A 71,289-nucleotide genomic window follows, 5' to 3' on the forward strand; every position below is an offset into this window, starting at 1 on the left:
GGGAGGTCCCTCGAGCCTCGGTCCTCAAGGGTACCACCGAGGTTAGCCCCGCTGCCGGCTTCGGCACCATCCTTGCCTCGGGCGCCCGAGGCACCAGAGGGACGGACTGCCCAGGCGCAGCCACGACGACTCGAGGATCACCCTCCTGTGTAGTCGGCACGGGCAACGACTCTTGGGGAACTGGCGGGTCGGCCTGACTCCCTGGGGTCACCTCAACTACCTCGGCTAAGGGGTCAAGTACCCCCTCGGCCTGCCCCTGTTCTTCGGACCGGGACCCCGACGTCCCGACCCCGGATACCGACGGCGCCAGCCCGCTCGGGGGCTGGCTCGACGACCCCTGGCCCAGCCTCAGATCTGGGCTGAGGCCGAGGCGGGCAGCCATGTCGTCGTCTTCATCATCGTCATCGTCGTCGTCGTCGTCAGGTGTCTCCGGTGACGGCTCCCTCGGGAGCCCATCCCTCTCTTGCCGACGACGAAGCCTCTCCAAGGCGTCCCGAGCCCGCATCCGCTCGCGGGCCTGAGCCTTCTTCGCGTCCTTCTTCTCCTTCCTCTTCTCCGCGGCGACCCTCCGCGCGGCTCGGTCCACCGCGTCCTCCGGGACCGGTGGCAGGGAAGGCTTGTGAAACCCCACCTCCTGGAGATGGACAAAAAGTCTGGGCTGTGAGAACCAAGGGCAATCCGACATAAGGAAGAAGGAGCGGACACTCACCAGGGACACACACCCACGATCGGGACGCATCGAGAGCTGGGTAAGGGCACCGGCGTCTAACCTCCCTACCATGCCGGCTACCCGCCTGTGGAGGTCATCGGCGGGAAGGGGGACCGAGGACATCTGCAAACTCTCCAAGTCGACCCCCGGCGTCATCTCCCAAAGCGGCAGCCGCTGCTCCGTCAAGGGGAGCACCCTCCGGCGATGAATGGCGGCAACCACCCCCGCGGCGGTGAGCCCTCCTTCTCGCAGCTCCTTCAAGGCCTTCAAAAGGGGCTGGAGATTCTTCTGTTTCTCACGCGGGGTCCCGTAACGCCAGTTACCGCCGGCGGCGGTCACCACTCGTTGAGAAAATGACGGGAGCCTCCCGTCGTCATTCCGGAGATAAAACCACCGGCGCTGCCACCCCTTGTTCGAAGACACGAGGATGGCAGGGATGTACTGCTGCGCCCGCGCCTGCCTCAACTAGAGGATGCAGCCACCGGCCCGCACCGCCATGCGAACTCTTCTTTCCCCCATCGTCGAGGCAAAAAGCTCCGTAGAGAAGAGATGGGTCCACAGGTCCCAGTGGGGGGCAATCCCCAAAAACCCTTCGCAAACCGCCGCGAAGATGGCTGCTGCGCGATGGAGTTGGGGCTGAGATTGTGCAGCTCCACCCCGTAGACGTGCAGAATCGCCCGCATGAAACGACTTGCCGGCACTCCGAACCCCCGCTCGTGAAAAGAGACGAAGCTCAGCACATAACCCGGCGGCGGGGACGGGGCGGCTCCGCTCGGAGGGGCCATCCACTCCGGCTGCGGGTCACCGGAGAGAGGACGAAGCAAACCATCGGCAACAATGGCCTCCAGATCGTCCGCCGTGACGGTGGAGAAAGGCCACGGGTCGCGCGGCGGAACAACGGTCACCCGGTCGGCCATCACCAAGCAGAAGCGGTGGCGGCGGAGCGGACAAGGTGCGCGGTTTTCTTTCTCTGGCTATTCACTCAGGTTGCGGAAACCTAAGTGGGAGGCGAGCAGCAGAGTAAAGAATCGTCACCGGTCCCTCTCCCAAATATATAAAGGCCCAGGCGATACCCGTTCAAGCACTTCGCCCGAACCCGCCGCGAGATTCAAAACTCAAAGGCAAGACGCCCGTTCCTCGAACGGCTCGCGCACGCACAACGGCTGCCCCGCGAACCACTCGTCCTGTCGCATTGACTCTGCAGCAGGACAGGCGGCACCTTTGGTAGGCGAAGTAGGCGACGCTTCACCTCCGCCATAATAACCGCGTCAAAAAAGGTGCGCCACATCGTTCAAATTCATATCCCTTTTTCTCTACCCCTTTCTCTCTCTTGCTACAGGGACCGAGAAAGGGGATACTTTGAAAGGGATCCTTCTCCGCGAAGGAAGCGGGCCCCGAGCCCCTCTACTGATCAGAGGTTTGAAGGCTGGCCCCTCGGAAGGGTTCGACAGCCGCCTCAGAGCACTTGGGCTCCACGCCCACCACTGGTCAGAGGTTCGAAGGGTGGCCCCTCGGATGGGTTCGGCAGCCGCCTCAAGCCACCCGGGCTCCGCGCCCACTACTGATCAGAGGTTCGTAGGTTGGCCCCCGAAGGGTTCGACAGCCGCCTCAGAGCATGCAGAGCGAGGGATGACTCTGGGTACGTCCGATACATGGCCGAGGCTCGGGCTACGCTCCCGAGGTACCCTAGGACATTTCCGAGACCAGCAGGAGCGATTCTGTAACGGAATCCCATCAGAGGGAGGCATCAAGCCCTCGGACCCTATCAAACAGGACTGGGTCCAGCAAATCACCTGCTGGTACTTTTGGAGCGCGCCTCTGGGCCACTAGCCGACCCTTATCGAATGGGGCACAGGCGTCCACTCGGATCACCCGCTAGCAACTCACTGGAGACACCATGTTCGGCGCCCTCCGAGGGCAACATGGCGCTTTCCCCCCCTCCTCCTCCTTGCGGAAAGGCGACACAGGGGCGTATGAAAAAAGCTGAGTCTGTCCTTGACCGTCCTCTCGCTCTGTGCGGAGGCTCGGGGGCTGCTCTCGCAAATCCGGCTCCGGCCAAACCGTTGACAGCGTCAACATACCAGCTCGAGAACTTGGAACCTGACTATGCACCCGGGCTACGGCCAGTTCGCATGAGGGAACAACTAGACCGACCGAAGCATCACGCAATGCGCTAAGACCTCGAAGGAGTCAAACCACTCCTCCGAGGCCTCGGGGGCTACACCCGGCGGGTGCGCTCGCGCGCACCCAACGGAACGAAACGCAACCGAGAAAGGCCGATCCCCTTGCAAAAAAGTGCGACAAAAGCCTCCAAGCGAGTATCAACACTCCCTTCGAGGCTCGGGGGCTACTGTCGGGGACCATAATTAGGGGTACCCCAAGACTCCTAATCTCAGCTGGTAACCCCCATCAGCACAAAGCTGCAAAGGCCTGATGGGCGCGATTCAGGTCAAGGCTCCGTCCACTCAAGGGACACGATCCCGCCTCGCCCGAGCCCAGCCTCGGGCAAAGGCAGCCGACCCAGGAGGATTCACGTCTCGCCCGAGGGTCCCCTCAAGCAACGGACGCACCTTCGACTCGCCCGAGGCCCAGCTCGGATGGGCTTCACGGAGAAGCAACCTTGGCCGGATCACCACGCCAACCGACCGTATCGCAGGAGCATTTAATGCAAGGATCGACTGAAACCTTATTCTGACGCGCGCTCCTCAGTCGATAGAGCCGAAGTGACCGCGGTCACTTCGCCGCTCCACTGACCGACCCGACAGGAAAACAGCACCGTCTGCCCTGCTCCGACTGCTGTGCCACTCGACAGAGTGAGGCTGACAGCAGCTAAGACTGGCCTCAGGCGCCATAGGAAGCTCCGCCTCGCCCAACCCCAGGGCTCGGACTCCACCTCGACCTCGGAAGACGGACTCCGCCTCGCCCGACCCTAGGGCTCGGACTCAACCTCAACTCCGAAAGGCGGTCTCCGCCTCGCCCGACCCTAGGGCTCGGACTCTACCTCGACCTTGGACGACGGACTCTGCCTCGCCCAACCCCAGGGCTCGGACTCAGCCTCGACCTCAGAAGACGGTCTCCGCCTCGCCCGACCCCAGGGCTCGGACTCAGCCTCGACCTCGGAGGAGCCTCCGCCTCGCCCGACCCCGGGCTCGGACCGACCACGTCACAGGGGGGGCCATCATTACCCTACCCCTAGCTAGCTCAGGCTACGGGGAACAAGACCGGCGTCCCATCTGGCTCGCCCCGGTAAACAAGTAATGATGGCACCCCGCGTGCTCCATGACGATGGCGGCTCTCAGCCCCTTACGGATGCAAGGAAACGTCAGCAAGGACCCGACAACCCCAACAGCTGTGCTTCCACGTGGCTCAAGCGCTCCTTTGACGGCCACTACATCACATGAACAGGGCGCCAAAACCTCTCCGACTGCCACAACGGCATGTACTTAGGGCTCTAGCTCCTCTCTGCTAGACACGTTAGCACACTGCTACACCCCCCATTGTACACCTAGGCCCTCTCCTTACGCCTATAAAAGGAAGGTCCAGGGCCCTCGTACGAAAAGGTTGGCCGCGCGGGAGAACGGGCTGCCGGACAGTCTCTCTCTCTCTCCCTCGCGGACGCTTGTAACCCCCTACTGCAAGCGCACCCGACCTAGGCGCAGGACAACACGGAGGCCGCGAGATTCCCCTTTTTGCTGTTTCTCCCCCCTTCGTGCTCTGTCTCGCGCCGACCCATCTAGGCTGGGACACGCGGCGACAATTTACTCGTCGGTCCAGGGACCCCCCGGGGTCGAAACGCCGACAGAAATGGAATGGTCAGGTGATATAGCAATTTTACCCAATCCTTTGACCAAACCTTGATTTCCATCCCCGAATGTGATGGATTGTTGGGGATCTTGGTTTTTCTCGTAGGAGGAGAACATCTTCTTCTCCCCTGTCATGTGGTTTGTGCACCCGCTATCGATGATCCAACTTGAGCCCCCGGATGCATAAACCTACAAAATAAATTTAGTTCTTGATTTTAGGTACCCAAATGGCTTTTGGTCCTTTGACATTAGATACAAGAACTTTTGGTACCCAAACACAAGTCTTTGACCCCTTGTGCTTGCCCCCAACATACTTGGCAACTACTTTGCCGGATTTGTTAGTCAAAACATAAGATGCATCAAAAGTTTTAAAAGACATGTTAGAATCATTTGATGCAATAGGAGTTTTCTTCTTAGGCAATCTTGCATGGGTTGATTGCCTAGAGCTAGATGTCTCACCCTTATACATAAAAGCATGATTAGGGCCAGAGTGAGACTTCCTATAGTGAATTCTCCTAATTTTGTGCTCAGGATAACCGGCAGGGTACAAAATGTAACCCTCGTTATCCTGAGGCATGGGAGCCTTGCCCTTAACAAAATTAGACAATCTTTTAGGAGGGGCATTAAGTTTGACATTGTCTCCTTTTTGGAAGCCAATGCCATCCTTGATGCCAGGGCATCTCCCACTATAGAGCATGCTTCTAGCAAATTTAAATTTTTTATTTTCTAAGTCATGCTCATTAATTTTGGCATTAAGTTGAGCTATGTGATAATTTTGTTTCTTAATTAAAGCTAGGTGATCATGAATAGCATCAACATTAATGTCTCTACATCTAGTACAAATGGAAACATGCTCAACGGTAGATGTAGAGGGTTTGCAAGATTTTAATTCAACAATCTTAGCATGTAATATGTCATTTTCACTTCTAAGATTAAAAATGGTAACATTGCAAACATCTAAGTCTTTAGCTTTAGCAATTAATTTTTCATTATCATTTCTAAGGCTAGCAAGAGAGATATTCAATTCTTCAATCTTAGCAAGTAAATTAACATTATCATCTCTAAGATTGGGAATTGAAACATTACAAACATTTGAATCAACCTTAGCAATTATTTTAGCATTTTCATTTCTAAGGTTGACAATAGTATCATGGCAAGTGCTTAGCTCACTAGATAGTTTTTCACATTTTTCTACTTCTAGAGCGTAAGCATTTTTAACCTTAACATGCTTCTTATTTTCCTTAATTAGGAAGTCCTCTTGGGTGTCCAAGAGTTCATCCTTCTCATGAATAGCACTAATTAATTCATTTAATTTTTCTTTTTGTTGCATGTTTAGGTTGGCAAAAAGGGTGCGCAAGTTATCCTCCTCATTTTCACTAGAATTATCTTCATCACTAGAGGAAGCATATTTAGTGGAGGATCTTGATTTTACCTTCTTCCTTTTGCCGTCCTTTGCCATGAGGCACTTGTGGCCGATGTTGGGGAAGAGGAGTCCCTTGGTGACGGCGATGTTGGCGCGTCCTCGTCGGAGGAGGAGTCGGTGGAGCTCTCGTCGGAGTCCTATTCGCGGCACACATGGGCATCACCGCCCCTCTTCTTGTGGTACCTCTTCTTTTCTCTCCTCTTTCCCTTCTTGTCGTCGCCCCTGTCACTATCACTTGATAATGGACATTTTGCAATAAAATGATCGGGCTTACCACACTTGTAGCACACTTTCTTGGAGCGGGATTTGTAGTCCTTCCCCCTCCTTTGCTTGAGGATTTGGCGGACGCTCTTGATGATGAGCGTCATTTCCTCGTTGTCGAGCTTGGATGCGTCGATGGGGAGTCTACTTGATGTAGACTCTTCCTTCTTCTCCTCCGTCGCCTTGAATGCGACCGGTTGTGCTTCGGGCGTGGAGGGGCCATCTTGCTCGATGATCTTCTTTGAGCCTTTGATCATCAACTCAAAGCTCACAAATTTTCCTATCACTTCCTCGGGAGACATTAGTGTGTATCTAGGATCACCACGTATTAATTGTACTTGCATAGGGTTAAGAAAAATGAGTGATCTAAGAATAACCTTGACCATTTCATGGTCATCCCATTTTTTGCTCCCGAGGTTGCGCACTTGGTTTACCAAGGTCTTGAGCCGGTTGTACATATCTTGTGGCTCTTCCCCTTGGCGAAACCGGAAGCGACCGAGCTCCCCCTCGATCGTCTCCCGCTTGGTGATTTTGGTCACCTCGTCTCCTTCGTGCGCGGTCTTGAGTACGTCCCAAATCTCTTTGGCACTTTTCAATCCTTGCACCTTGTTATACTCCTCTCGACTTAGAGAGGTGAGGAGTATAGTGGTGGCTTGGGAGTTGAAGTGCACGATTTGGGCCACCTCGTCCTCATCATAATCTTCATCCCCTACGGATGGTACCTATACACCAAACTCAACAACATCCCATATACTTTTGTGGAGTGAGGTTAGGTGATATCGCATCATATCACTCCACCTAGAATAATCTTCACCGTCAAACGTCGGTGGTTTGCCTAATGGGACGGAAAGTAATGGCGTATGTTTAGGAATGCGAGGATAGCGTAGGGGGATCTTACTATACTTCTTGCGCTCTTGGTTCTTAGAAGTGATGGACGCGGCGTCGGATCCGGATGTAGAGGGCGAGGAAGAATCGGTCTCATAGTAGACCACTTTCTTCATTTTCTTCTTCTTCTCGCCACTCTTGTGCGATCGAATGCGTGAAGGGGATCCATCCTTCTTGTTGTTGGCGGACTCCCTTGATGGAGCCTTCCCGTGGCTTGTAGCGGACTTCTCACCGCCGATCACCATCTTCTTGGCGTGATCTCCCGACATCACTTCGAGCGGTTAAGCTCTAATGAAGCATCGACCTCTGATACCAATTGAAAGTCGCCTAGAGGGGGGTGAATAGGGCGAATCTGAAATTTATAAACTTAAGCACAACTACAAGTCGGGTTAGCGTTAGAAATATAAATGAGTCCGAGAGAGAGGGCGAAAAACAAATCGTGAGCAAATAAAGAGTGAGACACGATGATTTGTTTTACCGAGGTTCGGTTCTTGCAAACCTACTCCCCGTTGAGGTGGTCACAAAGACCGGGTCTCTTTCAACCCTTTCCCTCTCTCAAACGGTCACTTAGACCGAGTGAGCTTCTCTTCTCAATCAAACGGAACACAAAGTTCCCGCAAGGACCACCACACAATTGGTGTCTCTTGCCTCGGTTACAATTGAGTTGATCACAAGAAGAATGAGAAAGAAAAGAAGCAATCCAAGCGCAAGAGCTCAAATGAACACAAATGTCGCTCTCTCTAGTCACTATTTGATTTGGAGTGATTCCGAACTTGGGAAAGGATTTGATCTCTTTGGTTGTGTCTAGAATTGAATGCTATAGCTTGTAATGTGTTGGAAGGTGGAAAACTTGGATACAATTGAATGTGGGGTGGTTGGGGTATTTATAGCCCCAACCACCAAAAGTGGCCGTTGGGAGGCTGTCTGTCGCATGGCGCACCGGACAGTCCGGTGCGCCACCGGACATTGTCCGGTGCGCCAGCCACGTCAGCCGGCCGTTGGGTTCTGACCGTTGGAGCTCTGACTGGTGGGGCCTCTGGGCTGTCCGGTGGTGCACCGGACAGGTCCTGTACAATCCGCTTTTAGAGCAGCTTTTACCGCTTTTTTTATCGCAACTTTTACCGCTTTTAGGGACTAACACAATGGGGGGGTCCGGTGCACCATCCGATAGAGTAGCTTTTACCGCTTTTCTCCAACGGTTCTTTGGCTCATTGCTGGCTATAAATACCCCCAACCAGCACATTGAAGACACAAGACTCACTCCAACCTACTACACATTAAGTACAACATCTCCAAGTTTCCCACGCGCCACATTTGATCGATTTGTGTTTCAGAGACTTAGCGGCTTGCACAATTGAGAGTTGTGAGTTCTTGTGATCTTGATTCAATTTTTCATTCTCACTCCCTCCCCATTCTCTTTGATCATAAAGCGAGTCAAGAGACTTCGTTCTTTGTGTGGAGGTCCTTACGACACTTGGTGTCCCTAAGATAGTGAAGAAAACTCATCCGATCCTTGTGATCGTGTGAGAGATGGAATGGGTTGAAAGAGACCTGTCCTTTGTGGATTCCTCAATGGGGACTTAAACTCTTCGGAGTTGAACCCCGGGAAACAAATCACCTGTGTATTTTGCATTGATCACAATCTTCGCGATTTGGTTCTTCCTCTTCCCTCTCTCTAGTTCTCTTGCTTGCGATCGATTTGAGTTGGCTCCCAAAGTAATACACAAATGATTGAGCAACTCTAAGCAAGAAGAACTCCTCTTCCACACTACGATTTATTCTATACTCGTTCTAACGCTAACCGAGATGAAGTTTGTGTTCAAAGTTTGTAAATTTTAGTTTCGTCTATTCACCCCCTTAGGCAACTTTAATATAGCATAAGGACTAGTTTCGTTGTCTCGAATCTAATGGTTCATCCATTCCCTCTCTCGCTGATCTCTTTCTATTTAGAGTGTCTAAATAGTTTTTTAACAAACTCCTCCTAGGCTGACTCTAGCAAGAGCTTGTAACAGTTTCTCTCCTCTAAGGGTATCTCCACTAGTTGTCAAGAAAAGTCCCTAAAATTAGTTTAGGGTGTTATTAACCAAACATCATCCTCCAACAGTTTTTTAAATGAAGTTCTCATATTATTTTTCTAAATATCCTTATTTAGTTCCTAGACTTAGTGTTTTACACTCGCAATAGCATATTTCGTGTCAATCACATCTGAAATCACTTGTCAGCTATTGAGTTTGTGCATGTATACAAGTGATACACTTTGAACGATTGAGCTGCAGAAAGGATGGATTTATCATCCTCGACCAATCAAAAAGTTTAGAGGAAACCGATCGACCGTGATTCATACATAATGAAAATAGTAATCAAGAGAAGAATGATGATTATTGAACTTTGTTGTATAAATAAAACCAAATTTAAAGCTGCAACTAATAACTAGAAAAACTGGGTTAGCATAGTTTAGAAATATTTAATAACCTAAAATTTAGAAACTGTTGGAGATTAAGATTGTTTTTGCTTCCAATATGTATTTAGCAACTTATTAAATCTGAACTTAGGGTGTTATTTTTAGAGAATTTGTGGAGTAAGTCCCACCTTTTGATAATTCAGGACTAAATGAGACTAACTTATAGGAACTAAACTTTAGTACCTGAAACCAGACAGTCCTTATTTTTGCAAGCTCGAGTTCTCCTAAACATGCCATTGATGTTAGGCTGGCTCCAGCAGGATCCTGTAAAAGCTTTTGTCCTCTAAATATAGAGGTTTGTCAGATCCTTTATCCCTCCAACAAGAGACTCTAAAAGGTCCTCTAAAATTTAGAGGATGGCATGCATGCGCTATGTATAGAGGATATACGGTGGTGCTCTATACACTGTGCTGATTTCTGTGCACGTGCTGACGAGCGGTAAAAAATAATATAGAATGTCAAATCAGGTAACACTGTTGATATAGAGGATGAAATTTAGGAGATATTGCTAGAGATGAAGAAGATATAGAGTATAGAATCTTTTAGAGAGTGCTGTAAATGATAGAGAATATTCTTTTAGGGGATAAAATTTAGGGGACGTTGCTGAAGACAACCTTATTGCAGGAGAAGAATAATTCAGACTTATACCTAGTTTTTTTTGTTAATGCTATAAATTTCAAGATTCATGTATTAACTTGATGTAGTAGTCTAGAAAATCAATAATGTTTTCCAAAAAATAGTGTCACTCTACAAAGTTTGAACGTAAAAATCGCCATGAGGTGATGAAAAAACCCATAGCTGTTGACAAGTTTGAACGAGTAATTTGTGTGGGGTAAAGCAAATAGTTTGGTGTATGCGGAGGGTGTGCGCTATTTCTCCTATAGTCTTTGACATGAATGCATGTAAAACTCTAACTCAATTTTCTTAACAGACACCGATCCAACTTCGTCTTCATCATTTGGTGAAGTTGAGTGGATGTGTTTTCAGAATTTCTTTTGTACATAGAAACTATGCTATGAAACTATACAGTCTCGCAATGGTTCTGTCTCTTCCAAACCCCATTACGACAAGCCTGAATCTCAAACACTTTTCAGGTATTTACAGAGGCTGCCTGACCAGGAACCACCGTGCGTCCGTGCAGCTTCCTACCGAATGTTGATGATATGCTGCAGGCCCCCTGCTCCACGAGGTTCTGAAACCGTCGTCTCGTGCACAACCTGCATTATCAAGAAAGTTCACGTTGTGATTATTCGTAAACGAAGCTGGAATTGGAATTCTTTTTTTTAACCAATGTAGCCGCCAGCTCTGCTGCCCAATTCGTTTAAAGAAGCTGGAACTGGAACGGAAATGTACCTGGATTCTAAAGATCCGTCGTTGATTGCACCAATGAAGCAATGCGGTAACTGATACCAAGATGATGTAGACTGGTATGACAATTCCAGCCGTTCTGAACAGCAGCAGCTGCACAGGCAGAGTAACTTGCACAGTTCAGGTTTGGATATAAATAAGGATTAGGGAGATAATAGTGAGATATCAGATTTACTGCCTCACAGTGATTAGCTCTACTGAGCACATTTCATCGTCGCGGAGCATAAGCAAGATCGCGTCACGGAGCACCAACAAAATCATCAACTGCATACAATTGCGTTAACAAAAAAAACAATTGAATGCAGATTGAACACTCATGATAAAGTAGAAAAATTGCCCTTCGTAAACACTTACAGCAATGGCAACTACTCGGCAATATACGACTCCTTTCAGGTGGAGGTTCTGAGAATCAACGCTTGATGCACCATCAGCCTGATCCGAGGTTTGACCATGACTAGCACCGACGTTTTCCCGTACTTCTCCAGCTCCCCTGTAATGAGACTAACTCTAGTTACTAGGCGACCCACGAATGATCAGATTTCAGATCTTTGCAATGTCCATTTTGTCAGAGAGAGATAGAGGCACGCATAATGCACCGAGTGATACCTTGAATTTATTAGGCTCCTTCCATGCCGAAACAAAGGAGCAGTGTAATTTGGTTCGAATTGCTGTGGCATCAAGAGCAGAAAAAAGTCAGACGACAGTAGTGTTCTGTCATTCAACACCGTGGACTCAGTAGTGGTTTGTTTTTCTCGTCCTTTTTTATGACAGGTAGTAAATCTGAAATGGATGTTTTCAGCTTAAAGGTGAAAAACTAAATTGTTATTATGGAAAGAACCTCTAGCTAAGTCGGTTATGTGGTTTGAGTCTCGGATCGTGAGAACTCCCCGTGGAAACAACTTTCTGGAGTCGTGAGGGGGGACAAGCGTGAGCATCTTCCACAAGAATTTAGTGTTTAGGACTACAAAAGCATTTACAACTCCAACAATTGAGTCTTATGTTATATTATTAGGAAATATATTACGTTATTTAGGAAATAAAAGGTTAGGAATAGTGTACAAAATAAGAGTAGAGCTCCAGGATATGGGTCCTATTTAGGACCTAGGATGTCAGGTCCTTTGATTATTTGATAATTTTTTTGTAAAATAAAACCCCTGTTGTAGCAGTTTTTTGGTGTTAGAGTCCTATATTTGAAAATACAATTCCGTTTATGACTTTCGTGGGAGATGCTCTTAGAGTATAAGTATTTGAGACTCTTCTGAAACTCAATTTGATACAATACATCTGTGGCACACATGAGACTATTTATTAGTGAATAATCATTATCTCAAAGTTCTCAACTTGATAATTTAATATCTCTTCTGATTTTAATTTGAATCTACTATGGCATATTTTGGTAAATCACTCACTAATTGTTTTCTAAAGTTATTGAAGAATCATTTGAGGTCTGTATTGACTTAGAAAGGGTAGATGTTTTTTTGGCTATTTTATGCATCGAGAAGAAATTACTAAATGAGATTAATGTTGATGCCATTATCAATGGTTTTGCTTCTACAAACGTTAGAAGAAAATTTTAAGGTAATGTTTATGATTTGTTTGATGCATTAAAGTTTGTTAAAACATCATTACTACTATAGTTATATTCTCATATTTTTAGGTACATTCTGTTGAGAATGATTGCTTATGATAAGGAATTTTGAGAAAGCTTATGATAAGGAAGTTTGGGAAAGCGTCACCTGCAAGCATATCTCACATATGGTGTCTCCCTTCTCGTTGCACCACCGCTGGACGCATCTGTGGTGAGCGTACTGCAACCAGCAACAAACTGATTCAAGTAAAACCATCTGTTGCCCATCATGATGGAAATAAAACGGAAAGGAAATAATCGGTTGGCATGTTCAATTGTTCATATATAACTGGTAACACAAGAAATCCCTGATTGCATTGTACTGTACAATATAGTAGGGGGGGTTGTTCCTAAATTTTAGAGACTAAACTTTAGTCTATAGAAATTGTATTTGGGGGACTTATTTTTAGTCACACTGTTTGGTGACTAACTAGGTGAAAATCAAACACCCCTAAGTTTGTTACCCAATAGCATCTTGCTAGAAATGAAACATATAATGTAGCCATCAATTTGCTGGAGTTTTAAGACAATACTGTCACTGGGTGCAATATCTATGATTGAGCTTGAGCATGGAGACTGGAGTAATGGATTTCAAACAGAGTTCGAACTTGTTGGGTGGCTAGTCTGTGCAGCATCTTTTTTTTAAAAAAAACGTGAAGGTGTAATTTTCATATACGCTGTAACCGTCGATGCAAGGGTAGCAAGCCCAGATATCAAACTGGAACACCGAAAAGAGAAGCAGAGGAAATTAATCTTGCCTTCAAGCTGCCCTTGCAGCAGCAGGGTGTCTCCATGTAAGCCTCGTCGCCTTCCTCTTGGCAGATTCTGCACTCCACCATGACACCACTCTTGCCCTTGCCCTTGCCCACGCCCATGCCCGGCTGAACATCTTCAGGAACAGCGGAGGGATCTGTACGGTCGTAGCCGGCGGCTGTTGAGGCTACGGCATCGGCAAAGGCCTCCTGGATGGCGGACTGGAGCGTCGACTCCGTCAGCAGCCGGCCCGTCATCAACGCGAAGTGGTCCGCCATCCTCGGCGCTGCTTCCTAGACGCACGCTGTCTCTGGAGAGGTGGAATCATCAGCACAAACCCGTGGTCGGCATGCGGCGGCGATCGCTGGAACGCTGAAACGAAGTTTCTTCTCAGAGTTAAGAACAAACGCCGCCAAACTCATCTGAATTTTAAAACCAGGTGACAGCGACCATCTCCGATACGAAAATGTTGTGCTATCTACGAACACGGGAGCACGGACATGGCACCGAGACCGCTGAAAAGGAGTCTCCTTTCGACCATCTTTTTTTTTCGCTGGACTCGCTCGGGGTAGAAAGGGGGGGAAGGCAGAGGCATGCATGGAGGCTGTGAAAAGGGCTACCTGGGTCGTCCTGGGCCAAAGAGAACGGAAGCCAGCCGACTAGCCGAGGCAGAAAGAAAAGGCGCGAGGTTTTCACGGCACGAGACGCGTTATAGCACGCATCACGCCTGGCTCTGCCGCCGCAAAGATCCTGCTGGCTTTCTCCACGAACATAGGGAGGGGAGGGGAAGAAAGAAACGGAAGGATGCGATGCAAAGGCCGCGGAGAAGGCAAGGGAGCAGGAGCAGGGCAAGCAAGGAAGATCAGAGAAGCAAACTTAAGGCGACGAGCCAAGGCCCAAGGAGGCTTGCGAGGCGGGACTAGGATAACTGAATTCCTTAAACACCCTGGACGATAGGGAGAGAGAAGCAAAGGTTCCGGATATCCTACTGTAAACCCCAAAAGATGATTTGAAGCTGTAATAGATAACTGCTAACGTTAAATCATGTTTGTTTAAGTTGAACCATAATCAGATTTCACATTAAAAACAGATATCGATCAATTCAAACTTATTACCGCTGTCACTGAGTGTCAATCATTGTCATTGTCATTTACGTTAAATTTTATGAACCAAATGGTACTCAAAAGTTTAGGTAGTTCTTTTACTATATAAGGGATAATAGTATGTGATTTTAGCGTAAAACGTGAACCAAACCAGCGTAAATGAGTACAAATTTTAGCGTAAATCGTAGATCTGTTTCATAACGACGAATGAGCCCAAACATTACGGCGTAAAAATCGCGTGCGGGTTCTAAATCAGGCGAATTTTTACGTAAAACGTGAACCAAAACAGCGTAAATGGGTATGAATTTTGGCGTAAATCATAGATCTGTTTCGTAACGACGAATGAGGCCCAAAAATTACGGCGTAAAAATCGCGCGCGTCCGATCGTGCGCGGGTTCTGGCTCGGACGGATTTTTACGTAAAACGTGAACCAAAACAACGTAAATGGACACAAATTTTAGCGTAAATCGTAAATACAAATTTTAGCGTAAATCGTAAATTTGTTTCATAACGACCAATGTGGCCCAAAAATTACGGCGTAAAAATCGCACGCGTCCGATCGTGCGCGGGTTCAGGCTCGGACAGATTTTTGCGTAAAATGTGATCCAAAACAGCGTAAATGAGTGTGAATTTTAGCATAAATCATTGATATGTTTCGTAACAAATTACGGCGTTTAAATCGTGCATGTTTAGCGTTAGTTTCCGTGCATGTCGCGTAGAAGTTTTTGAACGTAAAACACATCGACTGGACCATTTATTATGTAACAACTCAAACGGCAACACATGGTTCAGATCTCAAAAATAAGAAACTTGTCATTTCATATCCGTGAACCCATAAATGATATACAAAATACGATAATGAGTGACACAATGATGGTCAGAATGTTAAAAAGATCCATCATTCATGTCGCACACATCAATCAAGAACGATGTCATAAATATAACAAAGATGACAGATGTCATGCCATAAATCATGTCAATATATGTGCATGCTGAACCAATAACTGAAAACACAATTAAAAAAACAAAATCATCAGAACACTTGGCTTCTGTTATAAAATGCTTCTTATGCTTCTTTGTAGTGCTTCTTTGTGGCCTATACATAGTTCCTGTCACACCCGGGCTTTAAGGGACAAAGCCAGGTGCATCTTATACATGCGCCAAAGAAGACAACACATATAATACAGAGTGTATAGAGATAAATGTCACAATAAAATCAGAGTACTTTATTACATAGCGGAAGTCTTACAAAATAAGAGATAAATATCGCAGGATCTAAAATCTATTCTTGGCGCCAGAAAGCTGACTGGGAGACGCCACCTAGATCAAGTCGAATGCCTTAGAGTTAGGCGGCTCCTCTTCGACCACCTGTTCTTCTCCTGTGGGGGGTGTGAGATAGTAAGAGTGAGCTCACATACGTTCATAGCTCAACAAGTCGTGGGAAATAATGTGCATGAACTCACCAAAGGTGGGAGTTCATGTGAAGTGTAAGGCTGATCAACAAAATAGAGGCTGAGGCTGAGCATTGCTTTTATAAATTGGTCAAAATTTTATTAGCAATTACTAAGTGTAAGTAAATACCAAACCTTAGTAATAAAAAAAGTAATAGTAAAATAATCCCAAATACGATGCAGATGTCAAATTAAATTTAAGTTCCATAAATTAATCATGTGAGGGTCCGAGCTGCTCATGACCGTGAGCACGACTAGTATACCAGTTTTATACTCTGTAGAGGTTGCGCATCTTTACCCACAAGTCATGTTACTCATCTGCCAAGAGATGGCCAATCCCATACACCTCTACCGAGGAGGCGAGGCAGGGTAACACTACGAGGCCTTTACAAAGTTCCACTAGCTTCAGAAATCCCGCTACAGTTTATAGGAAGCTCCAGTGCAGGAATCCCTTGTCTGACCGCCATCGCAGCAAAATCAACCCAAGGACCTCCCTACACTGACTACTCTCCTACTGCTCTTGCCCCTTTCGGGTAAGGAAGTCATCCACTAGCTTTCCTAGTTAATCAGCCAAGGGCGTCCCACTATACCCTTGTGGTAGCACTGTTTTCCCGGGTGGTCGCTCCATGTTCCCATTAACATAATGATCTTAACATGAACAGTAATAATAAAAAGATAATAAAATTGTAATTATGAATAAAGTATCTCCATACCCAAATCCACATAAAGCAATAGCAGGTACTACCCAAAAATATTTCAGTGGTGAACAAGGTATAAAGATAGCCAAAACTGGGGTAACCTATTGGATCCCATCAAAATTAGCCTATGCAGATCATTATAATTAATAAGAACATAGCTGGGAAAAAGAAAGTCATCAAGGGCACAACTTGCCTTCAATGAGCTCCTGCTCAGCTACTTCTACTTGCTGAACTTCAGAATCCACAGTGGCTTGCTCGTCTACTCGCATCAACACAATACATACATAGTATAGAAAACTTAACATTGCACCAAACATGTGAATAAAATACACAATAAAAATCTACACATTAAAATATGATCATTGGGACTGGAATCATTAAATTTGGAGTTATATATTTTAAGATATGAATTTTCCAAGGTTTAATGTGCTTGAGATAGATTAAATGATAAATTAATTTTCTTACTGTTTTCATGCCAAAACAGAGACTCTAGGTGATGGAGAATAAAATTACAAAATTTTAGAAATTGGAATGGTTCAATTTGGAGCTAAAGTGAATTTTCTATGCATTTTACAAGTTTCTGCAATTAAATGTGTACTAAAAACTAACTTCTAAATAATCTCCCTGATTTTATCAATTATTTGGACCGCGCCAAATTCCAGAGACAACAGGGGCCTCAGCGCAAGAAATCCGAGGCACAGAGCACAGTAGCGATGGACTGCGGGTTAATTCAAACATTTGCCAAGATCTCTTTAGCAATTAAGTCAAGCGAAGAGGTATCGGTGAACCCAGGCCGTTGGATCTAAACCACACGGCCCAGATTAGAGGGTTATAAATCTGAACCGGTATTCAACAATAGCCGCTGGATCCTATATCTACGGCTCGGATCCAAAATAACCGAGATCGAATCGTATCCATAGGATTGCAGATCTACGGTCCACGCGTAAGGGTACCCCTGATCTAATCATGGCCGTTCGTGAACAGATCAGCGGCACAAACACCATCTCCCTCCCCCGCGGCGAACAACGGCGAACAGAGCCGCGGCGCCCGACCACCCTCCGGCGAGGACAACCACCGACCCCAGAGCGCCATCCTCAATCATAACCGCATACACGTACAGGGAAATGTACTTTAACCGAATAGGGGAATACTCACCGACTCTCAACGCACCGAGGGATCTGTCCGCGGCGCACGGCGGAGGAGGAAATCACGGCGACGAATTGAGCTTGTGCAGGACACCGGCGGGGAAAATTGACGGCGGCCGAAGCTTCGCCGCGCCAAGCAGGTACCCAGGTTCTAGCGCAGAGGACCAATAGCGGTGTTGGTGAGGGCAGTCACGGTGGCGGACTTCTCACCTCCGCCGCACGCACTAAATCGCACGCGTCGGGTTCTAATCGGTTGAGCACGAGTGACGGCTCGGCGTGGTATGCTTTTATCTTCAAGGGCCGGCGGAATCGGAGGCGTGGGGAGCTGGCGCGGAGTATAGGGGAGAAGAGCCCGCGCGGTGCACTCAGGCCGTTGGCTCCGCCCAGCGAATTTCTCGCGAGGAAGACGACTGGGTGAAGGGGGCCTGCGTGGCATTGTAACTGCGAGAGGAGCGCGGCCAGAGGTTGAGTGCTGCGGTGAGGCTGCGGGTGGGGCCCACGAGTCAGGGCGGCTGCGCGCGCGGTTGAATAGGACGTGGGCCGTGCGGTGTATTTCCTCTGGTGGGCCGAATTCGGATACTGCAGCCCAGGTAAGTCTTCCCCCTTTCTTTTTATTTTATTTTCTGCATTATCTCCAAATTTGAATTTGAACTCAAATTTAAATTCCAGCATCTATGGCTCATCACCCCAAATTGTATTTATGAGATTAAAAATACCAATCTTTGAGAATTTAATTTTATTATCTATATTTTTATATCATTTCTCTTCTTCTCATTTTCAAAACCCTAATTTCAATCTTAGAATTATTATCTTATTATTATTATTCTTCTTATTTTCAATTAATGCACAAACATATAACTCCAGCATGATACATTTTTTATCATTTGTTTGAATTAATCTCTATATGTTTGTGTATGCTCTTTTTATGATGCAAATGAGGCACATCAAATAAGGAAATCACTATATATTTCTTGTACACAATTTTGAGTATTACAGTTCCTCCATATGCTTTTATGATTCCTGAAAGCAATAGGATAAGTGAGATAAAAATGAAAGAATACAGTCCAAAACTTTAGTAACTTCTTTATCCTCTAGCATTTCTTTAGAACAATTATTATACATTTCTAGTACCACAATCGAGCCATACAAAAATTTTACGACGTAATTCTAGTACCACAAGCATTCATTATACATTTATTTAGAATAATTACATTACCTATCAGTTCCTATGATGACCACTATTGGCCTATGAAATCGATGCAACCAGAATTAGCAGTAACACTAAATTTGGGAACAGTCCACTGTGACAGTGACCTTGCTCATTTGCTTTGGTCCATGGAATTCCACGCTCTCACTTCGGACATTGCTTGGACGGTTGGACCAATTGTGACCTGCACCTAAACCGATATGAGCATAAGTGATTGAGATTCATTTAAAGCCTCAGGTGCTAGCAATAGGTGTCCCTAAAGGTTCAAGTTTTGACATACTATATATAGATACTGTCATAAATTTATGACACTTCAACCAAAAAATTATGTTATCAATTACAAAGCTAGACCATTAAAGAAAATTGTGAGGCTAAAATAATGTAAGTCGTTATTACATTGAATACAAGGACCAAAACTTCTTTGACAAAAGGTTCTAATAGCCCTATTAATTCATCTATTTTCTTCTAGGACATTTATCTCCTTTTTGCTATTTTTTCTTGAACTATTTGTGCACGTAATACATAATACAGACTAAGCACATTCTTAGAATCTAGATGTTAAAAAGGCTATCAAATCTAAAGAATTTTGTGGAGATAAAACATATATAACAAACAAAAAATTAATAGATATCCCTTCAAAATTAGTGCATCGACAGTAGGCTGCAAATATGCAGATGCACCTAAAAGCTAAGAATGCAAAATCACAGGACCTTTACCAGCTGTACCTCAAACACCAGTGGGTCTTTAGCATGAGACAATAGACTTCATCTCAGTCTAAACTACAATTTGAACCCAAAACGTGTCGCGCCCGCTACAAATGATAATGTGATATGAAACTGAACTTAATTCCAGGAACCTGCAATTCAAAATAACAGACAAGAACTAAGATATGTGCAAGCAAGTGCATTCACCATTCCTTTCTTAAGCAAAGGTTTGAGAGGTATAGTATATATTAGCAGTACCTGTCATTCAACTTGTCCCTCATTTTTTCATGACAAGCCTTGGATTTTAGACCAGATGAAGATGACCCATCTCTACCCCTACACAAAACAAAGTATTTATATTATTATTGTAGAGAAAAACATAAGGAAATACCACATACAAGTCGAATGTTATGTTCATAGTGTTAGTGATTGCATTGGCAAGCACAAGAGAACGAAACACACCGGAACACATGGGAATTGAAATTTGATGGAAGATAATTGACAATAATATGCTATACAACTACTATTATCTGTTTGCATTTGCACATTTAAATGTCTTACAATCCTGATGGCGTTTTAGAACCTTTCAAGCCCAATTTTCCTGTTTACCCCATGAAAAGGAAGGACATGATGCTCAAATAAACACACACACAATGGATATAAACTTGACAGACTTTAGCTACATGCATCTCCATGGATACCCTCAATCCAATGTCTGCTATAAATTGCAAAGTAAGTACCAAATGCCACACCAGAAAATACATAGAGGAAATGAAAGTGCAGAGTAGCTGCTCGAGTATATAATAAACCATTGTGCTACGAGCATTTTAGACAGAAGATAAAGAAGAAAATATCTACGATCATGATAATGCAAACCATTACAATATGTTATATCTGTGTACTGAAAAACTAGAGTTTATGTCCCATCCAAGTTATGATAACTGACAATCTAATTTACATTTTACAAGTCACAGAAAAAGAGAAGCAGCACAATGCAAAAGTTGTGTAACGCCCCGAATTTTGCAGTTGAATTTTTTTTCTTTTCTTTACTCGCCAAAATTCGGGCGTTACCTTTTCTTTTTCTTTTTGCCCTCGCTACACCTTGACCTTTTCCAAAGTTCTAGCGGGATTCGGTTTGGATTTCCCGTGTAAGAAAAACCCTAAATACTTTATGTTGTTTGATGCACCATGCCGAACCTTGCATTTCTTTTGATTGCTTTGAAAGTGCAAATGCATTCATGTAGAAAGATCGGATTTCGAAAATGAGAAGATCTTTTCTTTCTTTTTTCTCTCTCTCTTTCTCTCTCCTCTTTTTCTCTCTCTCCCGCGCCGTGGGCCGACCCCGGCCGGCCCAGCCGCCCCTGGCGCCCCCCCCTTGGGCCCAAAAGGCCCAACCGCCCCCCCACCTCCCCTTTTTCCCCAAATTCTTTCTCTCTCCCTCTCATTTTCTCCCATTTTCTCTCCCTCACCCTAAGCCGCCGCCGCCCCTACCCCCTGCCCTAGCGCCGCCCCTCCCCGTCGCCGATCGGCCGCCCCGCCCCGCCCCGCCCCGTCCCCGTCGCCGGTGAGCCCCCTCCCCCTCTCCTCCCTTCCCCATTCCCCCCCTCCCCTTTCCCCTTGCCGCTCGGCGCCTTGGCCGCCGCCATGGCCGGCTCGGCCCGCCCCGCCCGGCCGCGCCCTGGCCGGCTCGGCCAGCCCCCGGCCGTGCCCCCCGCCGGCGCTAGAGCTGGGCGTTCGGGTTTACCCGGTATTTCGGGTCGGGTTTTTTGGGTTTTTTATATTTCGGGTTTTAAACATCTAAACCCGAACTTGTACCCGTAATGTCGGGTACCCGTAATGTCGGGTACCCGTAATTTTGGGTACCCGTAATTTCGGGTACGGGTTCGGGTAATACCAAAATACCCATAGTCAATATTTCAGTGAAACAATAATAGAGAGAATATAGACTATAGAGTACACAGACACAGTACACATTATTTAAAAATTAAAACAGTGAAACAATATTCCAGTCACAGATTATTTAAAAATTAAAACAGTGAAATAGTGCACAACAGCTGAACGGCATCAGGCTTCAGACATCAGCCATCAGGCGTCTGCACTAGCTTAGGCTTCACCGCACGTCCGCACTAGCTCAGGCTTCACCACTTCAGTCCATAGCTGAACGCCTGAACGGCATCATGCGGCATGCGCATTGCGCAGTGGCAGACTGGCAGTGTGGCACAGGCACTAGCTCAGGCACAAGGCGCACAACGGCACAAGTGCACAATGGCACAAGCACAACAGTCAATAGAGAACAGACAACAGGCGGTCAGGTCTAAGCACCGCACAACAGAACAGACAACACCAATTCAATCCATAGTACCTATCTCCATGTCTAAGCACCGCACAACACCAATTCAGACAACACTAAGCACTAAGCAGTAAGCACCGCACAGGACCACTCTCCAATCTCCATGTCTCCATACTAGTACCTGTTCAACAGCAAAAGGCAGACAACACCAATTCAGTCCAGAGATTTCAGCATAGGATTTCAATTAGGAACAACACCAATTTCAGTCCAGAGATTTGAGCAAATTAGCGCAGAACAAAAAGGCCAGGTGATTTCATACCAGATTATCAGCATGAAGCCAAGCCATGAACTGGCGCAGTGGCTTGCCGACGACGACTTGGCTGCTGGAGCGTTAGGCGCTGGCCGAGGGGCGAGGGCGCTGGCCGCCTGATGCTGTCAAGCTGGCCAGCTGGGCGGTGCGCGCTGCCGCTGGCCGAGGGCGCTGGCCGGCTGGCCGCCTAATGGCTGTACGCCTGTACCGCTGGACGCTGGTCGCTGGCCACCTGACGCGGTGATGGCTGGTCGCCTGTCGCCGGCGACCGTCGTGCTGGGCTGCTGGCTTGCTGCCTTGCCTTGCCTGGTGCCGACTGCCGAGTGCTGAGTGCTGACCTCGGAGCGAGAGCGACAGCGTCGGAGCCTTCAGTCTTGCAGCCAGCAGCCGTCACCTCCAGTCCTCCAGGGAGCTAGCCAGCTAGGGTTTGCCGTTTGTGGCGTCTCACGGTCTCAGCTCTCAGGGTCTGGCCGTGGAGCGTGGACGACTGGCCGACTGGGAATTGGGATGGGAGTCTGCGTCTAGCTCTGGGCCTCTGGCCGTCTGGGGCTGGGCCGCTGGGACTGGGAGCTTGGGCGCTCTGGCGCGCAGCGCGCTGCTGCTTGGGCCTTGGGCCACTATCCGCGAGACCGTGAGTCCGTGACCGTGAGGACTGAGGGGCGATGGCGCGCTGCCAGCAGACTTCGGGTAGTATGGGTACTTCGGGTACCGTAGCATAATACCCGATTAGGCCCGAATTTAATTCGGGTATTTAGTTTTGTTACCCGCAAATGCTATTCGGGTAACGGGTATTGGGCTATACGGGTACGGGTTCGGGTATTTCGGGTACAGGGCTTCGGGCTCGGGTTTTATGCCCAGTGCTAGCCGGCGCGCCCCCTGGCCGCCCAGCCGTCCGCCCGCCCGGCCCCTTGGCCGCCTGGCCGCCCTGGCCGGCGCGCCCCCTGGCCGCCTTGGCTGCGCGCTCGCCTGGCCGTTTGGCCGGCTCGGCCGCCTGGCCAGCCCGACCCCCCCCGCGCGCTCGCCTGGCCGCCGGTTCAACCGGGCCGGTTCAGCCGCCCCGCCGCCCAGCTCGCCGCCCAGCTCGCCGCCCAGCCGGCCGGTTCAACCGCCCCTAGGGCCGGTTCAACCGCCCCCCTTTTTTTTATTTGTTTTATTTTATTTTATTTACTTTCTGTGATCATAGCTATTTTATTTTAAGTAGGCTAATCGTTGTTCATATGCCATTGAAATAGGAAGTTTAATTTAAAATTCCGTTATGCTAATTGATTCATGTAGTTAATTGTTTATCTCGTGCGATGTTGATCAACTTAAAATGATTAGGTTCCCACTAGTGCATATAACAGAATTCTTTTGTTAAGAACCAATTGTAATTGATCGTTAGTGCATAAGATTTAACCCCCTGCGAGACCCTTTCCCGTTTCTTTCTAACCATAACAAATGCGATATCGAATGTCATACTTGATGCATATTCGCTTTATTTGTTTCCTTGTATGGTGTACTGTTCTTTTGTATTAAATATGTGGATGTATGTATGTTTGCAATCGCATAGAGAACGATTCGGTCGAAGAGCCCGAGGAACCCGCAGGAGAAGCCCCTGAGCAGCAGTCGTTTGGTGGAGGCAAGTGTCCTTTGACCTATCTCTGTCCTATTCACTATTTAATTCACCCCCCGCATTACACCTTTATACCTAAGGATTGACTAGCTTTTGTTATCCCTGTCCTTGTTTACCTATTTGGGTTGGATTATTACTGTTTAGCTTTATGCTATTGCTCAACTCTAATCAATGAACATGATGAGATTATCTATGATACGCTGTTTTCCCTTCTCTTATTATGATGTTGTACTTGTGACCTTCAAGGGGGCTCGAGCGGTTTCTCGAGTGCCTCTCCGTAAGGACCTGTTCTATGGATGACCGCCCGGGAAAACAGTGCAACCATGAGGGTGGAATGGGGTGCCCTTAGCTGAATAATTAGAGGATCCGGGATGTAGTTCACTTAGCCGTCGTGCCGTCAATGGGGCTCGGTGTATGCGGCTCGCTCTGCCAAGTTTGGGTTCGCCCCTTGGGGAGGAGTGCGGTGCATTTAGGAAACCTAACGGGTGACTACAGCCCCGGGGAATCTTTGTAAAGGCTACGTAGTGAAACCCTGCCTATTCACCTTGGTAGTGTTTAAGGGTTTGATCGGCCCGAGGCAAGAGGGAATCACGGCTTGTGGGTAAAGTGCACAACCTCTGCAGAGTGTTATGAAACTGATATATCAGCCGTGCTCGCGGTTATGAGCGGCCAAGGGAGCTCCAGTGATTAGTGGTACTTGATCAGAGACATTGTGGTACAGGTGGTTATGAGATTGATGGTTTTGGTTATGACTATGGTGCTGGTAAGTGGTATTCTTTCCGTTTGGAAAGGGTACATCGGGTTAATAACTTGGGTTAATGCTAAAACTTGGCTTTCTACTAGTAAATAATAATCTGACCAACTAAAAGCAACTGCTTGACTTATCCCCACATAAAGCTAGTCCACTACAGCCAAACAGGATACTTGCTGAGTATGTTGATGTGTACTCACCCTTGCTCTACACACCAAACCCCCCCCCCAGGTTGTCAGCATTGCAACCACTGCTCAGGCGAAGATGAAGCTGTGGAAGGAGACTTCCAGGAGTTCCAAGATTACGACGAGTTCTAGGTGTGGGTTAGCGGCAACCCCCAGTCGGCTGCCTGTGAAGGCCGCGTTATCTACGTTTCTTTTCCGCACTTTGATTTATTGTAAGAACTATATGGACGTCTCAGACGTATGATGTAATCGACTATTTCCCTTATTAATACTATTTTGAGCACTGTGTGATGATGTCCATATTATGTAGCTGCTGTGTACGTGAATAACTGATCCTGGCACGTACATGGTTCGCATTCGGTTTGCCTTCTAAAACCGGGTGTGACAAGTTGATTGATTATTATTGCAAGAAAAAGCATTGCAAATATATGAACACCAAGAAAGACATGTCCTTTCATTAGTACTCCAATGTGACGGAGTAACGTAGCGATGCCCTTGATCATGAAATGGTTTCTAATATCAATAACCTTTATTGGGTGACGTAATACATTTACACAAAAAAGCATCGAAGGACCAAACAGTGCATAGACCAGAAGGTTCTTATACAACTAAATCAAATACAAGGTTACACATTCATAACGCAAAAGAAGAGCATAAGCTTCGTTAATCACACGATTCCATGTAGTTATTGTAATTTTTATTCTAGCTAACGGAAAGTGAGAACCATACATATGGTAGGTATTTATAAATTCAGTTATTTTTATAAAAAGAAAACAAAAGGAGCTTTAATTCCGGTGGAACCATTTAAGATCTGACAATGAATCCGTAAGATATGGAATTCAGAACAACACAAGATTCATGTCCTTGACATTATTAACATCCATATAAACTCTGCAATATTCATGTCTAATTTCTGGCAATATGAAGTCCAAGGAAGAAGAGTAACCTGCTCACTGTGGCCTTGAAGAAAATACATCACTCGACTATCGACCGCAGGCAATGAAACAAGAGAGCCGGCACATGCATGCCACAACTCAGAATTCAGGCACTTGTGCTCTTCAGCTTCTGAAAAAAGGCAAAAGCATTTGAGCATAAGACATAACTGAATGAAGTTTACAAATAATCTCATAAATGAAGTGGTAGTTGTAGATCTACAAAGCATCTTACAAACAAATCCTAGTTCATGAAATGGTACTAAGAAAGTATTATTATGAGCAGAATGGCAAGGTTTTTAGTATAAAATGGATATAATTGTTAATAAAAAACATGTTTCTAGAAAAAGAAATATTATGAACGGAGTCTGCATCAAGAACCTCATATTTCATTACTAATTTGCTTACGCTGAATTAGACAAAGTGCTGAAGAAGAATAACAACAATTGCAAAACATGTCAATGGCTTAATAAATCACCCAACAGAGGAGTGAGGCGAGCTCAGAGCCCACCACATTGGATCACATAATGAATAAGGAATTTAAATCAAGGGGCAGAAGCAAACCAACAACTTATCTAGTTATCCTACAGATTTAAACCACCTCACAAAAAAGACAGTACTAGTGTACTATGTAATATGCGCATAGCACAAAATCTGGTACAAACTGTGAAATGAATGCTAACAAGCGATGTCGTACCTAGCAAAAACACAATTCAAAACTATATTCTTTGATACTGAGTATACTATCATTGTCAGCCATATAAAAAAAGATAAGATCTATAGAAGTACCACACAAATAAAGAGATCAAAAGCACTAACGGGTAGTAGCATACAATAGCATACATAGAGTAGCAATTCGTATCTAAACTGAGATTCAGACCTAAAAAACATAGGACACCGAAACTAGACCTAAAAACAAAAAATGATGAATGAAATTAAAGAAACAAAGAAACATTAAAGGGCCACGGCAAAAAATGATTTCTGAAAAAGGATTCACCTCGAGGGTCGCACCTGCTCTGGCACCACGTTGGCAGCAACCATCATCATCACAGCATAGGCACCAGCAGGCCGGCGATGACCGCACAGGCTCTGGCACCACGAGGCCGTGGACGGAAATCGACGCTGGCCATGGACGGAAATCGACGCTGCGAGGTGGTCTGGCAGAGTGGAGCCTCGTTGGAGGGTTGAAGGCGACACAGTTGTGGTATAGACACCGGAAGTGGTTATGCGGAGATAGAACTTAGGAGCCGAAGTGAAGGAGGCGGATGTGGCGCGGAGGAGCACGGAGGGCGGTGCCATGGATGGGGATGAGGAATGGGAGAACGTGTGCTAGGGTTGCCGCAGGGAATGCGAATTGACCGGGTAGGTGGGGACGTCGGGATAAACATGGATTGACTGAACCAAGTTGTCTGCATCAGTTACATTTCGGATGGGTTGGACCAGAGGATATTATTAGACCAGGGCTTCTTCTATCCATGGGAAGCCCAGGGCTCTTAATAGATATACTATATATAGTTTATATATTAAGAGCCCTGGACTTCCAATAACTAGAGAAAGCCCAGGTCGAACGGTGCAATCCGGTCAAGCCGGACCAGGTCCGGACGTCTATAAAACAAGACCCGGAGTGCTAGGGTTCAGTTTTTCACGCTCCACCCCGATTCATTAGCGACAGCGCGTGCGACGACGGCGGTTGCCCGAGAGCGTGCGCGGTGATGAACTCCCAGCCGGTGGTCACGGCTCCCTGACCTCGACGCGCGGTGGTGGCGGTTCCTAGGTCTGCGGCGACGGCTCCCCGATCCAGAGGGCGAGCGATAGCGGGACCCTTGTGCGGGCAAGCGGCAGCGTCCCTGGGGCCCCGAGGCGGCGGCACTTCCAAGGCCGGCGAGCAAGAGGCACCCCTCAACATGCGAGTAGCGACAGCGACGCATGAGGCGCGATGATCGCGCGTGACATCCTCCGATCCGGCGCAGTTTGGGCGGCCCGAGTGACGACCTACATTTGTGCTTGTGTCATCGACGACGTCCTCCGGCCACTACCTCATCTGATTCGTGTTTTCTTTTCGATTATTGTGTTTTATGTCTACTGCATATATTATTTACGCTAAAAATTGTACGATTTTATGCTTGAACACGGAGTTCGTATATCAGTTTGCTGCATGCATATTAGAAAGGCAATTCCTTGATTTATGCTGTTCGTAATTATCATAAAAAATCAAATCAAATCACTTATGTTCGTAAATGCTAGATTTTTACGTCTGCCATAAAATCGTCTCTAATTTTTGCTGGCGTTCTTAGTTGAACCGATATATTATGCTATACGGTGTAAGTATTTATGCGACGTTGTATAAGAATTTATGCTCTATGTGACTCATGTCATCCAATTTTTTGCGCGCATGAACTGGAAAGAAAAATATAATCCAAAATTTGCGCGCATGCAATGAAAACTCCCACGATTTACCATAATTTTTGAATCTATATAAAAATAGAAACCGCATGCATGCGGCTGCCATGTTTTTCGGATCTGCCATAAAAATAGAATCGTAATAACAACCTACTAGAGCTATCACTCACATTGGCTCGGTATTTACGCTATCAACCTACTAGAGATTTTATGCTCAAAACTTAAGATTTTTACGCTCCAACCTGAAGATGCGTCCACCAGTGAACAACATGCCAGATTTTTTTACGCAGTGTACCAAATTGCATAAATACCTACTCCGTGTAGTATAATTAGTAGCAGTATATATCATAAACTAGTTCTAATGTGTTTAGCTGCATGGCTGTTGGAGGGATCCTATATTTATGAAGGAAATAAAACATTAAATACGATTTTTGTTTCTATGCATGCAACTCATTTCCTTTCATTGCACATTCTTTCCATTATAAATTCGTGCGCATGCAGCTGGTAACATATTTTTACGCAGTATACCGAATTGCATAATTATCTATACAGTGTAACATATTTAGTATCAGTATATATCATAAAATGATCCTTACGCATCTAGCTGCATGGCTGTTGCAGTGATCCTAAATTTATGGAGGAAATAAAACATTTGAAAATAGAAACAGCAACACATATCTTTCCTAAATTTAAGCGCATGTAAGGGAACATATTAGAATCATGCATGCATTCCTTTTTTGCGCGCAGAGACGTGGGACGGGTGGCGCACCCGATAGCCTGGTTGAGTCAACGCGCTGGGTTGAACTAGGTTGCAGGGGTGGTAGGCCTGGGCTTCCTTTAACTATTGGAAGCCCAGGGCTTCCGTTATATATATATATATATATATGTGTGTGTGTGTGTGTGTGTGTTACGAGCCATGTGATTCCAATAACTAAAGGAATCCCTGGCCCAACGGTGCCATCTAGTTTAGTCGTACCACATTCGGACGTCTATAAAAGGAACCCTAGGTCGCTAGGGTTCATTTTTTGATGCCCACCATCCCGACGCACGAGCGACGACGCCCCCTCACACGGTAGCGGTGGTTACCGTGGCACGAGCGGCGACGGCGACCCAGGAGGCACCAGCAGCGACAGCATGGCCCCAGAGGCGCGAGCGAGCGACGATGCCCCCTTCGCACGGCAGCGGTGGTTCCCCAAGGAGCGAGCGGTGATGACGACCCCGGAGGCGCAAGCGCCGGCCGTGGCCCAGGGAGGCGCGAGCGGCCAGAGCCTCGTGCGACAGCGGCAACCAAAGGCGCGCGCGAGGCATGACAGTCTCCGGCGGTGGTGGCCACACGGGGTTGAGAAAGACCCGACCCTTTGTGGGAACCTCAACAAGGAGTAGGGTACCTTTGTGGTGTGATCGAATCTCAATAAAAATCGTGTATCGTGTGCTTTTTTGGGTGTGTTTTTGTCTCTCATCTTCTCAGATCTTAAATTCACTTAGTTGGTTTTAATTCAAAGCTCCAACTGTGTTTATTGTTAGTAGATCTCAATAGTTTTAATTAAGTTTGCAGTTGAACATGAGAAACCCGGTTGAACCGGCCTTGCCTATTGAACTGTGTGTTCTCACAAAATCTCGAAGTTTTTGTTGAGATTCGCAGGTGTAGTCAATTCACCCCCTCTAGGCTATTTTCAATTGGTATCAGAGCTTCGTACCTCATTTATAGCGCTTAAACGCGTGAGAAAATGGTCATGTCATCTCCAAGGAACAATGAGGATCCCATCATCGAGGAGATCTTGACCACAACAAGTGGTGAGGAGTTGGACCCTTAGATCCTTGACATCACCATGAAGCTTGCTGAAAAGATGTTCCTCAAAATGAAAGAGGACGAGGCCAAGAGAAAGGTTGAAAAATAAGAAGCAAGGAGAAAAGTCGAGGAAGAAGACAAAGGAAAGAAGAAGATCGACTACAACGACGATTTGGTTGAACTCCTGATGTCTAAGGTAATGAGAAAAATGAACACTAACACCGAGGAGTCACCAAGTAAGAGTAAGGTTCACGAGTTCAATAAAGTTCCTTTTGATTATTCTAGATATTTTGTACCAAACTTCTCTTTGGAACCACTCACAAAACTTCCAACTCTTAGTGAGTTAAATTATGATGAGTGGGCCGATAAGATGATGTTTGATGTGTATGGAGTGATGGATCACTTATCTATTGGTCGCCTTGTTGCAGATGATCGTTCATGTGTGATGGCTTAGGAGGTGTTTGGTTCCTTTAGTCACCTCTTAAACTTTAGTTCCTACAAAATTCTATTTCGAAGACCTATTTTAGTCACACTTTAGTCACTCCATTTAATATTTTAGGACTAAAAATAACTAAACTAAAGTTTAGAAGGTGTGAACCAAACACCTCGTTAGCTTGTATGGACACTAATGTGGGTAGCTATATCCTTTTTAGAGTAGGTTTGATCTTGATAGGCTAGACTTGGCGCCATACTAGTAATAGTCCCAAACCTTGGGTCGCTTAAGTGATTGTAAGTACACATAGAGGCGAAGCCAGTTCTAAAACTATGGCGATGCAGGAAAATATATAATTTAATAGCAATATATGGTAAAAAATATGATGAGTGGTATTTTTTTCTTAGCCCGATGCCAGTGCACCAGGGAAGATCCTGAGTACGTTGTTTTCTATTTCATAATGAAATAGAGGGTTATGCCCCTGAAAGTCGCCTAGAGGGGGGTGAATAGGGCGAATCTGAAATTTACAAACTTAAGCACACACTACAAGCCGGGGTTAGTGTTAAAAATGAATTCGAGTCCGAGTGAGAGGGGAAAACAAATCAACCAAGAAATAAAGCGGATGAACACGATGATTTGTTTTACCGAGGTTCGGTTCTAAAGAACCTAGTCCCCGTTGAGGTGGTCACAAAGACCGGTTCTCTTTCAACCCTTTCCCTCTCTCAAACGATCACCTAGACCGAGTGAGCTTTCTTCTTTACTTCTCACGGGCCACTTAGACCCCGCAAGGACCACCACACAATTGGTGTCTCTTGCCTTTCTTACAAAGCAGTTGAGAGTAACAAGGAAAATAAAAGAAGCCAACCAAGCAAACAAGAGCAACAAGAAACACAAGTGATCCTCTCACAAGCCCTAATGAGCTAGAGTTGAATTTGGGACTTTGAGTGGATCGATCGCTTGATTTGTGTCTTGGAGTGAAGTCTATTGCTCTTGTATGGAATGCAATGTGTGGAATGCTTGGATGGTTAGAGTGGAGGTGGTTGGGGGTATTTATAGCACTCAACCACCAAACAATCGTTGGGGTTGGCCTGCTGTCGATGGGCGCACCGGACAGTCCGGTGCGCCACTGGACACTGTCCGGTGCGCCAGACACATCACCCAACTGTTAGGGTTCGGGAGCTTCTGACCGTTGGAGGCTTTGTCCTCTAGTGGCACCGGATAGTCCGGTGCCGCACCGGACAAGCACTGTTCACTGTCCGGTGCACCTCTGACGAGTGCTCTGACTTCGGCGCGCACTGTTCGCGCACCGTAGCTCTGCGTCCACGCTTTTGCAGTCGACCGTTGCGCTGGATAGCCTTTACTCCGCTGGTGCACCGGACAGTCTGGTGGCACATCGGACAGTCCGATGAATTATAGCGGAGCGCGCCCTGAGAAAACCCAAGAGTGGAGAGTTGGACACTGTCCGATGGCACACCGGACAGTCCGGTGCGTCAGACCAGGGCACTCTTAGTTTCTTTGCTCCTTTGTTTTTGAACCCTTTCTTCAATCTTTTATTGTTTTGTGTTGAATCTTTATGCACCCGTAGATCATATAATCTAGAGCAAACTAGTTAGTCCAATATTTGTGTTGGGCATTCAACCACCAAAATTATTTTTGGGAAAAGGTTAACCCTATTTCCCTTTCAGCCCCTTCATAATTTTTTTTCCATATTTGTTACCAATATGTTTCATAGGAGAAAATTATTCTAGCATAGCAAGCAAGTTCGTTCCAACTTCATGACGAAAACATTTTAACATCACTAGAAAAAATGCTACAAACATTTTAACATCATTAGGGAAAAAATGCTACACATAGGACAAAAATGTTTATGCTATATTTATGTAAAATAAAAATATTACAAAAAAATCGGAACACAATTTTAAATAGACCAATAACAAATTTTACATTAGGCTAGTGAAAAATAAGCGAAAAACTTTCACTGATCTATTCGAAACAGTTCGAAGCAGAAGAAAGAGAACGAAGTGTCATGAGCATTACCAGTTTTCTCATGACAACAGAAAAAACTTTCACTGATCCGAAATAGAACGAGAACGAGTGCTCGACGCTTTGCCGAGTGCTTTCTATCGGGTACTCGGCAAAGAAGTATTTGCCGAATGCTGAGTGTCGCACTCGATAAAGTCCTGCTCTCGGTAACGATCGCGTTTACCAAGAGTAGGACTCCCGGTACAGGAAGACACTCGGCAAAGACAACTTTGCTGAATGCAAACACTCGACGAACGACAAAGAAGCCGTTGCCGATGTACAGTTCGTCGAGCTTTCTTTACCGAGTGTCACACTCGGCAAAGCCTTCGCCAAGTATTTTCCGAGCTTTGCTGAGTGCTTTAGACACTCAACAAATATGTCGATTCCGGTAGTGCTCATCTCATATTCTAAATTTCACTCTGTATTATAAAGCTATATGCACGATTTGTTGGCTATAAGGTTATTTTCAATAGCTTAGAACATGTTTAGTAATGTTGTTTTAAAATACTATAATTTTGAAATACCACCGTTTATAATTATATATGACACAAATACTATAATATTACTTTATTATAATAAAATCATAGTATTTAAAACTGAGATTTGTTTGGTTCTATTGGAAAACCAAAGTATACGTACAGGGAACATATGAAAATTGATATCCTAACTTCAAAAATACCACATTTTGGTAAATCATGGTATTTAAAATTATGTTTTGCTATACCAATCAAACAACTTTTGTTTCCAACACCACGGTATCATCAAATATCATAGTAGTATTTAGGGATGGGCATTTTAAAACCGAAACCTGAACTCGAACCGAACCCGAATAGACCGAATTATCGGTCTATTCGGGTTTTCGGGTTCGGGTTCGGTTCCTATAGGTGCTATATTTCGGGGTATAGGTTCGAGTTCGGTTCCTAACCTTTAAAATCCGAATAGACCGAATAACCTGAAATATAAAAAAGCTCATAATATATGATGATATTATTATATGATTTATGAACTTATTAGCTAAAAATTGTGATATCATCTTAAAGATAGTATATATATCTTAGTATGCTATTTTTTATAGTCACTTGTTGTAATAATAATACTTCTAATTAATTATTATTTGTATGCATTTTAATAAAAGATAATAGTCTCTCTACTATTGGAGTCTATTCGGTGGACCGAATAGACCGAACCGAAATTGTCGGTCTATTCGGATTTAATTCCTAAAATTATTTTAAAATTTTCGATTCTCATTTTACATAATCCAAAATTTCAAAAACCCGAATAGATAAAACCGAATTACCCTATAAACCGAATGGCCAGCCATAGTAGTATTGCTTCAAAACTGTAAAATTACTACGTTTTAAAACAGAGCCTTATCTATTTTTATATCTTATTTCAAATTTTATATAAACAATAACTAGTGCTGTGTACTTAAAACATATGCGTGATCGGCTGACTATAGCCTGAACGCTACTCATGCGCGTGCACGGTGCACCTGAAGAAACGAGCCATTTACCGCGCGGACAAGCAAGCAAACTGCCCAGAAGAACGGCTCTCCACTTCACACCTGTTTGCTGTTTTTCATCTCCCGTTCACCTCGCGTGCCGCATGCGCGACAACTAGAGCGACCGCCGCCGCTCTACGCCCAGCTGCCCATGTCTTCGTCGGGCCCTTCGCCGGCGACGGGAACCCACCACACCAGGTATGCACGCCCCTTCTCTTCCTTCCTTGCTGTGCAAAATTGGGCACTCGAACCCTAGCTTGCGCTATTTGTATTCGGATCTGATCTAATCAAAAGGGTACACATTCGATTTTTTTTACCGATCCATGTCCTTTATTTGTCTGCTCCTGATTCTAGGTGGATCTGGCAATATGGTACTTGCAAGTTACAAGTTAGCATTTGCTCCAATTGTCTACTAACTTATTCCGTGGCCATCACAAATTGATCTAAATTTCTGACTATTGGTATCAATATATATATATGGTATACAGTAATTTCCATGTCCTACACTGTGAGTATTTGCTATTGATCCTAAATGTGCACTAGTTTTATGCTGATAAATGGTTATATATGTGGCCATAATTTCTAATCATTTTGATGTGAGAGCTATGCGAGAAATGTGACTTGAGCAAGATGTGCAGCTACTTGATTTGTACTCTTTCTACCTTCATATGTATATTTATTTCCCTTACTATCATATTCACGCCAAACCTATTTTAGCTTGTCTTTCCAAATATATATACCAGTCAATTTGTCACTTTGTTGGCTACCTTTTGGTGTTAAAACTGCTGTGTTTTGCCCTTTGCAGGTCAACACCGTTGCAAGTAATTCATGTTTTGGGAAACTTCATGAGAATTTGGTCTGTTTACTCCTTGTATAGCTACCTATCCAACAGTGGAGATTCAATAGTTGGCTTTATCTTCAGTTGTCTTGTACCCACTTCAGTCATATTCTTGGTCTTACAGAAGCCTTGGAAAGGCCGACCTTTGCCCAACTCACAGGTTCCATCATACTTTTTTCTCGAGATTACTTCACCAGTTATTAGATGTGCACTTATGTTCATTCTTTCAGGTTGTTCCTACAGTTGTCAATGGAGGAATCCTGGCATTCTACTTTGTATTATGGGGTAAAGGACTTCTTGCTTGTGGTCCACTAGTGTAAGTATCTTGTTCTATCAGGACCATGGATTTTTCACATAGCTGCATGGTCTGTAGTGTGTGGTGCGGTGCATTTATGCCAGGGAATATCTAGTTCAATCTCCACCTATGTGCAATGTTTAAAGAATGCTGCGAGCCAGTGATATCAGATCATTGTGGAAACAAATTACACTTCATGGACATCAACCGTAGGACATTTGTATGTCGTCCTTACCTGTTGATCTAATGCATGATATGATGATAGTCATTCTGACTTGAGAGCTGCACACATGAATTTGCATGATTGCATTTGGGGATGGGGAGTTGCACTTACTCTCCTCGGGTTGTGCAGTATGATTCTGAACACTTCAACAGAAAAACAGCATTTCATTACCATTAACCACATCATTGGTATATTTTGCACTGCTTTGAGCATACTAAAGAAGCATTTACTGGCACTTCTATCTAAACTCATTTTTGCTGTCTATCGAGTCTAGTGCTCTACTGGCAGAGTATGCAGGTGCTGTTCTTGGAGTTCTCTCTGCTGCTTTATATGGAAGGAAATCTAACATCTGGAAAAAGGCAAGTTGCTGATGAACTTATGATGCTTTGATTTCCTTGCTATATGATTGTTCTATGATATTTAGGCCCTGTTTGGTTCCTTTAGTCACTAGACTAAATTTTAGTGACTAAAGTTTAGTTGCTAAAGTAACCTGTTTGGTTCCAGTAACTAAACCGAACTAAAGAGCATTAATTGCTGTGAATAATGACTGTTTTACCCCTATTAATTAATGGATGTTTGCTATAAGAAGAAAGTTGAGAGGGCAAATAAGGTAAAAATACTACTTTAGTCCCTTTTAGTCACCCCTTGGTGACTAAAGAACTAAAGTTTAGTCACCCCATTTTAGTCACCATGTTTGCTTTTTTAGGGACTAAAAGTGACTAAAATTTAGTCACTAAACTTTAGTCACCCCTAACCAAACGGGGCCTTACTTATTTAGGCAACAAGCATAAGGAATTATTGATCGTACGTGGCACTATAACCTTAACTATTGTCTATTAACTGTTTTTAGTCCGTTTGATACGTACCAATGCATTTTCTTTCAGTAAATATTGTGTTCACAAGCACTGGCAAAGATATTTGGCCAATAACTGTACAAGAAATGTAGATATGGGCACAGGAATACCATATCTTTTGTCAGCAGTCCATTTTGCTTGGAAGTTATGAGCTGCTTCATTCTTAAAAGGCTAACATGGTTTAGAATTGTGATTGAATTGATGATCTTTAAGCACAAAATAAGTGTACACATGTTGCACTTACACCACATGTGCATGTTTTTCAGCAAAGTTATACAGTCAACAACTATGATAGCTGTACAAATAATTAAGGAATTCTTCTTTCTGATGATCCTGTTGCATGTCAACTCTACAATGTGTTCTGCCATGTTCAGCAGACTTTCAACAAACTCTAGTATTTTGAAGTAGAAATTGCTAATTTTCTAGGAGATGATATTAACTGTTTCCCCTGGTTTTTTAGATTGGTGGACTTGCTGCTATGTTGGCAGCATATTATCTCTTGTCAAATGGATGGTCTACAAGAACCCATTCTCCTCTATGTATCCGACTACATTGATATCTTCCTGAAATGGTTTACTGAGTTAATGTGAATAACTCTGCATTTTTGGCAGTTAAAGTATCTCTATCTACAAATTAATTTGTAATGGACTCATCTAAACCCGTTTGGGAAGACCTTAACTTCATACAGATAGCTTTGGAAGTGAACCAGTGGAGAAGGCAGCACAAACTATTGGAGTGAAAGCAATGATGGTGCCAATTACTGCTGGGATCTTGTCTGCTTTAAGGAGAGTATTAGCTCGGCGTGTTTCTCTCAAGGTAGGCCAGCTTCTGTTATCTTCTCTATCAAACCCCCCCTTCAGGGCACTATCAATGCACCATCATTTTATATACAGGAATTGACAGTCACCATTGTTTTATTCTACAGAATCAACTTAAAAGGCGGCTCCATGCTATAACTATTGCTTCTGCTACTTGTTTCCTTTTTCCGTTTGCCATGTGGGATACGATCCTAGTAAGTACTCTCCGTTTATGCTCTAATTATTTCTGGGCTTGGGAGGATTTGTAGGTCTCTCCTTGATATAGTATAGTGATTTTTTTTTGTTTTCTTGATTGCAGGGTTCGGCATCTGACAGCATTGTTAAATTACAACTACCAAGTTGGGCATACTTTAGTACTGTTTTATTTGGAATGGTGCTTATATTCTATGTTGACAATGTTGCTGAAGAAAAGTAAGATCTTTTATTGGAAGGAAAGAGTTTTTTTCTTAAAAGCTAATTTAAAAATATTCTTATATATCATCAGATCGCAAAGTGAACCTTGAGCACTTGTTTTGTTATCATCGGTTAGGCTGTCTCTAGCGGCCTTACCTATCCTACATCCTATCTCAAACTCCGCTTTGTAAACAGTGTGGTCTGTAATGCAAAACAATGTTTTGCACGGTCATATGCACGATCTACTGGGCACAACCTATCAGTGAACGAGCCTGTAGCTGAGCTGGTTAGGTGGCTCTTCCCGAATTTCATATTAGAGTTAAAAAAAGATCCCCTTGTGGCTCGTATGTCCCACGCCACCAAAGTACAGGTCTGGCCTAGGTCATGGTTGTTATCATATGAGCTATGGTGCCGTTGTGTAGGAGCAGTACAGTCTCGAGGTTTTTTTTTGACAGCCTTCTTAGCAAGATGCCTGGGGGCTGTCTTACCTCCCGTATATCAAGTTTTTTTTTGCAGTCCGAGCCAAATCTTCAGTATATTATAGATTTGAAATTATTTCTCAAATATCTTCATGTATAACAATATTAGACAATACTTTTGGGTGCTTCTTGAAGTATTTTTATTGGCTTTTATACTATGAAATATGAATCCTAACTCATAAGTCATAAGACATGAATGGCCTCCCTTTAGTTAACTGTCAATTGTGCTTCGTGGTTAACCTTCGCTCCGTGTTTGTAATGCGTTTACTTGGTTGGCAGGTTGCATCTGGTCTTCTCTTCTCCAAGGCACTTAATGGTCTCAACAGGTTGCATCATCGTGTTGGAAACAGTGTACCAAATGGATTTCTCCCTTTTAGGATTTCTGGTCTGTTCTGTTATTTTGGGATTCGGTGAGTTTCGAGGTCTTACTCTTTGTATCCATGATTGGATTCTAAAATTACTCTCAGCTGTACTGCTATGACAGTTGGAAAAACCTTTTCTCCATCTCCTGAATATTTCATACCCAAAATGAGCATGGTTATCCTTTTGTAGGTATTTCTGAAGCAACCTCCTTGGAACGCTCAAAGAAAAGCCCTTTAGAGACCCATGAACTATCGAATGGGGTGTTCCACAATCAATTGCCTATTTCAGAACTTCCAAGCTGAAGAATATATGACCTAGGTGAGGGAGATGCATTGAAAACAAAATTCTGTATTTACTTAAGTATGAATTTTGAATTACTTATCTGTTAAGGTTGAGATCGGTGAAAGTTAATATTACACAACACGTTTCAAGAGTGGACTGTTACGGTTTGAGTAGTAACGAAGAATATTAAAGGTCTTTATATCTCCCTAACATGTTCATATAGTCCCTCAACCAACATATTTTAACCCATCTTTTCCTATTCTTGTACCCCAGCTACGACGTTGTGAATGGCTGCGGTTGCACACCTCAAGCTCAATGGTTCGATTCTTTGCGTGAAGGTTTTAACGAGACAGAAAACACGGATGTTTTTGACCTGCCAATGCCCAATGTGTCTTTGTAATCCTCCATTATTGTTGGCCACCTGCATCCTGTACATGTGAACAACTCAAGTAGATGTGTATCCGTATTCCCCTTGCAGATATTGCAATTGTCACAGCATCCTGTTTAACTGCTTGGGTAGTTTCGAAAATTTGTTTTTCTCACTTGGAGACGCAGATGGTTCAAGCTGTTAACAGAAGTGCACTGATTGTTCTTTTTCAGAGGCTGAAACCTGTATGTAACCCGTCCATGATATGATTAACAAGCTGACTTTATCTTTGACCTATTCGTGAATGCAATCAGCGAGTCTCCTGCATGCTGCAGCGCCACTCATGTCAGTCCTGTGCTAGCTCAAAGCCTTGCAGAAAAAGAAGCCATGCGTTTGACCTGTAGGCATATCCCTGTTTGGATACTTTCCATTCTAATAATCATAATTTAGATATAGATCAATTAATCTAATAGTGATGAAAGCAATTAATCTAATATGGATTGAATAATCATAATTTAGATATAGATCAATTAATCTAATAGTGATGAAAGCAATTAATCTAATATGGATTGGAGAGCAAGCTGAAGAGTTACTTATAAATTGTGAGTAGAAATTACATAAAATCAATTTTCATCCATCGTCTCATAAATTTGAGATAGACTTATATCTAAACTTTAAAAAATAGTGATGAAATGTTAAATTCTAAGTCAAATAACCTACTTTATTAATTAGATTTCAATTCCTTTAAAATAAACGGGTCCTAAGGGAAATGATTTGAACCCTTCAATCAATAACTGATCAACCACTTAGAAAGTTGATAAGTGCATTCTATGTCATTAGCATCACATTTATTTTACGACACACTGCACCCCATGAATAGTATGATATAAGTTGTCTCCATACTTTGACCCAAATATGTGCTTTTAGCATTTGAGTACAAAAGTGTTATTTTCTGAAATGCACATATTTAGGGAGGAGGAAACTATATCATATGATTCAAAATCTTATTTATCAAATCTTATGTAAGCCTTAAATGTGTTGTCATCAATCACCAAAAAGGGAGAGATTCAAAGTGCATTAATCCCTTTTGTGAGTTTTGGTGATTTGGATAACAACACGTTTAAAGGTCTAACGAGTTTGCTAAGTGTTGAACAGGAAATTCAGTATGATGAACATACTTAAATAGTGTATAATGATCAGTGAACAAAGGTTCAACATAAGGTTAAATAACCAATGATACTGTCGGAGAGCAAATCTCCGGCCGGGTGGCGGAGTGCACCCGCCCTAAATCCTAAGATGAGGAGGGGCCTAAGCGTTTTGCTTGTTAGTTGGAAAATGGGAAGAACACAAGAACACACAAGGCTCTAGAGTGGTTCGGGCCGCCAAAGCGTAACACCCTACTCCACTGTGTGATGTATTGCTTGAGAGCTTGTATGAACTTGTGAGTGTCTGAGTGAGCCTAAAAGATTGAGCTTCAAAGATTGAGCTTGTGTGTAACGTCGCATGCCTCCCCTTTTATAGCTGAAGGGGGGCATGGACAAAGGTACTGGGCCCCGACATGTGGGCCCAGGGACATAAAGAATATAGCGCTTGGAGCCACCAGTGTTTGCTGCTGGGGCAATCTTCTTGTGCCCTGACGCCCGAGATCTCCGTATCCTCGGCGTGCAGGGGAAGCTTCATGTAGAAGGGATGATGGGTACTGTGCGCCGCTCGACACGGGCGCACTGTTCGCCAACAGACTGGTCAGGCGCGCCGTCTGCTGGGTGACCCTGACGCCGTCTGCCGGCGGATTGGACATGACACATTAAATGCTGAGAGGACGCATCGTCCGTTAGCGTGGTGGCAGGCGGCGCGTCCTTTCCGCAATAAATGCAAAGACTGCACAGCCGTATGAGCCTTACGTCAGGCTCGGCCCGTTGGCTTGTGTCACAGGCCACAAGCCACGCGGTCGCGGCGGGTTTCCGCCTGAGCGGGGAGCGTAGGGCAAGGCCTGGACACGTGTTGGCACCGGACCCCTATTTGTGCCGGGGTCCTCTCCGTCCCGAGACCTTGCTAAGGCCCGGACCTCACTCGGGGGGACCCGACGTGTCTCCTCGGGAGCTCCGGACACGTACTCACAGGGGTTCGGTGTTCCTCCGCGGAGGTTCGGACCCAACGGTGCTTCCTGGGATGTATTATCCTTCCTCGCCACGTGGTGCCCTTAGGTCTGCCCATGTGGTGGGGTCGGGTGCCGCTCTTCGTGTGACATGGAGGTGTCGTACGGGTGCTGCGTCTTCATACTGTAGAAGAGGGTACCCCTGATTCAGGGTACCATTAGTGGCCCCCAGGCCCGCCTCAGAGGAGGATGTGAGTCTGCAAGTGGGGCCAGAGTCTGATTGGTGGTTGGCCTGCTGCACCTGCGCGCCTGTTGATGTAATTACTGCCGGCCCGCCTATGGTCATGCCGTCTGCCACGCCTATTCCCACGGCTGACTGGCCCGTGACCTCCGTACTTAATGTCACTGTTGGGCCATGCGCGGGGTGCCTCGAGTCGCTGCACTGGTTCTGAAAAACTTATCTTTTCAGACTTCCACGACGGCCCCGAGAAGACGTGGCATTGGCGTAAGCGGCAGTGCGATTTTTCCGCACCCGGTAACCGGCGCGCCGGTTGCAGCGAAGATGAGGGGGCACTCAACCATGGGGCGGTTGTACGCTTCTTGCGTGGCGGTTCGCCTTTTTGACCGCTGGTTACGGCGAAGATGAAGGGGCGCTTAACCGTGGGGTGGTTGCATGCCCCTTGTGCGGCGGTTCGCCTTCCTGACCGCTGGTTGCCCCGAAAATGGAGGGGCGCATAACCATGGGGTAGTTGCACGCTCCTTCTTTGGGTCAGTCTGTATGACATGTGGGGCCTGGCCCCCGTGTCATAAGGTGGGAACCTTGGTGCACGCCGGGGGAGACTTCACCCGTGACGCTTCGGAGGCGCGAGTGGGGAGATCTGCCTTTAAAAAGGGGTCGATCTCCCAGGCAGTAGACATGCCTCGCTCCTCTTGCTACCATCGCGCCCTTCCGCCTTCTGGGCCTCCAGATGGGGTGCGCCGGTGTTCTCTGGAGGGATCCGCGTCAGGGCCGTCTCCTCCGGCGATCTCATCGCCGAAGAGCTCGCGCTCGTGGTGGTGCCGCCGATCTTGTCTTCTTCTTGTTGTTGTTAGAGGAGTGCAACCCCATGGGGGTTGGCATTCTTCTGCCATCGCTCGGCTTCAAGGATTTTCATCACGCAGCCTGGCTGCAATCTCCCACTAGTGGTCATCTAGAGGGATGACCACCAGCCTTGTGGTGGGGAGAAGCAAGTCGGGCTGCAGCCTCCCTCCTGCCCTCAGCTTCAAGGATGTTCATCATCCGTGCTGGGGAGGAGGGCGTGCCGAGTTGGGGCCCTGCCTTCCGCATGGGATGGCAGCCTGCTTCTTCCCTCAGTATCCCGGGGAGAAGGGCGTTTGCCTGCCTTGCGAAGGAGGCGAACTTTGGCTACGCGGGGTCGGCCGTCTGAGGCGCCGTCAGCTGCCGCGTGTCTGACTCCTCGGCCTAGGTGGATTTGGTGTCGCCTCCGGCGCTGCCTCCTGCCGCTTGGACGGGGCGTGGCTGTCCGTCCACTGCACGGGCGACGGTCGCGCCGTGCGCGGGTCGATCACACCCACGGCTTCTCCCGTGTCGCCGGCCGCACCGGGGGATCGTACAAGACGTCGTACACCGTGGGGGCGGAGGCGGCGTTCTTGGATGGTCTTGTCCTCACTCCCATAGTGAGGACGGGAGCGAGGACCTCTTCGTGCGCGATGGGGCGGCCGCCATTCGCCGGTACGACACTGGTGCGCAGGTGCCGCTGTCGTCGGTGCTGAGGTGGTCGCCGCCGTTGGTGAGGCTCCCCACTGCAGAGGTGGTTGCCTTCGCTGGCGAGACCGTCAGTGCCACCTGCCGCCGGACCTCCGGCTCTTTGGCTTTAATGGCCTCGTTGTCGCCCCCATAGGAACACGGGGGCGAGGACCCTTTCGCAGCGGCGTACATGCTGAGATGATCGCCGCTGCTTGGCGGGTCGTCAGTGCAGAGGTGGCTGCCACCGTCGGTGCTGATGTGGTCGCCTCCGCTGGTGAGCCGCTCGGAGCTAGCTATCCCGCGGCCCTTACTGGCGTGGAGGTAGTTCATACCTGCAGAGTAGAAATGGAACTAGGGCTCCACTTGAAGATAAATGTAATACTTTCACTTTTTGTAAGGCACTCAAGAGTACTATTTATTAAGTAATATTAGCACTTATCTATTTTCAATTTGTTCCTGCTGTGCGTGATATTGTTGACTCCTCCCTGGTACCTGGCCCCCGCCTGGGATGCAGGCTTAACGTGTTGAGGTTGGATACCAGCGCATCTGAAAAGATTGTCAACAACCCTCGGGAGGCAAACTCGCCGGGATCTGGATCTGTACACAACTTTTAGCTAGGAAGCATTAGTAGTACACCTCATAGGGTTCTCTGTCTGACATTAGTCGTCCTTTGATACATGCTCGGGACTCGCAGGTTTTAGTCCAGGTGGCCAAGTTGCGTGTCCGGACCCCCTTGGGTCGCGGTTCTAGATACTAGGACACTTGTTGCAGGGCGATGGAGCGCGCAGGCCCACGGTACGGGACTAGGCTGAGCGGCTGCACGGGCTCCGGACCACCCCAGGAGACTAATGTCCATTCTCTAGCTCCGGTCCCGAGGTTGTCGGACCCATAGGACTTATAGCTCCAGATACTAAGTACCCGTCATGGAGTGGCAGAGCATGCAGGCCCACGGTACGGAACCAGGCTGAGCGGCTACACGGGCTCCGGACCACCCCATGGAACGGGGTCCCATTCTCTAGAGTCGCCCCCCAGGCTGTCAGACCACCCTACTTTCGTATCGGGGCCCTAGACTGCAAGCCTGGCTGCTCAATTCAGACGTCGTAATGTTAGGACAGATAGGAACCATACGGGTGGGTTAGCTAAAAAGTACTATCTGAAAGACCGCAAGGTAGGACCATGGAGCAACAAGATGGAACTATCATAAGAGCACAACTGAGGGGGTAGTTTTTCTTTATAACTCGTCGTGCATGTGTGCAGACCAATAGGCCAGGTTTACGGGGACAGACCCCACCGGTAGGGATGGCAGCGGGTACGGTTATGGGTAAATAACCGCGGTTATTTACCCGTCGGGTACGGTTATGGTGGGTTTTCGTATCCGCGGGTACGGGTATGGTTACTATATAGTATCCGCGGGTAATAATTTCGCGGGTATGGATATAGGCTATCCATATCCGTCACCCGTTGGGTATATGACATGTGGACCCAGATCTTATTCTCCAATCCCATGCGCCAGCCGCCAGCCCCGTGGGCCGTGGGCCGTGAGCGATGAAAGTGTGAAATGTTGAGTCCTTGTCTCCTTGAGCGGTGCTGGCGTGCTGCGGTGAAGACCGAAGAGGCTGGGTCGCTGGGAGCCTGGCATCCAGCGAGCGACAAACCAACAGCCAAGAACTTAAGTACTCAACAAATCCTAACTCCTAACCCTAGCCGGTAGCCGCCACCGCCAGGCGCCCAGGCTCGCTCCCCGCTCGGCCGTCCACCGCTCCGCTCGGCCGTCCTTTGGTCCACCGCTCTACGGCTCTACGCGACCACCGGTCCACCGCTCGGCCTCCAGCAGATCCACGGCGAGCAGACAGCACAGGCACGCGCACAACAGTGACGGCGACTCGGCGAGCACAACACAGGCGCACAGCACAGCCGCCGCGCAGGTTAGTGCTTTTGCCCTTGCATCATTTGTTTGTCCTTGCCTTGCACACAGTGACACAGTGACCGCGAATGTTGAAATTATTGTTTGAATATTGAAATTATTTATGGTACAATGGTATTAGAATGCTGCTGAAATTTTAGTGGGCGGGCGGGCGGGTAACGGATATCCGTTGGATAACGGATACCCGGCGGGTACGGGTACGGATACAGATCCGTACCCACGAGCGTAAATGGGTATGGGTATGGGTTTGGTTTTATCTCGTGGGTATGGATACACGAACCATATATCCCGCGTTCTACCCGCCCGATTGCCATCCCTACCCACCGGGTTGTCGTACACGTATGCGTTACCTAGTTACAAAAAACAGATTCGACCCCTCAGACTTGCTCTATGGATAGAACTTACAGAGATGTTTCGGCATCGGGGTAAGGCACTCCTCCAGTCATAGCTAGATGGCTGCCCCTGGGTCGGTGTATTCCCATTACCTTGAAGGGTCCTTCCCAGCTGGGGGAGAGTTATGGAGCCCTTCTTGGTTTGGTACTTGCCATAGGGCTAGGTCCCGACCCTGGGTCCCCACCTGCATTTGACACGGGAGCCCTTGTCTTTGGTTGTGGTCACTGCCACGTGTACCTGTTGGCTGCCTGGATCCGTGGGGGAATCCAGAAGGGTTTCCGGAGGAAGGCATGCTTCAGCTCCGTAGACTGGGGAGCTCGGGGTCCCTCTGGGGTCCATCTAGTTGTCTTCACCGGAGTAAGAGCCTCCGGCGAAGACATCCTTTAGGTCCCCTTCGGGCGACTGATACCCGAGGTCCCGCTCAGCCGCGGCCACCTCACCATCGTCCATCTTTTCTTTGCCAGGTCGGCGGTGAGGTGGAGAGCCGTCTTTGGAAGACTACTCGCGCCGCTCACTGACACGTTTCGCGAGATCAATGATCTCGCGACACTCCATGGCGCTGTGGCAACCGTTGGGGTGCACAGGGCATGAGCCACTATTACCCCTCTGCGGCTGTGAGCGTTTGTTGCAGTCGCCCTGGCCCCCGGTCGCGGCTGCGACCACTAGAGCGGTGGACCGCAGCTTCTGGTAGTCTCGGTCCTTCTTCTTTTTCTTCTTTCCGTCCCGGGGGACGGCGCCCGAGCCACCCGACTGGGCAGCTTCGGTTTGTGGGGCCGAGTGCCATGCACGGCACTCGGCGGCTCTGGCGCATTTATCGGCCAGAGCAAAGAGTGTGGGGACAGTTTCCACGTCATGTGTGGCTAATTTCTCCAGCATTTTTTCATCAGTACTCCCTGTCGGAAGGCTGTGATGATGGAAGCATCAGAAATACAAGGTATAGTACCTCACACCTTGGTGAAGCGGGAGATGAACTTCCGGAGTGTCTCCCCGGGCTCCTGCCTCACCGCATGGAGGTGGGCCTCCACACCGTGCTGCTGGTAAGCATTGGCGAAGTTCGCAACGAACCGCACGCAGAGCTCTTCCCAGGAGTAGACTGACCCCGGGGTGAGGTTCATGAGCCAGGTCCAGGCAGGTCCAGACAAGGCCACATGGAAGTATGTTGCCATCACAGCGGTGTTTCCACCTGCTGCCGTGATGGCGGTAATGTACACCTGCAGGAACTCCGACGGGTTCAATGTTCCGTCGTACTTTTCCAGAAGGTGCGGCCGGAACTTGGGTGGCCATGACGCTGCACGGAGATGATCCGCAAGAGCGGCGCAGCCCACACCGGCCAAGGGGACACCCGTTTGGGACCAGGTGCCCATTGGTGTCTGCGGTGCAACCGCAGCAAAGTCTTGATCGAGGTTGCGACCATCGATGTTTTGGCGGCGCTCGCGCGCCCTTCCCAAAGAGACCCGGCCATATCCTCCCGCACGCCTGCGGTTGAGTTCTGCCCAGAGGTCGTTGGTCTGTGCGCCCCTTACTGAAGGCGAACGCACAGATGCCGACACCTCATGTTGGCGCCAAGATGACCGTGGCCTTGACCTGGTCGAGGTAGAATGCGCCATGCTGAGTAGTCGATCGACGTCGTCCCGCCACTGCTTCATGGCCCCTGGTGAGGCCGTGGAGCTTGGGGGGTGGCGCAGCAACTCCCTAGCCACTGACAATGCTCCTAGAGCCGCGCTCGACGGAGTCCGTGAGGTCTGCGCAGGCATATGCTGTAGTGCAGCATGCACAGCAGCGACGCCCGGCATTAGGCGGTTGGAAACCTGTGGCATGGAAGAAACAACTTTTTCTTCCACCAGGAAATCCGTGGAAGTCTTGGTGTGGTGTTCAACGATTTGCACCATCATCCTTGGGCAAGAAAACAAGCAAAAACCTAATGCCTAGCCCCCTACCTGGCGCGCCAAATGTCGGAGAGCAAATCTCTGGCCGGGTGGCGGAGCGCACCTGCCCTAAATCCTAAGATGAGGAGGGGCCTAAGCGTTTTGCTTATTAGTTGGAAAATGGGAAGAACACAAGAACACACAAGGATCTAGAGTGGTTCGGGCCGCCAGAGCGTAACACCCTACTCCACTGTGTGATGTATTGCTTGAGAGCTTGTATGAACTTGTGAGTGTCTGAGTGAGCCTAAAAGATTGAGCTTCAAATATTGAGCTTCAAAGATTGAGCTTGTGTGTAACGTCGCATGCCTCCCCTTTTATAGCTGAAGGGGGGCATGCACAAAGGTACTGGGCCCCGACATGTGGGCCCAGGGACATAAAGAATATAGCGCTTGGAGCCACCAGTATTTGCTGCTGGGGCAATCTTCTTGTGCCCTGACGCCCGAGATCTCCGTATCCACGGCGTGCAGGGGAAGCTTCATGTAGAAGGGATGATGGGTACTGTGCGTCGCTCGGCACGGGCGCACTGTTTGCCAACAGACTGGTCAGGCGCGCCGTCTGCTGGGTGACCCTGACGCCGTCTGCCGGCGGATTGGACATGACACATTAAATGCTGAGAGGACGCATTGTCCGTCAGCGTGGTGGCAGGCGGTGCGTCCTTTCGACAATAAATGCAAAGACTGCACAGCCGTATGGGCCTTACGTCAGGCTCGGCCCGTTGGCTTGTGTCACGGGCCACAAGCCACGCGGCCGCGACGGGTTTCCGCCTGAGCGGGGAGCGTAGGGCAAGGTCTGGACACGTGTCGGCACCGGATCCCTGCTTGTGCCGGGGTCCTCTCCGTCCCGGGACCTTGCTAAGGCCCAGACCTCACTCGGGGGGACCCGGCGTGTCTCCTCGGGAGCTCCGGACACGTACTCACAGGGGTCCGGTGTTCCTCCGCGGAGGTCCAGACCCAACGGTGCTTCCTGGGATGTATTATCCTTCCTCGCCACGTGGTGCCCTTAGGCCTGCCCATGTGGTGGGGTGTCGCTCTCCGTGTGACCTGGAGGTGTCGTACGAGTGCAGCGCCTTCATACTGTAGAAGAGGGTACCCCTGATTCAGGGTACCGATAGATACAATGCAAATGGATATAATATGATCTCTATATTGGTTTGAATATATGGACAAGACCTAAGAAATCACTGCATACATATGATCAGAATAGAGGATGAAGTGATTAAGAGGATTGGTCAAGCCAAAGTGAATAAGATATGAGGAATCGTGAATTGGCTTGACCATATTAGTATCAGTCCATATATGCTTATATGAGAATCAAACTAGAGCTTGATTGATCTTAACAGTTATATCTAGAAGACATTCAAGCAAGGTTCACAATATTGAAGAAACGATTCTCTCAATGGATGCTCAATATGATGTGACTCAAGAATGGCTTGATAGGGTGAAGATAGCAAGGAAAGGGCTTCAAGGAACTAAGCAAAGGTGAAGGCCAAGCGACGGCTTGTGAACCGAGGTACCATGGTTAAGGTGAAGAAGAGAGTACTTGCACTAAGTCGATGAACTAATCAGCTATGAAGAGTTATAACATGTTGATGCATCAGTAATGAGACTTGAAGCCATGATTTGAACTCATATATGGTGATATGGTACAAGTCACATGGTTTGATTTGTGTTTGCTTCAAAAGGTGAGACAAAGATGTTTGTGATCCTTATGAAGCAACGCCATGGAGAAATCACACATGAGACACCAATGACTCAAGGAGTTTACTTATTATATTTTATTCAACTTGAGTATAGAAATCGTCATACTACCAAGGGGGATCCAAAAAGAAGTTTGGTGTTTGCCAAAGCTCAAGCCTCTATATTCAAAAGCTATTTTTGAAAAGCAAAAATATCTTGAACGTTCTATGGTTGACCGTGGTTAGGTTTGAGAAACTGAGAGTGTTTTTGTTGAGAAGCAGCTTAACTTCTTCAGCTGCAGTTGAGCTTTTCAGCTGAACTAAACTTCAGCTGAGTTGAGCTTCTTCAGCTGCAGTTGAGCTTTTTCAGCTGAGCTGAACTTCAGCTGGGTTGAACTTCTTCAACTGCAGTTGAGCTTTCTCAACTCTAGCTGAACTTCAACTTCAACTGTGAACCTCTCTGACCATACACCAGTTGAACTTGCCTCCGGGCAGTTGAACTGGGGTTTTCTCTCCTGAACTCTCTAGTCAAGACCAGTTGAACTAGTTTTTCGGGGCAGTTCAACTGGTCTCTGACCCCTCTAACATCTGACCAACAGTCTGCCAGTCAGAGTGGCGAACAGGTCGACAGAGTCGTCAGGGGCGATTCAACCGGTTTTGTCAACTCGGCCAGACTACATAGCAGTCTGCCAGTCAGGCTGGCAGACAGGCTGATAAGTCTGCCAAAGAGGTTCAACCGGTTTTCAAAGGAGGTTCAACCAGTTTTCAAAAGAGGTTCAACCGGTTTTGGTCAACTTGACCAGTTTGCGCAGCAGTCTGCAAGTCAGACTGGCAGACAGCCTGCCTGGCCTGCCAGGGGCGGTTCAGCCGGTTTTAGACCGGGTTTTGGCTCAAACAGCTAGTTTTGAAGCCCCACCTATATATACTCACTCCTACCTCTCTCCTCACACAAGGGAGCACGATTTGAACTCCATTTCTAACCTAAGAAACACCTCCCACTCTCTCTCACACATCTCTTGCCTCTCCCATTTCAAATCTTTGGAGAGAAATCTTTGAGTGAGCTTGAGAGCTGCAGTTTTTGTGCTTCATCTCTAAATCCCTGTTGCTCTTCTTCATTCGAGCTTTGGTACTACATCGAGTTCTTTGTGGATTCATTACTCTTGGAGCTTCTAGCTCCTAAACGACTAGGTGTCTCTTGTGAGTCTCCAAATCTCGTGGAAGACCACAAGAAAGTTTATATTACCCTCTCGTTTGAGCAAAGATTATTGTGTGGGCTTGACCTTTATGGTCAGTGAAGGGAGGATTAGGGTTGAAAGAGACCCGGCTCTTTGTGGGTGCCTCAACGAGGAAGTAGGGCACCTTTCGTGGTGTGACCGAACCTCGAGATAAATCTTGTGTTCTTGTTTATTGTGTTTGTTCGTGTTCTTCGTTCTCTCAACCTTCTGTGGAAGATTTGTTAATATCTTTTTGGTTTGTGGATTTTGAGAAGTGCCCTTCTCAGATCTACTACTTTGAACCCTATGGATTATCTAGAATATCTCATTTCCAAAGTTAATTGGGTGAATTTCGAGATCAATTCAGTTTTATATCTCATCATTTAGTTGAGCTCGTGCAAACCAGTTGAACCGGTTTTGACACCGGTTGAACTAGTTTTACCCAGTTTGTTTCTAGTTTTTGTTGAAAAAGTTTCAACTTGCCTATTTACCCCCTCTAGGCCATTTTCAATAGGCTAATAAAATTCGAATTGATTCTAACCTAGCCACAGGAGCAAAGGTCTCCTCAAAATCCAAACCTTCGACTTGGGCATAACCTTTTGCTACAAGTCGAGCCTTGTTTCTTGTCACCACTCCGTGCTCATCTTGCTTGTTGCGGAACACCCACTTGGTTCCCACAACGTTTTGCTTTAGACATGGCACCAAGCTCCAAACTTCATTTCTTTTGAAGTTGTTGAGCTCTTCCTGCATGGCCAACACCCAGTCCGGATCCTGCAAGGCTTTTTCTACCCTGAAAGGCTCAATAGAAGAAACAAACGAGTAATGCTCACAGAAATTGGCTAAGCGTGAGCGAGTTGTTACTCCCATGTTGATGTCACCCAGAATTTGATCCACTAGATGATTTCTTTGGATCGTCGTTCAGACTTGAGTTGGAGGGGTCCGTGATGCTTCTTCCTCCTTATCCTGTTCTTCATGTGCTCCCCCTTGATCCTGCCCTTCTTCTTGAAGTACATGTTCATCGTCTTAAGTTGGGGGATGCGCCATCATAGAGGAAGAAGGTTGATCTTGTTCTTATAGTTCATGTGGTCGCACATCACCTATTGCCATTGTTCGCATTGCGACCGTCGGAACCTCATCTTCATCTACATCATCAAGATCAACTTGCTCTCTTGAAGAGCCATTAGTCTCATCAAATACAACATCGCTAGAGACTTCAACTAATCCTGATGATTTGTTGAAGACCCTATACACCTTTGTATTTTGAGTCATATCCTAGTAAGAAACCTTCTACCGCTTTGGGAGCAAACTTTGAATGCCTACCTTTCTTTACCAAAATGTAGCATTTGCTCCCAAATACACGAAAATAGGAAACATTAGGTTTGTTACTGTTGGGGACTTGTTCTCAAATGCTAAGAGTTAAGAACAAGGCAACATAAAAAGTGTTAAGTGTTAAAGTCCTTCGTCCTTCGAAGCATTATGCCCCTTCGGGAAATAATGAGCTTCGGACGAAGGTCATAAGAGACATACCTTCGTGAACATAACAAGTAATGACGAAGGATTCATATAAAGTATGAAATATAATATAAGCATCATCATAGAATCATTTCTATTTTATTAACATGGAAAAATAGAAATGATTTCAAATTACAAATGTACCTTCGGTCCCGAGAGAAGATAAAAAGTACAAGCGTGACGCAAAAGCAAATGCCAAGTCAGCGTGAACAGTACGGGGGTACTGTTCACCTATTTATAGGCACGGGATACAACCCATACAAAATTACATACATGCCCTTTACATTTGGTGATAATTCCATAGCAATCTATCGAGGTCTAAATGGCCTTTTCATCTTTAAGTCGGTTCCCTTTTCTGCGAACATGCCGAAGCTTTCCTGCTTCACAGCTTCGGCACTGCCAACCTTCGTATCTTTTGAGGTTCTCCCTCTTTGACATAAGTCCGAAGGTACCTGTTCACACATTACACTCTAGAAACACTGTTAAATCATGTTTTTGAGGACCTTCGAAAGCCGAAGGCCCCCAACAGTAGCCCCTCGCAATATTAATTTGTTTGAAATAATAAATTCAGATTGCGATATGAACGAAGGCTTTATGCCGAAGGTCCGAAAAAACACCTTCCCTTTGCTAGAATAGCAACATTCAATGACAAGTGGGGTCTTTCAACTTTCAACGCATCAAGCGTATAAATACGGCCATACCGCAAACTTATTTTGCACGCTTTCTGGCCAACCACTCCTGCTCACTCATTTTTTAGCTCTTGTGCACTGTGATCTGCTAAGTTTTTAGCTTTGAAGCTTCGGCTTTTAAAAACAGTTTTTTAGTGTTTCCGAAGATGTCTGAAGCTGCTAAGAAGGCTGCTGCTGAGATGAAGCTGAGTCTTGATGAAGAGAAGAACTTAGGGTTTCTTATAGCAATGTCGAAGACCAACACAGAAAAGATCACCAGGGAAATTCTGGAAGGGCTGTCTGAAGATACTGGTGACAGTGAAAGTTATGATGTGGACAGCGGTGGCGAAGACTCCGAAGATCGCCCCTGGCGACCAAGCCATTCAGTTTATGGTAAATCAACTATCAAAGAGAATCATCTTGTTAATATGAGAGGAAGGTATTTCCGGGATCTGTCCATTGTGAGGACGGACGAAGGGGAAAAAACTTGTCCACACCCTGAAGAAAATGAAGTTGTGGTGTATCGAAGCTTTTTGAAAGCTGGATTGCGATTCCCCTTGAGCAGCTTCGTCGTGGAGGTGTTGAAAATCTTCGAAGTCTATCTTCATCAACTTACTCCCGAGGCAATTATAAGGCTAAATATCTTCGTGTGGGCCGCGAGAAGCCAAGGTCTGAAGCCTGACGCCAGAAGCTTCTGTAATGTTCATGAATTATTATATGAAACAAAGCCTTGGGGCAAAGAACAGTACCATAACAACTTTGGCTGCTACAGCTTCGTCTCTCGGTCCGGGGCAAGCTGTCCCGTACCAACCTTTCGGAAGAGATGGCCCGGGGATTGGATGACAGAATGGTTTTATGTGAAGAATGACTTATCAGCACGAGAAGACATCAAAGGTATAATTATGCGTCCTATTTGGCAAAGCTTCGGCCTTCGGAGGCCGAAGGTTGAAATGAACGAAGCCGCCGAAGAGTGCCAAAGAGCCTTCGGCGTTGTCTGCTCTTTTATAGGAACAAGGGACTTAGTACAAGAGCATATTGCCTTCAGGGTGTGGCCGCTTGCGGAGAAATGGGAAATGCCACAAGAAACCGTTAAAGAGGCCGACGAAGGTGGACTTGTCAGGTTTAAGTACACTTTTAAATTTGAAGATAAATTTATTGAGCCAGACGATGAGTGGTTGAAAAGCATTGACAATTTAAGTGATGAGCTGCTTGGGACATACTCGAAGGCCGAAGATACTGCAATGTCAGCAGCCTTCGGAGGCCGAAAAAAGAAAAGGCTGAATCGGGTATTTGATGCCATCGGGTTTGTCTACCCTGACTATTGCTACCCCATTCGAAGGCAGAAGAGAAAAAATACAACCTCTGCAAAAGAAGAAACTGCAGCTGCTCCTAGCGAGCCAGAACCGAAAAGGAAGAAGATAAAGGTTCTTACTTATCGACCGCGTTATATTGAACCAGCTTCGGTGCCTGAGTTTACCGGAGAGACTTCTTCGGCCACCGAAGCTGAAAAACCAGCCGAGCCAACTTTGCTGCCAGAAGTCACAGAAACAGCCGAAATACCAACGAAGACAAAATTGGAGCAATCAAAAATTTTGTTACCAGAAACGAAAGAGAAGGCCGAAGCGCCATTCACAGAAAAAATGGAAGAGGTAAAGGAAGCAACCGAGGACTCCAAAACATCAGAAGTTTTGAGTCCTGTGGCAAACATTGAAACAGTAAGTAATCAAAAAGTGCCAGCAGTGACTCCGAAAAGAAGGAGAATGGCTAATGTGCTAGATGTGCTGGAAACGATCAAATCTTCAAGCACCCCTCCGAAGAAGGCTGCCGTCACTCCTGAAACAACAGTCGAAGCTTCGGGTTCTAAAGCTCCAGAGCAAGATACTGAAGCCGAAGCTGGGCCCTCAGAGCCCTCAAAGGCAAAAACCTTGGAAAGTGAGGCAGAAAAAATAACAAAGCCAACTTTTGCTGAAGGAACTGGTGTTGTTACCCCCGAAGCATCCAAAATTCGTGATTATATTTTTCGTCATGCTTCGGGGAAAAAATTAACAGAAAAAGAAGAACAAGAGGCCCAACACTATGCCCAAAAGTTGAAATATCCAAAGGGGGCGTTGATATTTAATGGCAGTGGAGAAGAAGATTTCTTGTATTGCCTCCCCGACAGCAAGGAAATTTCTGTCTGTCGGGAGATGAGCAGAAGCTTCGGATTTCCAACTTTAGAAGACGGACTTTCGGTGCTGTCAAAGAACGATCTGGCTGACAGCCTAGCTTACAACAGTTTAAAGGTGCGACAAATGGAATTCTTATATTTTTGTTGAATTCAAAATTTTCCGTTTGTTTAAAACTATTGACACAGACATATTCCTGTCTGCAGGGCCTGATACTCAGCAATACCCTCAGAGCACAGAAAGATGCTGAGGACGAAGGATGTACTATAGCCCTGAGCAACCTTCGTTCCGAAGTAATTGAACTGAGGAACGAAGGTCTCGAAAAAGACAAAATATTATACTCATTGATAGATAAAATAAAGGAGGACGAAGCTGCTTTCAAAAGTCAAGCTGAAGCTCAGAAACGCGAAATTGAAGACCTTCGGAAACAACTGGCCAGAGCCAAAGAAGAACGTATACTTGAAGAAACAAAGCGTGAACTCAGCGATCAATGGGCAGATCATCTAGAAGTGACTGTTGAAGAGCTTCGTTCGTCCAAAAAGAAATGCTACAATAAATCTGTAGATTGTGTTAAAAAATTAAAGGCTAGCTTCGCCAAAGTCGGCGCATTCTCAAGTGAAGAAAATTTTTTGAGGGGCAATCCCGAAAGTGTCATTGAATGGATTGACCACGAAGCTGAAGCCTTCGAAGAAATTTTAAATAGCCGAGGAGATATATGTGCCTTCTCTGGCGCCAGAGGGATTGCCACCATTTTAGAGAAGAAGGGCTGTGAGCATGTGAAAATTTTAGCACAGTCCGAAGCTGCTTTGTCCTTTGAAGATACAAAAGATCCTTCGGCCGAAGCTAGCATAATTGGTGGAAAGTTTTTTACTGATATCTGGGATAACGGTGGCCGAGAAATGGCAAGAGAAATTATTCAGAGAAGTGAAAGGGGCATCCATGATGCTAGAGAAGTGGCTAAGGCTGCTAAAAAGAGCACAGAGCCCGAAGGTCAATTAGGTACTAAATAATAGTTTTTACCGTGTTGTAATCTTTAGGCTTTTAAGATCTGTTTGCGATTTGTAATAGTAATGTAGTCGTGTCCCGTCCTCACTCAGATCCTACTCAAGCATCTTCGGGCCCTCAGCCTAAAGATGACGACGAAATTAAAAAGATGGCCGAAGCTATCATGGATCAGGTTGTCGATCGACTGCTGAACGAAGCTGTAGAGATAGTACTTAGGGAAGACTAAGTGCTATTGCAAAAAACATTTGATATATGATTTGTGTAATATTCTGTAATCCTGTATGTAATATACTTGTTTTATGATTCAATTCTTTACGATGCATGAAACTTTAAACACGTACCATTTTTGAGTCTTCGACGAAAAAACACCTTCCCTTCTTTTCATGCTTCGTGAAGAAGAATTTATCATTTATCACGACAATATCCATAGTGTTCTGATAAGAAATATCCAAGCTTCGTAAAAATAATCTCCGAAGCTATACCTCGAAAATCAATATTGTTTCTCCCTGTAACTTGGCATGATTTGCCCCTTTTCAAAGCATTTTCCGAAGATCGATAACATGCCCCCTTCTTGTGCCACATGCAGCATGATGTATGATGATTATGCTATGCAAAATGATGTGATGATGTTATGTTATGCAAAATGATATTTTGTGCCGAAGATACACACATTCCTGCAATGGGGCACAATCTTTTGTATCAATACTGACTTTTTCATTATAAGCCTCCCTTAGGAGCTTCTTCGCCTTTTACTTCAGCGGAATCAGCGTTTATTTTTCGCTGTAAGTTCTGCATCCCCTTAGGAACGTCTTTGGAACTTCTTCGCCTTTTACTTAGGCGGTATAAGCTCTGCATTCCCTTAGGAACGTCTTTGGAGCTTCTTCGCCTTTTACTTAGGCGGTATCAGCGTTGACTTTTCGCTGTATGCTCTGCATTCCTTTTGGAACGACTTTGGAGCAGAAAACTTACACTGCGCTCCCTTCGGAACGACTTTTTGTGACTTCGTCAGACTTACTCTGCGTTCCTTAGAACGACTTTTTGTTGATTCGAAGGATTTTCGATAGTCCGAAGGTCCTTTTTATTATCACAAACCTGTGAAGAAAACATATTTTTCTTGTAGGAATCAACGAAACTAATTACATGAAACCTAAACAATGTCCTTTATTAGAAAAAATAAAACTGAATGAAAAAGATTGCTATTAAGGTAGGATATTTGTCAATAGATGTGTTTTGACTCTGGCACGGTGCTGTTGACCGTGCGAGCTTCGGACTGTTCTCTGAAGTCCCTTTGATGTGGAGCATATTGGCTCCCTTCTGGCTGCTGGCCTTGTTGCAACGGAGGTGGAGGCGGGGGCTGTTGCCAGGAAGCTGAAGGCTGACTTGCCGAAGCAGCAGAGACTACAGGATGGTTGCCCACATATTCTGGGATGTAGGGCGAATGATACGAAGCAGTGTGCATAACCTGCTTCGGCTGAGCCTGTTGCGCGGCAGCTTCGGCTATCTCTTTTTGCTTCTGAATGGTAACATGACACATCCTGGTAGTATGACCTTTGTTTTCACCACAGAATAAGCAAAATATTCTTCTGGGTTGATCCCCGAATCTTCCGCCGAAGCCCCTGGCGCCTCTGCCTCTTGGAGCTGGTGGTCGAAAGGAGCTTTGCTGTTGCCCCGAAGTCTGTGAGGAGTACTGTGGCCTTTGCTGCTGGCTCCCCTTATCATCATTTTGATTGGAATTATGAATTGATCTGACATGCTTCGGATAGAATCTTCCTCCGAAGCCCCTGGTCATCTCAGAAAATCTGAAGGCCTCCTCCCTTCTTTGGCGAAAATCATTGTCAGCTCGAATATATTCATCCATCTTCTGGAGCAGCTTCTCCAGCGTTTGTGGTGGCTTCCTGGCAAAATACTGCGCTGATGGCCCTGGCCGAAGCCCCTTGATCATGGCCTCAATGACAATCTCATTGGGTACTGTCGGCGCCTGTGCCCTTAGACGCAGAAACCTTCGGACATATGCCTGAAGGTATTCTTCGTGGTCCTGAGTGCACTGGAACAGAGCCTGAGCAGTGACCGGCTTCGTCTGAAATCCTTGAAAACTGGTTAACAACAAATCCTTCAGCTTCTGCCATGAAGTGATCGTTCCTGGTCGAAGGGAGGAATACCAGGTTTGAGCAACACTTCTGACAGCCATAACGAAAGATTTGGCCATGACTGAAGCATTGCCACCGTACGAAGACACTGTTGCTTCGTAGCTCATCAAGAACTGCTTCGGGTCTGAATGGCCATCAAATACGGGGAGCTGAGGCGGCTTGTAGGACGGAGGCCAAGGTGTAGCCTGTAACTCAGCGGACAGGGGAGAAGTATCATCAAAAACAAAATTCCCACGATGGAAATTGTCATACCAGTCGTCTTCGTTGTGAAAGCCCTCCTGATGAAGGTCTTGATGCTGAGGCCTTCGGTGTTGCTCATCCTGAGCAAGATGACGAACTTCTTCAGAGGCTTCATCTATCTGCCTCTGCAGTTCAGCTAGCCTGGCCATCTTCTCCTTCCTGCGTTGAACCTGCTGCTGAAGGATTTCCAGATTCTGAATCTCCTGATCTAGATCATCCTCCGGATGTGTTGGACTGGTAGCCTTCCTCTTCTGGCTTCGTGCCTCTCTGAGAGAAAGGACGTCTTGATTGGGGTCCAGCGGCTGCAGCGTGCCAGCCCCTGGTGCTGAAGCCTTCTTCGGCGGCATGACGAAGCTGATGCTTGCCGAAGGTGTCGAAAAGCTCAGGAAATGGAAGTGAGTTCACCGGAGGTGGGCGCCAATGTTGGGGACTTGTTCTCAAATGCTAAGAGTTAAGAACAAGGCAACATAAAAAGTGTTAAGTGTTAAAGTCCTTCGTCCTTCGAAGCATTATGCCCCTTCGGGAAATAATGAGCTTCGGACGAAGGTCATAAGAGACATACCTTCGTGAACATAACAAGTAATGACGAAGGATTCATATAAAGTATGAAATATAATATAAGCATCATCATAGAATCATTTCTATTTTATTAACATGGAAAAATAGAAATGATTTCAAATTACAAATGTACCTTCGGTCCCGAGAGAAGATAAAAAGTACAAGCGTGACGCAAAAGCAAATGCCAAGTCAGCGTGAACAGTACGGGGGTACTGTTCACCTATTTATAGGCACGGGATACAACCCATACAAAATTACATACATGCCCTTTACATTTGGTGATAATTCCATAGCAATCTATCGAGGTCTAAATGGCCTTTTCATCTTTAAGTCGGTTCCCTTTTCTGCGAACATGCCGAAGCTTTCCTGCTTCACAGCTTCGGCACTGCCAACCTTCGTATCTTTTGAGGTTCTCCCTCTTTGACATAAGTCCGAAGGTACCTGTTCACACATTACACTCTAGAAACACTGTTAAATCATGTTTTTGAGGACCTTCGGAAGCCGAAGGCCCCCAACAGTTACCAGTAAGGAGTTCATATGACGTCTTCCTGAGGAGGCGGTGCAGATAGAGCCGGTTTATGGCATGGCAGGCTGTATTCATAGCTTCCGACCAAAACCGCTCAGGCGTCTTGTACTCTCCAAGCATCGTTCTCGCCATGTCGATTAGCGTCCTGTTCTTCCTCTCTACCACACCATTGTGTTGTGGTGTGTAGGGAGCGGAGAACTCGTGCTTGATGCCTTCCTCCTCAAGATATTCTTCAACTTGTAGATTCTTGAACTCGGACCCATTATCGCTTCTTATCTTCTTCACCTTTAGCTCAAACTCATTTTGAGCTCTCCTTAAGAAGTGCTTTAGGGTTCCTTGGGTTTCAGACTTATCCTGCAAAAAGAACACCCAAGTGAAGCGGGAAAAATCATCAACTATAACAAGACCATACTTACTTCCCCCGATGCTGAGATAGGCAACGGGGCCGAAGAGATCCATGTGGAGGAGTTCCAGTGGTCTTGATGTTGTCATCACGTTCTTGCTTTGATGAGTGCTTCCCACCTGTTTTCCTGCCTGGCATGCTGCACAAGGTCTGTCTTTCTCAAAACAGACATCGGTTAGTCCTAACACATGTTCTCCCTTTAGAATTTTATGAAGGTTCTTCATTCCAACATGTGCTAGACGACGATGCCAAAGCCAGCCCATATTAGTCTTAGCAATTAAGCATGCATCTAGATCGGCATTCTCTTTCGAAAAATCAACTAAGTAGAGCTTGCCGTCTAATACACCCTTAAACGCTAATGAACCATCACTCCTTCTAAAGACAGATACATCAATATTCGTAAATAAACAATTATAGCCCATGTTACACAATTGACTCACAGACAATAAATTATACCCGAGCGATTCAACTAAACATACATTAGAGATTGAATGCTCGGATATGATGGCTATCTTGCCTAAGTCTTTGACCTTGCCTTGGTTCCCATCTCCAAAGATGATATTATCTTGAGAATCCCTGTTCTTGACGTAGGAGGTGAACATTTTCTTCTTCCCTATTATGTGGTTTGTGCATCCACTATCGATAATTGAAAGTCGCCTAAAGGGGGGTGAATAGGCAAATCTGAAATTTACAAACTTGAAGCACAACAACAAGCCAAGGTTAGCGTTAGAAATAAAACCAAGTCCGAAAGAGAGGGTGAAAACAAATCAACAAAGAAATAAAGCGAGTGACACGGTGATTTGTTTTACCGAGGTTTAGTTCTTGCAAACCTAATCCCCGTTGAGGTGGTCACAAAGACCGGGTCTCTTTCAACCCTTTCCCTCTCTCAAACGGTCACCTAGACCGAGTGAGCTTCCTTCCTTGATTTCCTGGGTCACTTAGACCCCACAAGGACCACCACACAATTGGTGTCTCTTGCTTCGCTTACAAGGCTTTGAGAGTAAGAATGAGAGAAAGAAGAAAGCCAACCAAGCAACAAGAGCAACAAAAGAACACAAGCCGATCTTCTCACAAGTCCTAAGAACTAGAGTTGAATTTTGGACTTTGATTTGATCGAAGGCTTTGATTTGTGTCTTGGAGTGTTGTGTATTGCTCTTGTATTGAATGAGGAGTAGTGAATGCTTGGATGTCTTGAATGGTGGTGGTTGGAGTATTTATAGCCCCAACCACCAAAACAGCCGTTGGGGAGGGCTGCTGTCGATGGGCGCACCGGACAGTCCGGTATGCCAGCCACGTCACCCAACCGTTAGGGTTCTGACGGTTTCGACCGTTGGAGCTCTGACATCTTGGAGCACCGGACAGTCCGGTGCCGCACCAGACAGTCACTGTTCACTGTCCGGTGCGCCTTCTGGCACTGCTCTAACTCTCTGCGAACTGTCTGCGTACTGTAGCGCTTTTACAGGTGTCTGTTGGAGTGGACCGTAGCGCTGGAGCCGTTGCTCCGTTGGCACACCGGATAGTTTGGTGGCACACCGGACAGACCGGTGAATTATAGCCGAGCGGCCTCTGAGAAACCCGAAGCTGAGGAGTTTGGAGTTGATCGACCCTGGGCACCGGACACTGTCAGGTGGCACACCAGATAGTCTGGTGCGCCAGACCAGGGTTCTCTTCGGTTTCTTTTGCTCCTTTCTTTTGAACCATAACTTGTATGTTTTTATTGGTTTGTGTTGAACCTTTAGCACCTATAGAATATATAATCTAGAGAAAACTAGTTAGTCCAATTATTTGTGTTGGGCATTTCAACCACCAAAATCATTTTAGGAAAAGGTTTGACCCTATTTCCCTTTCAATCTCCCCCTTTTTGGTGATTGATGCCAACACAAACCAAAGCAAATATAAGTGCAGAATTGAACTAGTTTGCATAAGGTAAGTGCAAAGGTTACTTGGAAATAAACCAATTTATACTTTTACTAGATATGCATGGATTGCTTTCTTTCTTTTAACATTTTGGACCACATTTGCACCACTTGTTTTGTTTGTGCAAATTCTTTTGGAAAATATTTTCAAAGTCTTTTTTGCAAATAGTCAAAGGTATATGAATAAGATTTCGAGAAGCATTTTCAAGATTTGAAATTTTCTCCCCCTGTTTCAAATGCTTTTCCTTTGACTACAACAAAACTCCCCTGGATGAAATTCTCCTCTTAGTGTTCAAGAGGGTTTTACCAATTGAAAGAAGACCAAATATTTTAGATACCAATTTGAAAAATCCTCTTTTAAATATTTCATCATAAGATACCAATTGAGTTTCTAGAGGAATGCTACTTTGAAAAATACCGATTGTAAACTTTATTTTGAAAATTTTGAAATTGGTGTGGTGGTGCGGTCCTTTTGCTTTGGGCTTAATATTTCTCCCCCTTTGGCATTAATCGCCAAAAATGGAGTCTTTTGAGAGCCCTCATACTTTCTCCCCAATGGTACAAGTAAATATGAGTGAAGATTATACCAAAGTGGAGAGTGGTGCGGAGTGACGACGAAGGGTAAATAATACTGATATAGTCGAGTGGAAGCCTTGTCTTCGCCGAAGACTCTATTTCCCTTTCAATCTATGACTTAGTAGAAATTTTCTTGAAATCGCATTAGTCATAGGCATAAAAGAGATATGATTAAAGGTATATAAATGAGCCATGTGTGCAAAGTGTCAATCAAAGTTCCGAGAATCAAGAATGTTTAGCTCATTCCTAAGATTGGTAAAGGTTTTCTCATCTAATGGTTTGGTAAGGATATCGACTAGTTGTTCTTTGGTGCTAACATAAGCAATCTCGATATCCCCCTTTTGTTGGTGATCCCTCAAAAAGTGATACCGAATGGCTATGTGCTTAGTGCGGCTGTGTTCAATGGGATTATCCGCCATGCGGATTGCACTCTCATTGTCACATAGGAGAGGGACTTTGCTCAATTTGTAGCCATAGCCCCTGAGGGTTTGCCTCATCCAAAGCAATTGAGCGCAACAATGACCTGCGGCAACATACTCGGCTTCGGTGGTAGAAAGAGCTACTGAATTTTGTTTCTTTGAATCCCAAGACACCAGAGATCTTCCCAGAAACTGACAAGTCCCTGATATGCTCTTTCTATCAATTTTACACCCTGCCCAATCAGCATCTGAATAACCTATTAAATCAAAGGTGGATCCCTTGGGGTACCAAAGACCAAATTTAGGTGTATGAACTAAATATCTCAAGATTCTTTTTACGGACCTAAGGTGAACTTCCTTAGGATCGGCTTGGAATCTTGCACACATGCATATGGAAAGCATAATATCCGGTTGAGATGCACATAAATAAAGTAGAGATCCTATAATCGACTGGTATACCTTTTGATCTACGGATTTACCTCCCGTGTCGAGGTCGAGATGCCCATTGGTTCCCATGGGTGTCTTGATGGGCTTGACATCCTTCATTCCAAACTTGGTAAGTATATCTTGAATGTACTTGGTTTGGCTGATGAAGGTGCCCTCTTGGAGTTGCTTCACTTGAAATCCTAGGAAATACTTCAACTCCTCCATCATTAACATCTCGAATTTTTGAACCATAATCCTACTAAACTCTTCACATGTTGATTTGTTAGTAGACCCAAATATGATATCATCAACATAGATTTGGCATTCAAACAAATCATTTGCAATGGTGTTAGTAAAGAGTGTAGGATCGGCTTTTCCAACTTTGAAGCCATTAGTGATAAGGAAATATATTAGGCATTCATACCATGCTCTTGGGGCTTGCTTGAGCCCATAAAGCGCCTTAGAGAGTTTATACACATGATTAGGGTACTTACTATCTTCAAAGCCGGGAGGTTGCTCAACATAGACCTCTTCCTTGATTGGTCCATTGAGGAAGGCACTCTTCACGTACATTTGATAAAGCTTGAAGCCATGGTAAGTAGCATAGGCAAGTAATATGCGAATTGACTCAAGCCTAGCTATGGGTGCATAGGTTTCACCGAAATCCAAACCTTTGACTTGTGAATATCCCTTGGCCACAAGTCGGGCTTTGTTCCTTGTCACCACACCATGCTCATCTTGCTTGTTGCGAAAAACCCACTTGGTTCCTACAACATTTTGGTTAGGACGTGGAACTAAATGACATACCTCATTTCTTGTGAAGTTGTTGAGTTCCTCTTGCATTGCCAGCACCCAATCCGAATCTCTTAGTGCATCCTCTACCCTATATGGCTCAAAAGAGGAGACAAAAGTGTAATGTTCACAAAAATGAGCGACTCGGGATCGAGTGGTTACCCCTTTATGAATGTCACCAAGAATGGAGTTCACATGGTGATCTCTTTGAATCGCTTGGTGGACTCTTGGGTGTGGCGGTCTTTGACCCTGTACTTCTTGATCATCTTCCTTGTCTTGATCATCCCCTTGATCTTTGTCCTCTTCTTGAGGTGGCTCATCCTCTTGATCTTCATTTTCATCATCTTGAGCTTGATCCCCATCTTGGGTTGGTGGAGATGCTTGCATGGAAGATGACGGTTGATCTTGTGCTTGAGTGGGCTCTTCGGATTCCTTAGGACACACATCCCCAATGGACATGTTCCTTAGCGCGATGCATGGAGCCTCTTCATCATCTAGCTCATCAAGATCAACTTGCTCCACTTGGGAGCCATTAGTCTCATCAAACACAATGTCACAAGAAACCTCAACTAATCCAGTGGATTTGTTGAAGACTCTATATGCCCTTGTGTTTTAGTCATAAACAAGTAAAAATCCTTCTACAGCCTTAGGAGCAAATTTAGATTTTCTACCTTTTTTAACAAGAATAAAGCATTTGCTACCAAAGACTCTGAAATATGAAACATTGGGCTTTTTACCGGTTAGGAGTTCATATGATGTTTTCTTGAGGATTCGGTGAAGGTAGAGCCGGTTGATGGAGTAGCAGGCGGTGTTAATCGCCTCAGCCCAAAACCGGTCCATAGTCTTGTACTCATCAAGCATGGTCCTTGCCATGTCAAGTAGAGTTCTATTCTTCCTCTCCACTACACCATTTTGTTGAGGTGTGTAGGGAGAAGATAACTCATGCTTGATGCCCTCTTCCTCAAGAAAGCCTTCTATTTGTGAGTTCTTGAACTCCGTCCCGTTGTCACTTCTTATCTTTTTGATCCTTAATCCGAACTCATTTTGAGCTTGTCTCAAGAATCCCTTTAAGGTCTCTTGGGTTTGAGATTTTTCCTGCAAAAAGTATACCCAAGTGAAGCGAGAATAATCATCCACAATTACAAGACAATACTTACTCCCGCCGATGCTTATGTAAGCTATCGTGCCGAATAGATCCATGTGGAGTAGCTCAAGCGGCCTATCGGTCGTCATGATGTTCTTGTGTGAATGATGGGCACTAACTTGCTTCCCTACTTGACATACGCTACAAACCCTGTCTTTATCAAAATGAACATTGGTTAGTCCCAAAATGTGTTCTCCCTTTAGAAGCTTGTGAAGATTCTTCATCCCAACATGGGCTAGTCGGCGATGCCTGAGCCAACCCATATTGGTCTTAGCAATTAAGCAAGTATCGAGTTCAGCTCTATTAAAATCAACTAAGTATAGCTGACCCTCTAATACTCTCTTAAATGCTACTGAGTCATCACTTTTTTTAAAGACAGTAACACCTATATCCGTAAAAAGACAGTTGTAGCCCATTTTGCATAATTGAGATACAGAAAGCAAATTGTAATATAAAGAATCTACAAGAAAAACATTGGAAATGGAATGGTCAGGTGATATAACAATTTTACCAAGTCCTTTGACCAAACCTTGATTTCCATCCCCGAATGTGATACTCTTTGGGGGTCTTCGTTTTTTCTCATAGGAGGAGAACATTCTTTTCTCCCCAGTCATGTGGTTTGTGTACCCGCTATCAATGATCCAACTTGAGCCCCCGGATGCATAAACCTACAAAACAAGTTTAGGCCTTGTTCTTAGGTACCCAAATGGTCTTGGGTCCTTTCACATTAGAAACAAACACCTTGGGTACCCAAACACAAGTCTTGGAGCCCTTGTGTTTGCCCCCAACATATTTGGCAACTACTTTGCCTGATTTGTTAGTTAAAACATAAGAAGCATCAAAAGTCTTAAATGAAACATTAGGCTCACTTGATGCAACGGGAGATTTCTTTTTAGGCATTTTAACATGGGTAGAATGCCTAGAACTAGATGTCTCATTTTTATACATGAAAGCATGATGAGAACTAGAATGAGACTACCTAGAATGAATTCTCCTAATTTTATGCTCGGGATAACCAGCAGGATATAAAATATAGCCCTTGTTATCCTGAGCCATAAGAGCCTTACCCTTAACAAAATTAGACAATTTCTTGGGGGCATTAAGTTTGACATTGTCTCCCTGTTGGAAGCCAATGCCATCCTTAATGCCAGGGCGTCTCCTATTATAGAGCATGCTCCTAGTAAATTTAAATTTTTTATTTTAATTTTCATGCTCATTAATTTTACTAGTTAGTTGTGCTATGTGATCATTTTGTTGTTTAATTAAAGCTAGGTGATCATGAATAGCATCAACATTAATGTTTCTACATCTAGTACAAATAGTAACATGATCAACACTAGATGTAGAGGGTTTGCAATCATTTAATTCATCAATCTTAGCATGTAAAATAACATTCTCATATCTAAGATTGGAAACAACATCATTGCAAACATTTAAGTCCTTAGCCTTAGCAATTAATTTATCATTCTCAATCTTAAGGCTAGAAATTGATTCATTTAATTTGTTAATCTTAGCAATTAAACTAGCATTATCATTTTTAAGATTGACAATTGAATCATCACAAACATTTCTCTTTTCAACCTTAGTAATTAAATTAGCATTCTCAATTCTAAGGTTGGAGATAGTGTCATGGCAAATGCTAAGCTCACTAGTTAATTTTTCACATTTTTCTATCTCCTGAGCATATGCATTTTTAACTTTAACATGCTTCTTGTTTTCTTTAATATGGAATTCCTCTTGGCTATCCAAAAGTTCATCCTTCTCATGAATAGCTCCTATCAATTCATTTAATTTTTCCTTTTGTTGCATGTTAAGGTTGGCAAAAAGGGCAAGCAAATCATCTTCATCATCACTAGAGCTACCCTCATCACTAGATGTTGTATATTTAGTGGAGGCTATAGATTTTACCTTCTTCTTTTTGCCGTCCTTTGCCATGAGGCACTTGTGGCCGACGTTGGGGAAGTGGAGTCCTTTGTTGACGGTGATGTTGGCGGCATCTTCGTCGGAGGAGGAGTCGGTGGAGCTCTCATCAGAGTCCCATTCCCGACATACGTGGGCATCGCCACCCTTCTTCTTGTAGTACTTCTTCTTTTCTTTCCTCCTTCCCTTCTTGTCGTCGCCCCTGTCACTATCACTTGATAATGGACATTTAGCAATGAAATGATCGGGCTTACCACACTTGTAGCACACTTTCTTGGAGCGGGGTTTATAATCCTTCCCCTCCTTTGCTTGAGGATTTGGCGGAAGCTCTTGATGATGAGCGACATTTCCTCGTTGTCGAGCTTGGAGGCGTCGATGGGGATCCTACTTGATGTAGACTCTTCTTTCTTTTCCTCTGTTGCCTTCAATGCGACGGGTTGCACCTCGGGTGTGGAGGTGCCGCCTTGCTCGACGATTTGTTTGGAGCCTTTGATCATCAACTCAAAGCTCACAAACTTTCCTATCACTTCCTCAGGAGACATTAGCTTATATCTAGGATCACCACGAATTAATTGAACTTGTGTAGGGTTACGAAAAGCGAGTGATCTTAGAATAACCTTGACCATTTCATGGTCATCCCATTTGGTACTCCCGAAGTTGCACACTTGGTTCACCAAGGTCTTCAGCCGGTTGTACATTGCTTGTGGCTCCTCTCCTTGGTTGAGGATGAATCGACCGAGCTCCCCCTCGATCGTCTCCCACTTGGTGATCTTGGTCACCTCATCTCCTTCGTGTGCGGTATTTAGCACGTCCCAAATCTCTTTGGCACTCTTCAACCCTTGCACCTTATTATACTCCTCTTGACATAGAGAGGCGAGAAGTATAATAGTGGCTTAGGAGTTGAAGTGCCGGATTTGAGCGACCTCATCCGAGTCATAGCCTTCATCCCCACGGATGGTACCTACGCTCCAAATTCAACAATGTCCTAAATGCTAGCGTGGAGTGAGGTTAGGTGATGTGAAAGTCGCCTAGAGGGGGGGTGAATAGGGTGAAACTGAAATTCTCAAAAATAATCACAACTACAAGCCGGGTTAGCATTAGAAATATAATTAAGTCCGTGAGAGAGGGTGCAAAACAAATCGCAAGCGAATGAAGAGTGTGACACACGGATTTGTTTTACCGAGGTTTGGTTCTCGCAAACCTACTCCCCGTTGAGGTGGTCACAAAGACCGGGTCTCTTTCAACCCTTTCCCTCTCTCAAACGGTCCCTCGGACCGAGTGAGCTTTTCTTCTCAATCACTTGGAACACAAAGTTCCCACAAGGACCACCACAAGATTGGTGTCTCTTGTCTCAATTACAAGTGAGTTTGATCGCAATAAAGAATCAAAGAAAGAAGAAAGCAATCCAAGCGCAAGAGCTCGAAAGAACACAAGCAAATCTCTCTCACTAATCACTAGGGCGTTGTGTGGAATTTGGAGAGGATTTGATCACTTGGGTGTGTCTAGAATTGAATGCTAGAGCTCTTGTAAGTAGTTGAAGTGGGAAAACTTGGATGACTTGAATGTGGAGTGGTTGGGGGTATTTATAGCCCCAACCACCAAACTAGCCGTTTGGTGGGGTTGTCTGTCGCATGGTGCACCGGACAGTCCGGTGCACACCGGACAGTGTCCGGTGCGCCAGCCACGTCACCAGGCCGTTGGGTTCCGACCGTTGGAGCTCTGACTTCTGGGCTCGCCTGGATGTCCGGTGGCACACCGGACATGCACTGTAGAGTGTCCGGTGCGCCACATCGCGCGTGCCTGACTTCTGCGCGCTCTGGCACGCATTTAATGCCTCTGTAGGTGACCGTTGGCGCGAAGTAGCCGTTGCTCCGCTGGCTCACCGGACAGTCCGGTGCACACCGGACATGTCCGGTGAATTATAGCGGAGCGAATTCCCGAAGCTGGCGAGTTCCTGAGACGCTCTTCCTTGGAGCACCGGACACTGTCCGGTGTACACCGGACAGTCCGGTGAATTATAGCGGAGCGCCCCTAGATTTTCCGAAGGTGACGAGTTTGACTTGGAGTCCTCTGGTGCACCGGACACTGTCTGGTGGTGCACCGGACACTGTCCGGTGGCACACCGGATAGTCCGGTGCGCCAGACCAGAGGTGCCTTCGGTTATCTCTTGCTCTCTTTGTTGAACCCAATTCTTGGTCTTTTTATTGGCTAAGTGTGAACCTTTGACACCTGTATAACTTATACACTAGAGCAAACTAGTTAGTCCATTTATTTGTGTTGGGCAATTCAACCACCAAAATCAATTAGGAACTAGGTGTAAGCCTAATTCCCTTTCATGATGCCTCATTTTATCACTCCACATACACTAATCTTCACCGTTAAAAAATGGTGGTTTTCCTAATGGGACAGAAAGTAAAGGAGTGTGTTTAGAAATGCGAGGGTAGAGTAGGGGGATCTTACTAAACTTCTTGCGCTCATGGCGCTTAGAAGTGACAGACGGAGTGTCGAAGCCGGAGGTGGATGGCGACGAAGAATCTGTCTCGTAGTAGACCACCTTCTTCATCTTCTTTTTATTGTCGCCACTCCGATGCGACTTGGCATGTCAAGGGGATCCCTTCATCTTGTTGCTGGACTCCCCCGATGGAGCCTTCCCGTGGCTTGTAGACTTGTCACCGCCTGTCACGATCTCCTTCTTGGCGTGTTCTCCCAACATCACTTCGAGTGGTTAAACTCTAATAAAGTATCGGGCTCTAATACCAATTGAAAGTCTCCTAGAGGGGGGGTGAACGGGCAAATCTGAAATTTACAAACTTGAAGCACAACTACAAGCCGGGGTTAGCGTTAGAAATAAAACCGAGTCCGAAAGAGAGGGTGAAAACAAATCAACAAAGAAATAAAGCGAGTGACACGGTGATTTGTTTTACCGAGGTTCGGTTCTTGCAAACCTAATCCCCGTTGAGGTGGTCACAAAGACCGGGTCTCTTTCAACCCTTTCCCTCTCTCAAACGGTCACCTAGACCGAGTGAGCTTCCTTCCTTGATTTCCTGGGTCACTTAGACCCCACAAGGACCACCACACAATTGGTGTCTCTTGCTTCGCTTACAAGGCTTTGAGAGTAAGAATGAGAGAAAGAAGAAAGCCAACCAAGCAACAAGAGCAACAAAAGAACACAAGCCGATCTTCTCACAAGTCCTAAGAACTAGAGTTGAATTTTGGACTTTGATTTGATCGAAGGCTTTGATTTGTGTCTTGGAGTGTTGTGTATTGCTCTTGTATTGAATGAGGAGTAGTGAATGCTTGGATGTCTTGAATGGTGGTGGTTGGAGTATTTATAGCCCCAACCACCAAAACAGCCGTTGGGGAGGGCTGCTGTCGATGGGCGCACCGGACAGTCCGGTGCGCCACCGGACACTGTCCGGTGCGCCAGCCACGTCACCCAATCGTTAGGGTTCTGACGGTTTCAACCGTGGGAGCTCTGACATCTTGGGGCACCGGACAGTCCGGTGCCGCACCAGACAATCACTGTTCACTGTTCGGTGCGCCTTCTTGCGCTGCTCTGACTCTGCGCGAACTGTCCGCGTACTGTAGCGCTTTTACAAGTGTTCGTTGGAGTGGACCGTAGCGCTGGAGCCGTTGCTCCGTTGGCACACCGGACAGTCTGGTGGCACACCGGACAGACCGGTGAATTATAGTCGAGCGGCCTCTGAGAAACCCGAAGCTGAGGAGTTTGGAGTCGATCGACCCTGGGCACCGGACACTGTCAGGTGGCACACCGGATAGTCTGGTGCGCCAGTCCAGGGTTCTCTTCGGTTTCTTTTGCTCCTTTCTTTTGAACCATAACTTGTAACTTTTTATTGGTTTGTGTTGAACCTTTAGCACCTGTAGAATATATAATCTAAAGCAAACTAGTTAGTCCAATTATTTGTGTTGGGCATTTCAACCACCAAAATCATTTTAGGAAAAGGTTTGACCCTATTTCCCTTTCAATCTTCCAGCTTGAGCCCTTGGATGCATAAACCTGCAAGGTAATTAAGCTTGGGTTTAAGGTACCCAACTCTTGTTGGGTCCTACAAGGTTAGTTACAACAACTTTTGGAACCCAAATACAGTTCTTGTCTCCCTTGCATTTAGATCCCAATTTTCTAGCAACTACTTTGGCATTTTTACATGAAAGTACAAAAGAAGCATTACATGCATGATAAACAGTATTAGGACCAGTGCATGCTTTCCTAGGCGCATGAGAAACAACATGATTACGCCTAGACCTATTTCTACCATAAGCATATGTAGAGCTAGATGCAAACATAGCATGAAGATTAAATGCAGCAGCATCATGAGAAAGAATATTATCATAACACCTATCATTATGAGCACGACTAGTAAATTTCTTATCATAAAGATAGGCATAGTTCTTTTGAGAACTACTAACCATAGGAGCCTTCCCTTTCTCCTTGTTGAGACCAGAAGTCCTTTGGCTTGTTAAGTTCTTGGTTTCCTTTTGGAAACCAAGTCCATCCTTAATTGAGGGGTGTCTACCAACAGTGTAGACATCCCTAGCAAATTTTAGTTTCTCATAACTTTCTTTGCAAGTCTTAAGTTGAGCACTAAGACTTGCAACATCATTGTTTAACTTAGCAATAGTAGAAACATGTTCATTACAAGCATCAACATCAAAGTCTTTACATCTATTGCAAATAACAACATGCTCTACACATGAACTAGTTACATTAATTTTCTCTAGCTTAGCATTCAAATCATCATTTAAATTCTTTAGGCTAGAGATAGATTCATGACAGGTAGATAATTCAGAGGATAGTATTTCATTTTTCTTGATTTCTAGAGCAAGAGATTTTTGAACATTAATGAATTTATCATGTTCCTCATACAAAATATCTTCTTGATTTTCTAGCAATCTAACCTTTTCATTAAGAGCATCAATTAACTCATTTATTTTGTCTACCTTAGTTCTATCTAATCCCTTAAACAAATCAGTATAATCTACCTCATCACCAGATGATTCTTCATCACTAGAAGAAGTATATTTGGGAGTTTCTCGAATACATACCTTCTTCTCCTTGGCCATAAGGCACGTATGGCATTCGTTGGGGAAGAGCGAAGATTTGTTGAAGGCCGAGGCAGCTAGTCCTTCATCTTCGGAGTCGGAT

At 45.8% G+C, this 71,289-nt stretch overlaps 2 protein-coding genes and 1 long non-coding RNA gene across 10 annotated transcripts; 1 reads left to right on the plus strand and 2 right to left on the minus strand.

Annotated features, from left to right (window-relative positions):
- Nucleotides 1-10,414: 10,414 nt before the first annotated feature.
- LOC100282425 (protein binding protein) lies at nucleotides 10,415-14,146 on the minus strand. 3 transcript variants are annotated; one of them, XM_020542141.2, is made up of 8 exons: nucleotides 13,911-14,146; nucleotides 13,296-13,600; nucleotides 12,647-12,718; nucleotides 11,517-11,578; nucleotides 11,265-11,400; nucleotides 11,094-11,174; nucleotides 10,896-11,003; nucleotides 10,415-10,759 (listed from the first exon to the last, which is right to left on the minus strand). In XM_020542141.2, exons 2-8 carry the CDS (start codon nucleotides 13,566-13,568, stop codon nucleotides 10,688-10,690), a joined length of 804 nt encoding a protein of 267 aa, XP_020397730.1. In that variant the 5' UTR covers nucleotides 13,569-13,600; nucleotides 13,911-14,146; the 3' UTR covers nucleotides 10,415-10,687. The 3 variants fall into 3 exon arrangements, with proteins under 3 accessions (XP_020397730.1, XP_008654974.1, NP_001148808.1); XM_008656752.3 differs by having other exon boundaries at nucleotides 13,296-13,662; NM_001155336.2 differs by lacking the exon at nucleotides 13,911-14,146 and having other exon boundaries at nucleotides 10,462-10,759; nucleotides 13,296-13,865.
- A 7,394-nt stretch (nucleotides 14,147-21,540) lies between these two features.
- LOC103636190 (uncharacterized) lies at nucleotides 21,541-22,740 on the minus strand. The gene is made up of 2 exons (XR_557855.4): nucleotides 22,208-22,740; nucleotides 21,541-22,069 (listed from the first exon to the last, which is right to left on the minus strand). It is a non-coding gene; the product is annotated as an uncharacterized lncRNA (long non-coding RNA).
- An 11,040-nt stretch (nucleotides 22,741-33,780) lies between these two features.
- On the plus strand, nucleotides 33,781-39,062 carry LOC100279742 (uncharacterized). Of its 6 annotated transcripts, none has more exons than XR_556750.2 (12): nucleotides 33,785-34,021; nucleotides 34,629-34,821; nucleotides 34,892-34,977; nucleotides 35,454-35,538; nucleotides 36,494-36,572; nucleotides 36,722-36,849; nucleotides 36,959-37,045; nucleotides 37,150-37,262; nucleotides 38,003-38,133; nucleotides 38,276-38,404; nucleotides 38,477-38,560; nucleotides 38,642-39,032. XR_556750.2 is itself a non-coding variant. In NM_001360992.1 (11 exons), exons 1-10 carry the CDS (start codon nucleotides 33,975-33,977, stop codon nucleotides 38,386-38,388), a joined length of 1,062 nt encoding a protein of 353 aa, NP_001347921.1. In that variant the 5' UTR covers nucleotides 33,781-33,974; the 3' UTR covers nucleotides 38,389-38,404; nucleotides 38,642-39,062. The 6 variants fall into 6 exon arrangements, 2 of the variants coding, with proteins under 2 accessions (NP_001347921.1, XP_035817316.1); XR_002263935.2 differs by having other exon boundaries at nucleotides 38,494-38,560; XR_004851782.1 differs by having other exon boundaries at nucleotides 33,936-34,021; nucleotides 34,178-34,821.
- The last annotated feature ends 32,227 nt before the right edge of the window (nucleotides 39,063-71,289 follow it).

This window comes from Zea mays, chromosome 8 (genome assembly GCF_902167145.1).
Source record: "Zea mays cultivar B73 chromosome 8, Zm-B73-REFERENCE-NAM-5.0, whole genome shotgun sequence".
Lineage (NCBI taxonomy): Eukaryota > Viridiplantae > Streptophyta > Magnoliopsida > Poales > Poaceae > Zea > Zea mays.

What these genes read in the sequence shown, in the direction of transcription:
- LOC100279742 (XM_035961423.1), top strand. Translation starts at nt 34,492, where the DNA reads ATGTATATTTATTTCCCTTACTATCATATTCACGCCAAACCTATTTTA. An exon ending in CCATGTGGGATACGATCCTA is followed by an intron (nt 37,046 to 37,149) that starts GTAAGTACTCTC and finishes TCTTGATTGCAG; the next exon opens with GGTTCGGCATCTGACAGCAT. An exon ending in GACAATGTTGCTGAAGAAAA is followed by an intron (nt 37,263 to 38,002) that starts GTAAGATCTTTT and finishes CTTGGTTGGCAG; the next exon opens with GTTGCATCTGGTCTTCTCTT.
- LOC100282425 (XM_020542141.2), bottom strand. Translation starts at nt 13,568, where the DNA reads ATGGCGGACCACTTCGCGTTGATGACGGGCCGGCTGCTGACGGAGTCG. An exon ending in GCTGCAAGGGCAGCTTGAAG is followed by an intron (nt 12,719 to 13,295) that starts GCAAGATTAATT and finishes TGCTGGTTGCAG; the next exon opens with TACGCTCACCACAGATGCGT. An exon ending in TATGTGAGATATGCTTGCAG is followed by an intron (nt 11,579 to 12,646) that starts GTGACGCTTTCC and finishes TTGATGCCACAG; the next exon opens with CAATTCGAACCAAATTACAC.